General features: G+C 43.7%; 2 protein-coding genes and 1 long non-coding RNA gene across 9 annotated transcripts; 1 reads left to right on the top strand and 2 right to left on the bottom strand.

Annotated features, from left to right (window-relative positions):
- Positions 1-6,825: 6,825 nt before the first annotated feature.
- MDM2 (MDM2 proto-oncogene) lies at positions 6,826-27,723 on the bottom strand. Of its 7 annotated transcripts, none has more exons than XM_034771064.1 (11): positions 27,555-27,723; positions 26,879-26,963; positions 20,267-20,341; positions 19,682-19,815; positions 18,452-18,501; positions 16,965-17,032; positions 16,717-16,810; positions 13,884-14,038; positions 12,909-13,067; positions 11,429-11,506; positions 6,826-8,341 (listed from the first exon to the last, which is right to left on the bottom strand). In XM_034771064.1, exons 1-11 carry the CDS (start codon positions 27,707-27,709, stop codon positions 7,772-7,774), a joined length of 1,623 nt encoding a protein of 540 aa, XP_034626955.1. In that variant the 5' UTR covers positions 27,710-27,723; the 3' UTR covers positions 6,826-7,771. The 7 variants fall into 7 exon arrangements, with proteins under 7 accessions (XP_034626955.1, XP_034626946.1, XP_034626964.1 ...); XM_034771055.1 differs by having other exon boundaries at positions 13,884-14,041; positions 27,555-27,720; XM_034771073.1 differs by having other exon boundaries at positions 13,884-14,041; positions 27,522-27,717.
- EIF3K (eukaryotic translation initiation factor 3 subunit K) lies at positions 21,017-25,380 on the bottom strand. The gene is made up of 2 exons (XM_034762732.1): positions 25,339-25,380; positions 21,017-21,772 (listed from the first exon to the last, which is right to left on the bottom strand). The coding sequence occupies exons 1-2, from the start codon at positions 25,378-25,380 to the stop codon at positions 21,131-21,133; spliced, it is 684 nt and encodes a 227-aa protein (XP_034618623.1). The 3' UTR covers positions 21,017-21,130.
- Positions 27,724-30,612: 2,889 nt separating the features above from the next.
- Positions 30,613-59,103, top strand: LOC117877721. The gene is made up of 2 exons (XR_004645797.1): positions 30,613-30,663; positions 58,904-59,103. It is a non-coding gene; the product is annotated as an uncharacterized LOC117877721 (long non-coding RNA).
- Positions 59,104-71,819: the final 12,716 nt, after the last annotated feature.

Genomic DNA, 71,819 nt, shown 5'->3' with positions numbered 1-71,819 from the left:
TCCAAAAATACAAGAATATTTACAAGTGATAATAAATTAAGAGTTAAAACTAACCTGACATTAAATAAGTAGAATTTCAGAGAGCTCACCACACAAGTAATATGCCTGTGAACTTTGTTTTGCATTGATTATTGAACAAACTAAAGTAATAAAGGTGCATTTGCCAATAATTTATGTATATTATAAATAAGACAGAGATGTACTGAAGGTTGGTCACCATTAACCCTGCTTCGGTTTAATTTGCCTAGTTTTAGAAAAACTGGAGTATAATTCATGATGAACTCTAGGTCCTCAACATATGGGTCCGATACTTGTAAAAAACTGAGTCTGGTGCAGATTTCAACTTGGGACTTTAATATAAAAAAAATTGGCATTTGATAGGATTACTGAGGTGCTCCAATTTATTTTTAAGACAGGTTTATGAATGCCATTCTCAGACTCTAAGGCTTATTAGCAAAGTACTGGAAAATTTTCATTTGCGTACATGGTATCTTCTCTACTTTCTTTTTAATCTCTGAATCCTGAAAGAAAGCCTCACAAGACTAAAATGTGAGAGGATACGATAGCAAACTCTGATAACTTGGTTTCTTAGGACAGCTGCCATGTCTTAGGAGCGTCTTTGTTTTAATGTAAATAGTATATATTTTGGGGCAAATCTTGGATTTTTAACCTTATGAGGAAAGTTTATAATTTTTTTGGTGATAAAGACTACTTCATATGCAGCACTCAAGAATGCACACAGTACTCCTGAAAGACTTAATTCAAACAGAAATATATCGATTTTCCATGATACAGAAGTCTGCCCAAGGACATGGAAGCCCTGAAATATCCAGCTCCACAGTGCTGTGAGGAGGGGAAATGATTTTACTGGCCCATTTTCACAATTCGTACAAAAAAATTCTCTTTTAACTGTCAGATTTCCTAGTCATACTATTACAAAATCAATTTGGCTATGGGCAGGTTCATAGCATTCCAAGCGTTACACAGAATAGCCTATACTAAGATTCCAACTTTGTGGACTGCTTATTTGTTTTATTCCTTTGCTAAAGTTGACAACTAAGCAAAGGGTACCCTACTCTCAGGTGGGAGGAAATATTCTTTATAAAAGGAATTTATATAAATTGACATTCTCCAAAGCAGGGAATGATGAAAAAATAGGTACCCGCTGTGCTAGCTAGAGGTGCAATTCTTTAGCAAGAGGCAGCAGTATTTTGTTATGATGCAAATTGTATGAGAGAGAGTAGAAGAGGAGAGTTAAAACCCTTAGTAGCAACAGTATTTACTGCCTCTTTCTGAACATATGACTTTACATTGACCTTTCCTTCTTCTCAATAGCCACCAGATCACTTTGCTGTTTGGTTCTATCTTCTGCATCCAACACAGGAGTTGTCTTCAAGTTTTAGCATAGTTATATTTATGAAGTAACACACCATAATAATAAGCAGAAGCTGTGCAAGGAGTTCTTTATAAAAAAAAGTTTTGTGGGTTTAAAAGTAAACCTCAACTACAAAAGAAGCATCTGCCTGAAGACTGAAAGGTGTTTCTCTATTGTGACAGAACCAGCACCACAGAAATCCTGCAACCATCGCTATAGCCTATTCCAAAATTTTATAGGTATCCATCCCTATTTAAATGCCTGGGCCCTTCTTTCCAATATGCATTGATTAGAAAAGGCTGTACATGAGAGAGGCAACCAAATCCTTCTGGAGGAAGGAAGCCAGGTTGCTCTCTTGTAAGAGCATTCATGGTGTTGTTCCCCAAGTGACTAACAGAAGGGACAAAACTGAAGGGACTGTATGTCCACAGTTTTATCAGAGACTAGCTTTATCCTTCCAGCTAGCAAACTGCTGAAATTTAAGAATTTAAGTGATCAAAATTTAAAAAGGAAAACACCACAAAATGGTTTTGTTCACTTATTTGCCAACTATAGTACAATATGAATTATGTCCATAATTCAAAAAGTATTAGAAAACGTAAAAATAAGTAAAATGAAACCTCACTGCAGTCCTTGGCAATTCAATCTTTTTTCAGAAGTGAGGCTAGAATACTTATTGTGCACAAATTATTGTGTGGTTTAGTGAGCTCTGACTGTATCATTTCTGGTTCTGTTAATTGCTCTGTAATATGCTTTTCAATATCCCTGTCTTTTTAGAGTTACCAAAACAGTTATAGCAGTACAGCCCCGACTGCAGACACAGTTATAAATTATTCCCTCATGGGAATGGATATAACAAAAAAAAAATTTATAAGTATTATTATACTGGTATAGCTGTGTCCAACTTAGAGGAGATGTACCCCTTAACCACTGATTAGCATTCATGTCGCATACCCCATCAGTAACCAGTCCAAGCTGGGGAAGCTAGGGCAGACCAAATTCGGTGATGAATCCTGGTCACTTGCCACATGAGGCACTTTGCGCATATGTTAAAATGATGGCTGATATACTTAAAATGGTTCAACTTTTGTGTTTAGCCCAGGCCTCAGTATTTGACGTCACTAAATGAACGGTGTTCCCGTTTTCACCATTCTTTACTAGTAAAGGCCTTGGCTACACTTGCGAGTTGCAGGGCTGTAAAGCTGCCCCCAGCGCTGTAACTCACTCCGTCCACACTGGCAAGGTATTTGCAACACTGTATCTCCGTGGTTGCAGCGCTGCATGTATTCCACCTCCCCGAGAGGAATAGCGTGTATTGCCCTGCTGCTGCAGTGCCAGTATGGACGCTCAATGCGCTGTGACTGGCCTCCAGAATTATTCGACAGTATCCCACAATGCCTGTTCTAGCCACTCGGGTCATCAGTTCAAATTCTACTATCCTGGCCTCAGGTAACCAACCATGTGACCCACCCTTTACATTACCTGGGAATTTTAAAAATCTCCTTCCTGTTTGCTCAGCCCGGCGTTGCGTGGAGTGCTATCAGCGAATCTTTCCAGGTGCCCATGCCTCCACGCGCCAAGCGAGCCCCAGCATGGAGCAATAGCGAGTTGCTGGACCTCATCAGTGTTTGGGGGGAGGAAGCTGTCCAATCCCAGCTGTGCTCCAGCCGTAGGAATTACCGTACGATACCTTCGGGAAAGTATCAAAGGACATGATGGAAAGGGGCCATGACCGGGATGCCCTGCAGTGCAGGATTAAAGTGAAGGAGCTGCGGAGTGCCTACCGCAAAGCCCACGACGCAAATGGCCGCTCGGGTGCTCCCCCCACGACCTGCCGATTCTACAAAGAGCTGGATGCGATACTTGGGGTTAACCCCACCTCCACTCCGAGCACCACCATGGACACTTCAGAGCCGGTGTGGGGGGAGTGGATGAGGAGGAAGAGGAAAATGGGAGTGAGGGTGGTAGGCCGGATGGAGACACCCCGGAATCCCTGGAGCCATGCAGCCAGGAGCTCTTCTCGAGCCAGGAGGAAGGTAGCCAGTCGCAGCGGCCGGTACTTGGTGGAGGACAAACAGAAGAGCAGGTTCCTGGTAAGCAGTTTTTTTTTTTTTTTTTGGGAAGGAATTTTTTCGGTGCGGGCTCTTTGGGAGAAGGGGGTTAGGCATGCATGCCTAGATGCGGAATAGTGCATTGATGTAGTTTATCACATCGCGGTAATCGGCCTCGGTAATCTCTTCGAATGTCTCATCCAGAACGTGTGCAATGCGCTTGCGCAGGTTTATCGGGAGAGCCACCTTGGTCCTTGTCCCAGCCGGGGTAACGTGTCCACGCCACTGTGCCGCGAGGGGCGGGGGGACCATTGCTGCACACAGGCAAGCTGCACATGGGCTAGGGCGGAAGCCGCATAGCAGTAGAAGACCCTCCCCCTTGCTTCCCAGGTCACCCTCAGCAGCGAGATATCGTCCAGGACGAACTCCTGTGGAAAATGTTGGGACAGTGTTCAGTGTAGGTGCCCCCTGAAGCTGTTGGCTCTCCCCAAGGCACAGAAACCCAGAGAACAGTGCAGCTCTGAAACAATCAGTCCCCCTTACTCACCATTTTGAGGCTCCTGGGGGATGTGTGCGCTCTGTTTCAGACGGGAAAATTATGCTATTGTGTAGACCCTGTGTGTTTTCTACTCCTTAAGTGCGGGGGGGAATCATTACTCTGTCTGGTATAAACAATGCTGCCTCTGTTAAATGTTACGTTTTGCCTGTACAGGTGCATCAATCTTGAGACCGCAGCCGTCCCTCTTATCGCCTGCTCAGAGACTGCAAAGACTCAGGAAGAGACCGCGAAAAAGCAAAGATGACATGCTGCAAGAAGTGATGCGGCAATCTATTAAAGAGAAAGAGAAAGCACAGAACTGGAGGGAGAGAGAAAGCAGGATCCGCCAGAAAAACGCAGCGCACCGGCGGCAAAGCACGGATCGGCTCATAAGCATCCTGGAGCGCCAAGCAGACGCTATCCAGGAGCTCGTAGCCATGCAAAAGGAGCAGTACCGCAAGCGCAAACGCCACCCACTCCCACAGCCCTTGTCCCAAAACTCTTTCCGTTGTGCCCCACTGTCACCTTCAACCCACTTTCCCCAACTTCAGTGTTCTTCACACCACCAGCTGCCTCCAACACCAGTATCTTCACCACCCAGCCCTGAAAACCACGACCCTTACCCTCTGCACTCAACCCCCATCACCATGCAGTATAGGTATCCTGAAGTGCAGCACTCAATGCACAGCACACCAGACAGGACATACGCGAATCTATGATTGTACCGTTCCCCACTCCACTCCATTGTTTCTTTTCAATAAATGGATTTTTTGGCTTTGAAAACATTCTTTATTATTGCATAAAGTAAAAGACTCCTTAGCCCAGTAAATAAACAGGCACTGCAAGTCTGCTTGTCTGCGTAGCAAACACTGATTCCTAAAGATTGGAACTACTGCACTTCACTCCCGTGCAGGGCACCAGATATCACTGCTGGTTTTCAGCCTCAAATTGCTCCTTCAAGGCATCCCTAATCCTTGCAGCCCTGGGCTGGGCCCCTGTAATAGCCCTGCTCTCTGGCTGTGCAAATTCAGCCTCCACGTGTTCAACCTCGGAGGTCCATGCCTGAGTGAAGTTTTCACCCTTCCCTTCACAATTATGATGGAGGGCACAGCACACGGATATAACCGCGGGGATGTTGTTTTTGGCCAAGTCCAGCTTCCCATACAGAAATCGCCAGCGGCCCTTTAAACAGCCAAAGGCACACTCCACAGTCATTCAGCACCGGCTCAGCCTGTAGTTGAACTGTTCCTTGCTGCTGTCAAGGCTCCCTGTGTAGGGTTTCATGAGCCACAGCATTAACGGGTAAGCGGGAACTCCAAGGATCACAATGGGCATTTCAACTTCCTCTACCGTGATCTTCCGCTCGGGGAAAAAAGTCCCGGCCTGCATCTTCCTGAACAGCCAAGTGTTCCGAAAGATGCGTGCGTCATGCACCTTTCCGGGCCAGCCTGTGTTAATGTCAATGAAACGCCCATGGTGATCCACAAGCGCCTGGAGAACCATAGAGAAATACCCCTTCCGATTAACGTACTCGGATCCTAGGTGGGGTGGTGCCAGAATAGGAATGTGCGTCCCATCTATCGCCCCTCCACAGTTAGGGAACTCCATTTGTGCAAAGCCATCCACTATTTCCTGCACGTTACCCAGAGTCACGGTTCTTCTGAGTAGGATGCGATTAATGGCCTTGCAAACTTGCATCAACATGATTCCAACGGTCGACTTTCCCACTCCAAACTGGTTTGCGACCGACTGGTAGCTGTCTGGAGTTGCCAGCTTCCAGATTGCAATAACCACCCGCTTCTCCACTGGCAGGGCAGCTCTCAATCTCGTGTCCTTGCGCTGCAGGGTAGGGGCGAGCTCCTCACACAGTCCCATGAAAATGGCTTTTCTCATCCAAAAGTTCTGCAGCCACTGCTCGTCATCCCAGACTTCCATGACGATGTGATCCCACCACTCGGTGCTTGTTTCCCGAGCCCAAAAGCAGCGTTCCACGGTGCTGAGCATGTCCGTGAATGCCACAAGCAATTTCATGTCGTACGTGTTACGCGGCTCGATAGCATCGTCGGACTCCTCACTCTCACTTCGAAATAATAGTTCGACAGCCAAACGTGACGTGCTGGCGAGATAAGTCAGCATATGCCTCAGCAGTTCGGGCTCCATTTCCTGCAGACAACAGATCGCACTGCACAGAAACCGTTGAAAGATGGCGCCAAAGGTGGACGGAAACAAAGGGATTTCTGGGATGCGAAGCGATGCATCACGGGGCGTTGAGACAGGACCCAGAATGCCCCACACCCACGCCCCCTTCCCACAGCACCAGAATGGGAAGAGGTGCTCTGTGGGATAGCTGCCAATGGCGCAGCAAATGCTGCAAATGTGGCCACGACAGTGCGCTGGGCAGCTGTCAGTGTGGACAGACTGCAGCGCTTTCCCTACTCAGCTGTACAAAGTCAAGTTTAACTCACAGCGCTGTACATCTGCAAGTGTAGCCAAGGCCTAAATTACTTTGAAATGCTGCCCTTGAAATCAGAAAGCCCCAAAATCTGCACCTCTCTTTTCAATATTACACACTGCAAGAGGACCTCATTAGGCAAGAGAAGAAAGCCACATTTTTGCACAATATTCTCATCAAAATTATCCAGAACCTTACATTTTTATCCTCAAAGTACCAGTACAACTGAGTAACCTAACAGCATTTTTTAAGAAAATTCTATGTAAATGCACACTTTCACTGCATTCTTGGAATTCACCACACAAAAAATATTCAGCAACATGCAAAGTACAGAGAAATTTCACAGGACAGTAAATTTGGGGGGGGGGGGGGAGAGGAGGAACGGGCAAGTATTGAGAGGATTTTTTTAAAATTCATTACTGAAAAGAGTTACCAAGGAACTAGACACACTAGTTTGAAGGATATTTAATTTTACAGATTTTTCTTTTCTTTCTTTTTTTTTTTTTCAAAAAATTTTGATCAACATTTTATATTAAATGTCTGATTTCAATATATAACTGGCCAATCTACCACCTCACAACTCTTCAATATTCAGAAAAACCTTATAAAACAAAGAATCACTGATTCAATTAAAAAAAACCTACTGAACTTAAAAAAAGACCCTTATGCAAAATATCACTGTGCTGCTTTCACATCTTCTGGTGATCTGAAGTAGTCTCAGAAATATTTCCCCCAATTTACCTACTTTGATAGATAAATTCAATTCTCAGCAATGACCAAGTCAAAATTTTATTTTTCAAAATAGGAATTTTCCTAGGGATTTCTTAAGAAGTTCTGATTTTCCCCAATGACTTGACTAAGAAACAGATACTGGAATTTGTAGAAAGATGGGAAGGTTGAAATTATAAATTCTATTAATTCTTACTGAGCAAAAGAAAACTGATTTTCACAATAATGAAACTTGAGATCACTCATTTCTCAAAAGCATTAAATTCACTATTTTAAAATGAATATTCTATACAGTTGTACAAGTGTCATTACTGACCTGCTTGTGATGTGCAAGTCTTGTTGTGACAGATCCCCTAACATGGAAATAAATTTCAGGAATTTGGGTATTTTAAAATCCCCCCAAATGCCTAATGAAGAAAACTATCAATTTCAGTGCAATTTTTTTTTAAGATCAACTTTTCATTAAATTCAAAAGAAAGAAAAATCACGCAAAATATTATGTCTTTAGTTAAACATACAAAAATAGTTTCTTACTCTCTTAATTGTTCAAGTCTATGGAAGTTTGTAAGAAAGTCTGTATAGAAGGTCTGTTGAAGCTATGTTGCACAGTTATGCTGAAGTTCCTTCTAACTAAAATAAGTTAGCACAATCATCTGAATTGGCTGTCTACAGACTGGACAGGGTTTATTCCGCTTTTTCAGTTTCCTCGCACAAGTAAAACACGACATAAGATGTCCTGTCTTGCCATGAACTATACAGCCATTTTTAGGTCGGCTCTGACATATGACACAGGGCTCTATGCTGGAAAGGGGTAGACTGCATTCCATACTTTCCTCTTTGTCTTCTGTCTCTTTTTTCTCAGGTTCTTGGCAATCCTCTTGGCTGCTACAAAAGATACTGCTAGATGTAGATGGCTGAGAGTATTCCTTACTTTCCTGGGATTCAGAAGTTTCTGCTGTTGTATCCTCACTTTCTTCAACACTTAGTTCTTTATCTTCATTCATTTTCACTTTCTTACAGTCAGGAACATCAAAACCCTCTTCATGCTCTAGCTGTGTAGAACTTTCCAATTTTCGCTTTTCAGATTTGTCATTCTTTTCATCAGGAAGCCAGTCCTCACGAAGAGCCCAGCATCTGGGACAATGCCGCGGAAGGGGAGGGTTCATTTCATTGCATTTAGTGCACTTCCAATAATCCTTTAGTGAATTAAAAGTTAAACAGTTAAGCTATTTGGCATTCCTACTATTATAGAAAAAAATTAAAGGTGATTATAGTTTCTTTATGTTACTCAAGTATTTACTCTATATTTGTAAACAAAATTGGTCAATCATCACATTTTAAGATGGAAAGAGCTTTAGGAAGAGGAAAGTTAAAATCAATTACACCACAATTTCTCAATCTTGTAGTGATGCACATGATTTTTTTTTTCTCCTCGCAATTAAAAATTTGGGTGTAAAAATCTCTCTCAAAACTGAACAAGTAAATAACAATGCCAAGGAAAATGTGTTACACAGGCAGCGTACCAAAAATTTATACATTCAGCACTATCATTAGAGCTAGACTCAAATCTATTCTATGATGTGTTTTAGCAACTGGTCTTCTACCTCTCTAATGTAAATTTACACATTGCACAGACTATCTGCTTATGTATTTTCAGAAAAATAAAACTATGTTAAAGTGAAATTATGGTTGCAAGTACTTATCAGTAATTTAGGAAAAATATATTACAGGGATGCTGTAATTATCCTAAAACCAAGCATTATAAACCCAGGATATTCTGAGTTAAGGTTAAACATAAAAGAAATCCAAAACATGTTAAGGTATAGAAATGCACATTTAGGGCACTCAATTAGCTTTTATCTGCCTTGTAATAACACCATATACTAAACTCATTTACAGATCAAGATTCCATTTCAGATTGTACACAACAGTACATCATACTGGAACCTCTCTTACGCTGCTTCATAATCCCAGAACCTATGTTTCTTTAAATAAAAGTCTCTAGCTGTTAGGTTACTGAGCCTTGAAAATATGAACAGAGTGTAACTGATGCAATGATGTTGGTCTCCATTTGCAGAACTTGAAACAACTCCAAGAGGTATGTGACCTGATTCATTTATCTTAGTGCGTGCCCACTATCACCCAATTATAATACTTTAAACGTCAACACTGTTAACTCATTATTCAAAGCATATACAAAAGGAGAAGGAAAATCATACTGTGAAGATCTGTAATCTACTGTGAGTGACAGCTTATTCTGGTACCACCAGTGAGTGGCCCTGGGACAGTATCCCATTGTTTTCTGTCTCCCGTCAAGGAAAAGCCTAGCAGACCCCAGCGGAGCATCTGGGTTCCTCCAAAAAGCCAGTGGAGCATATGTGCCTCACTGAATGGAGCCTGAGATCCAGGAGGATGTGTGAACCTATTCTGAGTATCTGCACAATCTACTGAGAGTGCCATATCATGTGGCGGAGTTTATTCAGTGTACAGAACTTGAGAACTATCGCTGCCATTTCCCCCTCATTCCCTCTCCCCCATCTAACCTGTCTGTGATTAAGCCATTTTTGTGTTTGTTGTCCCAGGTCAGATTAACTTGATTTTCCTACCAACTCCCAATGGTATTAGGAAATGTTTAGGATTAATGATCATTTTCTGCCATTATTTGTCTTAACTGAAAGTTTACACCTGCAAGTAGAGGCTGGTGCATACAAAGAAACTCACAAAGAATTGCCCTGTTTCAAAATGGCTGACGTTACCCATTGTTCTTAATGTAAATGAAATCATAGGACAATATCATCTTTATAGATGGCTGTAGCCTCCCACTGTTCCCAAGGAGATGCCAAGCTGCCTTTAGCAGGTAGCCCTATGAGGTCACAAGGCAGAGAATAATATTTGGTTGTACTGTGAACAATTAGCTCTTCTCAAAAATCACAAACTGAGGGAAGCTTGTAGCTTCAGTACTACTGAAAACAACTGAAGGTGGCAACTATTTTAAAAGAGCACTTTTTTCTGAAATCCTCTGAAGTCTAACATTCTCCAATCTCTGCTGAAGGAAAAACTTCCAATTATGAATACTGTGAAAAAATCATTAATCCTAAAAAAGTTTTCACGTGTATTCTACGCTCAAGATTTCAATGAGTTTAAACTATATGAAAGGTCTGAAATGTGTGCATTATTCAAGATCCTTCCCCAAAAACCTCAGTCTGACTAACACTAAATGCTCAATTCCTTCAAAGACATATTTTAAAAGTCATTTTCATGCCTAAAGGTATTTAACACATTTATATAAATTCCTATCTCAGAGTGTTGTAATTCTGGGGAGTGCAAAACTTAACCCTAACTATGGAGCTGCAACTGGCAACACCATAATTAAAACGCTTGTTTTGGAAGCCTTTGTTCTACTCAGACATGAACTGTGAATGAAGAGCAATAATAAAGGTATATTGCCTATTTAAATCTAGACAAAGTAACTTTAAAAATATTCTGTTTGACATTTAAAAAAAACCACAAACACAAAACTCCTTATATTCCCAGAGGTATCATTACAGCTGGCTCCACAGTACAAGCATGATTAAGGCAGTTCAGCCAATGACATCTTCTGGATGACTAATTCTCCTATGCACCTCTGTGTTCAGAATGGCAATTTAAAGAAATTGTTCCATGTTTTAGTATTTAGTTTTCAAGACATGCCAAATTCTGAATTCAGACAGACATTCTGACAAGCCAATGTGCTGAAATTTAAAAAACTTTACACAAAAAAATAGAGAAACTGATCTTTTCAATCTTCTAGACAATTTAAAAACAGTCCCTTTATCCTTAGTGAATTTTCAATACACAATTTTTTGCTATTTTCTTTATTTCACTCAGATTGGACACTGAAATTAAAGTGGCCAGTTTTATTTTGTTTTTGTTTTTTTTGTAGCCAAAAACAATGCTTTGGTTTCCAAAAATATTTTGGTTTCCAAAAATATTAAAAAGCTTTTTTCAAAATCCTTCCTTTGTGTTTTAAACAAAAAGTTAGGTCTAGGCTCTAAACTGTGTGCCCCTTTCTCTGAGCAAGCAAGTAAAATTTGAAATTCCTGTGTCAACAACTTTAAAACGGCACAGAGAAAGATCGAGGTCTTTCAGTTACCAACCTATAAATCAAACTATCATTTTCCTTTTAATGCAAGAAAAAGTCAGATTTTACTTTTACAATTGCCCTCTGAATTCATATATGTTCCCAGTCCTGGTCTTTCATTTCACAAGACTTGTGATTTTTTATGAACCAAGTATTTACTCACAGCTAGTGAAATTTCAGGATCTTCATCGAATGAATCAGCATCACTCTCTTCAGTCTGATATATCGTCACCTGATATACCTGATGGAAGAAAATATATTTTAAACTTCCTTTTACTTGGTTTTTAATTTTAAATGTTTTACTAAAAAACATCCCTGAACAAGTAGTAAAGCACACTTGACAGAATACTTTTTTAAATACTTTTTAAAAAACTTTTTACCAGATAGAAAATAGTACTAGCTAAAGTTCTAGATGATGTGGCGATATACTACACGCATTTTCTTGGAATACGGAATTAAGAGGGAGCACTACCACTTACGGGTACAGACATCACTGTAATTAATTACCAGCTCTAGAAACTTTTGTTCTCATTTGGGAACAGCCTCTTGGAAGATTTACAATATAGACAGACAACAGTGGGCCTCCCTCAAATGGATAATGTCAATTGTGAACAAAAGCTTTAGCAATACAAATATTTCACTAGTCAACACAGTAAATGAAAGACACTAATTCCAATACTCTGCACCATAGAGCTCAGTATTTGTAATTTTTAAGGCTGATGATATAAGACAGCAGTGGCCAAACTGTGGCTCACGAGATGCATGCAGCTCTGTTACTGTTAAAGCGTGGCTCCCGGAGCCACCCACACTCTACCTACCAAATTTGAGTAGGGGAGCTTGGGACCTCTGCCTTGCAGCAGGGTGGTGAGATAGTGGCTTCTGCCCAGCACGGGCGAGGTGGAGTTTTTGGGTTTCAGCACTCCTGGGCATGCCTACCAGGGCTCAGGGTTCAGTGGGAGTGGGGCTGAAACCCAAAGCCCCAGCAGGCACCTTCCACAGGACTGAAGCTCCGAGCCCCAGCAGGTGTGCCTTGGCACTGAAGATTGTCGTATACGACTCTGAGGGTCAGTAAGTTTGGCAACCCCCGATATAAGATCTTAAATAGTTTTTAAAAATGTATTCTAAAAATACTTCTATTCATTTTTCACTTCATGCAGATAAATATCCTATTTAATACGTTTTGCCTTTCAAAAATTATGAGGTTTTCTTCCAGTAAAGTTACAAGTTCATATACATATTCCAAGCTAAGGCCTTTATCCTTCAAAAAAACATGCATAAGTGGACTCCTGACCCTGCACTGAACCCCAGTGACTTCAACAGCTAGCCAGTGAATTTTACTGGATGAAATTCTATGGCCTATGTTATGAAGGAAGTCAGATTAAATTATTGTAATGGTCCCTTCAGACCCTATAAATGACCCCAATGGAGCTCTGCCTACAGGGAGAGCTTCTTGCAGAACATGACTAAATTTGTACAAAGAAAACTCAGTATAAAGAATGGCAGTACATATTTGCCATACAGCACATACAGTCATGAAAGAAGACTATGGAAATGTTTCATATTGGATTCCAACAAAATGCTTCTGCTATAACATTTCAGATTGGGGGCGGGGGGGGGGGAGAAAGGATGGGGAATATACATGCCTCATCATCTTCATCTGTGAGCTCTTGTCCTTCTTCATTATGGCTATAATCTTCTGAATAAATGGACTCAACTTCAAACTCAACACTGAACTGGTCTGAAACAGAACTCTGGTCAAACCAATCATCAGAGTTTTCGCTTAATGAACTGGCATGAAGATCCTGAATATAAAGGGGGGGGGGGGAATATATTTAACTTCATTAATACATTCTTATGACTCATACTGCTACATGTGTATTTAAACATCACAGTAAAGAGAAACTGTTTAATTGGCTGCCAGCCAGAGATAAGTCATGTCTCAGCCAAATATCTCATACCACTCAAGATGTTGGGATTTCTGCTGCAGCTGCACAATTTAGAAATATATTATTGGATTTATAAAACCTTTGAAAATTATTTTTAAATGAATGCAAAGAACATTGCAACTGTCTCCAAAACTAGTATGTTGAAATACAACACAAGTGAAGTTTGAATTTACATTTGCTACCATTTAAAATATACAGAAAAGCAGATGATATATTGTGTGAATTTAATAATAAGTATTTCACTTGTGTACTGAAATTTTATAAGACTTACAGCATCTTTTATCAAATCTCAAAATGCTTTAACAAAGGTGTGTAATATTAACCCACATTTTACAGATGGGAAACTGAGAAGTGTAAATAACTTACTCTAATCATGAAACACACTCTCACTGGGAATACAGATATTCATGCATAATTCAGAGGCACCACTTTTCTTTTTTACTGTACCAAGGGCTAAGAATTCATTTGTTTTGCTTCCTTTTCTGAATATTCATAATGAAGATTTAAGAAAATTCCATTCTTAAGTTTTATGATCCAAGCCACATAAAATACAACACTCGGGTTCTCTGACATCACTAGAAGCATTATTTGTTTCAAATATTAATATGAGAACCAAGATGCATGTTTAGGAAATTTGAGAACTCAACATAATTAAAAATACATCTTGCTTACAGGACTTGCAGAGTCTATTGAGTCGCTGCTGTTGCTTCCTTCGCAGCATAGCCCACTTACAACACACCAAGAAAGGCTTTCATCAAATGTGAGCGAAATGCTGTCTGACTTATGCCGTTTTCTTCTTTCACTAGGTTGTTCATCTGAAGAACTTTCTTCTGTGTCAGAGAGAAAAAGCTTATTAATCCAAAGGAATCTATGAAGTGCACAATGTTACATGCATTTTAGTAGATGTTTAAACTGGATTTTACTTATTCAGAACTTCAATATTAAAATTATTCAGTGTTTTTCAATGGAAAATTAAATAAAGGCACCTGACCTATTTTAAAAAGACAATGAAACACATTCTTCCCATATTCCTAAAAGAAAATGGTGTAAAATGGGCAAAAAACTGACATTTCTGAGGCTGTTTTTCACTGACCGGCCCATCATTAAGATGTATAAATGGTAATTTCCCCAGGCAATAGATACTATGACTAAGGAATCATAAGACCGAACTCCTGGCCACCTCTGGAAATCAAGGATTTCATTTTAGCTTTACATGCAACAGTATATTTATTGGTATCAGGATTTCTATTATAACCCCAATTTGCGGGTGTATAAAAGTCCACACTAAAAATTCCTTCAAAACTAAAACGTGATGTTCAAGATGTCAACTGTGGAAACACTGTTTTAAGCTGAAGAACTCAAAAACACTACTTTTTGGATGTTTCTGACGTTTTGGACTCTTGTAGCATGAAGGAGGCGGGAGTAGGGAGACAGTATTTTGGGTATAAATGTATCAAAATTCAACTCCACTGACCTTAAGAAAAGGCATTATAAAAAAGAATTTGACATAGACTTAAGCAGCTGCCAAGTCAGTGTGTAATAAATGCAGTGGAGTGAAATTCCCTACCAGGATTGGCAAACTGGTTCAATGACCATTCAACAGAGCCTGCTGCCGCCTACAGGTGCCTTTCACAAACTCGCTCTATTGCCCAATCCTCTCTTTGCACTGTAAAAACGTTTGAAAGGGCCTCTAAGCCTGGCATCTTTAGTTTTAAAAGAAAAAAAAAAAAAAAAAGAACAAAACACTTGTACATACTTTGTGACTCCTCTTACTTTCCCTTGATGCTTTTTGGCTCAGTCCCTCTCTCTTTTCTTTTTTCGCCCTGAGAGCCCCAACCTTCAAACTTAGATGCCCCCAGGCCCAACCGTTGCTCCTGTCCATCGTTGTCCTCATTAAGTTGTCATCTCTCCATAAGGTACCGATAACATGCCAACACACGGTTTCTAAACATTTACAGTGAAATAGTAGCGGCTCCAAAGGAGCCGCTACAATCCCAATGTAACGAGCATAATGGTTTAAGGGGAAGATTTCCTACAAATTAAAAAAACAGTGTACATAAAAACACTATATTAGAAGAATTTTAAGGCTGTAATAAACTGACAAATGGATGCAAAAACAGAGTTAATGATTAAGCTTGCAATAAGCAAGCACAACAGAACACCTGATTACTCTGGGTTGTGTGTAAGTATTACAAGTTATAATCCTTAACTGTGAATTTTCATCCTTTCACCAGTTTGAGTTACAACATTAAAGAGTTATTTTAATATAGTGTGAATGGCTTATAAATGCAGTAAAATTTTACGATAGGGTAGGATGACTGCTGCCTAAATACTACAAAGATAAGCATATCAGAAATACCTTACATAGATCAAGCAGCTGAACAAAATAAATATTGCATGCTATAATTTTATGTGAAAGGTTATTGTTACTCATCACATCTCTCAAGAATCACCAGATAAGTAGTGATAAAATGCAGGTTGATGTGGAAATTACCATATTACATATAATTGAAAGTTATGAAGTGTTACCACCAAGAGGTTGAAAGTTACACAACTCAAACAAAAACAAAACAAAACAAAACAAAAAAAGCCCTCAAACACCCACTAAATATCAGAATCAACACCTCAGATTTTAAGAATGCTTTAACCAATAAATATTAAGTTGCCATGTAGAGGGGTGAGGTAGAGAAAAGAATCAGAGGGCCAAATTTTCGCAGGTATTTAGGTGACTAAATACTTTTGAAGATCTGGACCAAGATAACTGGATAAAATAAAGCCTTTCACCCCATGTCAGTGACTTAAATCCAATACAAGTAGGTTACAAACAGCAACCAAAAGTTAAAATCTGGTGGCTGTCTGAAGAGTTACCTGACATCAGTTTTAACGTCTCAGTGCAGTGTGTGAAAAGATGTCCACATCACAAAGAAAACACCACTGATACCCTTGTTGGTGACATCAGTATAAAGGCAGAGAATTGAACAGGCATGGAGACTGAGTTACCCTATCACCCTGCTGGTAGTCCTTGCCGATCAGGACTGTACCATGCTGGTGAGGTTATTTCATATATAATCATAGCACCTAGAAGCCTTAGTCATGGACCAGAGCCCCACTGTGCTAGGACAGTGGTTTTCAATCTGTGGACCATGGACCCCTAGGGGTATGCAGACTATGTCAAATATTCCCCAAGGGATCCGTACCTGCAGTCGAAATTTTTAAGGGGTCCACAAATGAAAAGAAGATTGAAAACTGGAGTGCTAGGAGACATACACACAAGTGGGGAAGTCTGTATTGCCATTACCCATATTGTATCTATTCTATGGATAAGCAGAGAAGCTCATTCTCCAGGGCTGTCAATCTGGTACCTTTCACAATGGCAAAAAACATGAAAATGTGGACTCCCCAACAAAAGATAACATGAGCCAGTGATATACAAGTTTGGTCTAGGTGTACATGCTCTTGAAAGGTATAAAATATTGAAAATCCTTCATTATAAATGTGCACCTACCAGATTCACTGAGCATCCTCCTAGAAGAGGTAGTTGGTCTAGAAGTCAAATTTGGGGATGTCTGTTTTTCGTCAACTAACTCTTGCATGGATTCCTGTTTAACAAAAATACTAAGTAAGCATAGTATTAATGTGGATAGCATGAAATTAATTTTAATCTTTCAACTGCATCCAAATCTCAATGGTAAAGCAAATGAAGTGAAACTTGAAAGAATGTATATGTTAGAATGTATCATGTAGTTAGATCACCTTTAGAACGTTGCCTTTTTCAAGTTGACACCCGGACTCATTCTCAGATGCGTTTGCTTCCATAGACTCTGAAAAAGAAAAATACATAATGCAATACATCAGAAAGGAAATATCTGCAGACTCAAGGGACTGCAGTGAAAGTTGTAAAAATATACTGCAAATACTTTGTATGTATCATTTTAAATCTTAATTCAGAGTATACTTTATATTTACAAATTCACTTCATACTCTTAAGAAATGTTCAAGGTTTTCTTTATAACATTATATACACAATTGTAAGAAAAAATGCAACTGTTTTGGAATTTTTCACAGATGAAAAAGAATATTGGGAGAAAATATTCTTATAAATAAAACAATTTTTAACTAGATATCAACATGATGATACTAAACTATTTACAAGAAGACACATACAAGATCTACTGGTTTACAAAAGACGACATCAAGCTCTGCAAGAGACGTTTACAGTCATTAATATCCTGCTAAGACACAGAAATAATTGTTCTAACTACATTGTCAGAATGGACCCTGAACTACACAATGCAACTAGTTATTTTCACGACAAAAGGTATCCATTTAGAACAAAGTTAAGTATAGTAAGCACATACCCTTTTTATTTGACCAGATTTTATCTTTGAGATCTTCTCTACTTCTATCCTTCTACTCTGCTGTTCTGGCCAAGATTTTCAAAAATAGGAGCCTAACGTTAAGCCCCAAAGTCCATATTTAGGGATTTGCCCGATATTCAAGTATTGAGTACCCAACTGCACCCACTGAAGCCAATGGTGCTCCATACTTTGGAAAATCAAGCAGATTAATGTATAAATGTAGATTTAAGAGCCTTTTTAAAAAAAATTCACCCCCATATTTAACTTTCATTTCACTCATTTCTTAAATTTAAGTTACATCAACAGCTGCATTATCAATCCTTCTCTTGCAGATGTGAATAAATTGAAATAGACCATAGTCTATTTTATGAAATTATATATGGATTTATTAAACTCATAATAACAAAGTATATAGATTTTTTTCCTGCTACTTTTATTGTTTATCGTGTCAACTATTACAAGAAAAATGTTAACTCAAATTAGACAGGGTAGTTAAGGATGAACCAATTTTGAAATATTTTGTTTTTAAAATATATTTCTTAGTGTGAGTTGAGTATGTAAAGAAAGCAGAATCAAAGTCTGCACATAATGCCTTATCCTGTTTCCACTGAAGCCAACGAAAATTGCCAGTGACTTCACTATGACAAGTTCAAGCCCATTTTCTGTGCTAGACCCATAACCTTAAACAGTTTATTTGTAAAAGATGCAATTCACCTCCAACAGTGCTACAAAAAAGTGACAATAATTACATCATCTATCAATGACTGAAGTTAACTGAATATCACCTACAACGTAAGTTAATACAGCTTTCAGGACTTTTGCATTAATAAAGCCCACTTCTCCCTCCCTCCCCCCCCAAAAGGCCTTTCAACACTAACTTACCTTGTTGACTGACTGCTATCAAGTTACTGGAAATCATGGAGTATACCTTCCTTGAAGGGAGACAAAATAGACATTTCATAGATTAAAAACTATAAATTAGAACTTCCTATTTACTGTGGTAAATTTAGCCAAACTAGAAGAGAGAAAGACCAAGCTGAAAACATTGATTATTTTGTAGTGTCATGATTAGAGCTGGCTGAAAAAGAGGTAAGTGCATTTTATGAAAAATTCAAAAGAAATGAAAATGTTTCGGTTTTGCTCAAAACTTTTCACAGCATTTTTGGATGTTTTCATTTTATTTTGGTGGGGAAACCACCACCATCGCTTTGATTTTGCTTTTTTAAGCTTTCCATTCCTCTTTCATCACCGCATTGTAAAAAGGGAAAATAGTATAAAAAGTGAAAGTGTTTTCCCGCATCAAAACAAACGGAAGAAACTTTAAATGCTTTCGGAAAAAATTCCATTTTGAATTTTTTTCAAAAAATGAAAAACTTCAACAAGATCAGGAATTTTCTTCTGAAAGTTTCAATTTTGTCAAAAAGCCATTTCTCACTTAACCAGTAGTTGGACCACCTCTAGTCATGATTCACAGCATTTTTAATGGAACTTGTACAGCATTATTTCAGGGTTTAATCCAGAGAAAAAAATCTTCAACTTTTAGGGCAGTGGCAAGACCCAGGTCATGCATACTGGCTTTGCAGCAATATAACCTATTTCAGAAGAAAGTCTAGACAGCTGCAGAGGGAAATCTTCAACCGCTGTCACTCTGCACTGATGAGTTGTGTAGCTGCCTGGAGAAAAACAAAAGAGCGTATGCCTCTTCTCTGCAATCCCCTTTACTGGACTTGGTCTCCAATGCATAAGGAGTTAATAATGGGAAGAGGACAGTCTGAAGTGTTTGTGTAATGTCTAAATTATGTTGCTGTTACCTCAAGGGGTAGAGGGGAGAAACTCTCTTCAAAGTAGACAGAAGCTCTAAGGTTACTGAACCTCAGAAGTTTGTGTTCCTTCTGAGGTCTGGAAGTTATAGATATAAATGGCAGGCTGAATCATGCCTCCCTCTTAAAAAAAAAAAAAAAAAAAGGGACATCTGGGGGCATACAATTATGACAATTCCATCTATCAAGACTTATGCAAATAAAACATGCAACAAATTGCAAACCAACACATAAGTTCAGTGTGTTACATACATTTCATACTGATCTCTCTCACAAAGAATATGAAATGTACCTGTGTTCTTTTACCGAAAAGCTTGGTACTCCAAATAGATCTCCAAGAAGATCATCTGCACAGTGGACAATATGCTGCTGTTTTTCATCATATAATCGTTTAGACATAATATATTGGCCAAGATAGAATATTACCTACAATGCAAGTCAAATATAGCTATATTAAATATATTTATAACTTTAAAGTATAAAAATAATATAAAATAACCTATTTCAAACCCCTAAAGAGTCTATTCTCTTTTCAATTATCAGCTGCAACTCCATATTAATATTAAAAGAGTTATAAATAAATACCACTTTACATAGCAGTTTTTGTCTGTAGTTCTCAAAGCTATATACAGTACTCCATTTTACAGACAGAGAAACTATGGTACAGCTGTTAAGTGACTTGATCGAGGTCACAAAGCAAGACTGTGACAGAGCCAGGAATAGAACCATCTCCCAACTTCCACACCGATGCCCTATCCAGTAAGCCACATTATTTTTTTCATATTATGGGGTAATTAATAAGTATGGTAAACTTGTAAGAGTAAAACTTATATTTATTGCCATCCATCATTGTTAATGAGAAGTTCTGATAATTTACCTCTTTCATTGTAAAAGTGTCTTTCTGGGCACCAGCAAATTTTAACAACTTCAACAATAGTGGCTTCGGCTTAAACTGAAAGAAAAAAAAAGAAGCAAATAACATATTTCATTTTTATAGTGCATGTCCTCCCCAAGAACCATAGATTACTTGTGTATTACACCCACAAACACTAGGTTAAAAGAGTGTTATTTATGTTGAAACGTCAAGCTTCTCAAAGTTAGGACATGGCAGATTTTTGGTTCCCTGTGCAATCTTAATTTTGTCATTCCCCACGGTGCATTTACCGTTCACATCAAATGAAACAGGGGTCCGGTGAAAATCTGTGTGTCATCACATAATTAAAGACTGTGACAAAATACATATGCACATGGAGGCTAAAGTAAGGCTCCAGAGGCAACGACAGCCTTTGCAACCTAAATATGATTTGTTTACATGCTTACATAATTTCCTTGGTTTTTCTTTTTAAGAAAAAAGATAAACAAATCCTATTACACGCAACTATAACAATCCTCCCTCCCCCAAATCATACATCACATGGTTTGAACCCTGAACTTTCAGCAATGTAACCCAGACTGCTCCCCCTTGAACTACAAGGCTTACTACATTAGCTGGTAAGTAGAAGGCTGTTATCCCAAGGGGGGGACCCAGCCTAGCTCTCTCACACCACCAGGAGGTGTGGCAGCTCCTACCATGGTGCCCTCAAAAGTTAACTAGATGGCTCATTAGAGCTATTCTCCCCCTCCCCCCAGGTCAACGACGTGCTTTTATTGGCCAAGGTTGCACTGGCGTTAAAAAGGGAACTGAACAACAGAACCCCCAAGCGAGTTCACATGGAGCAGCGAGGAGGGCGGTGTGGCCCCATCACTGGGAGGAAGCCATGATGCTGGAGACACTATCAAAGTCTATCTTCTCCACTATGTTCTTGGGTTTGATACTCTCCTCCTGGTTGCAGATGAAGATCTTGCCCGACTCCTTTTCTATCCAGCCATATTTGCTCATCCAGACCTTCAGCTGGTTGTCCGAGAGGTCACCCAGCACCTCAGCAAGCAGCCACCGGTTGATGTGCTGGTACGTGATCCCGACCACGTGGCAGATGAACTTCCTAATGGAGTCTTCAAATCCCGTGATCCCATCCAGAAGCTCCATGTTCTCATCCAGGGCTTGCCAGAAGGCCTGGAAGTGGCAGGTCTCCAGTAGCTCTCCCAGGTAGAGGATCTGCCTGATCGGCCTCTCTTCTTGATGAGCCTGGTCAGTCATACGCTTGCAGGGGGTGAAGTCCGTGTGCAGCAGGTTGGTCAGGGCTTTGAGCAGGATCTGAGCCGTGACGGTGGTTTGGAAGAAAGCAGGATTGAACTGGTACAGCTTGAGCACGACCAGGTTGGCCTCCAGGTCGTAAGCGTTCTCCTTGGCCTGCGTCTCCACATAGCGCTCATTAGAGCTATTTGCTGGGTTTGGGCATAAGCCCAAGTCTCTCTCCCCACATCTTCTTGTACTACAGCAGCTCTAAAAGTTCTTAAGTGTTCCCAATATAGAATGTGATGCTGTTGTTGCTGGTTCAGCAGCAGCATGAACCTGGTCCTAACACGTTTCAGAGTAGCAGCCGTGTTAGTCTGTATCCGCAAAAAGAACAGGAGTACTTGTGGCACCTTAGAGACTAACAAATTTATTAGAGCATAAGCTTTCGTGGACTACAGCCCACTTCTTCGGATGCATAACATGGTCCTAACATGTTCGTGTTTAGTTATTTCAGCAATGAGACAAAATATTTCTGAAGAACGGGTGAGAGAAGGGAAATGGCTTTTTTCAAAAACGTATCTCTCAGCAAAACCTGAGCTGAATGTCCTGGGACAAAACGGACAGCTCTTCGGTCCAAGGACTTTCCTTCTGCCATATTTCAAAGGTTTGATGCAGTTAGAGCTTCTAAAAACGAACTATGAAGCAGTTAGAGCTTCTAAAAACGAAAGGGCCACAAGAATTTTTTTATATGGAAAGTGTTAAGCAACCTAAATACTTGCTCAACCCAACAATACAAACATACCACTGAAATGCAACAGATGGATATACAATAGAAAGGAACAAACTACATCAAATCAAGTGTAAAAGTATAATTAGGGAGGCCAAAAAAGAATTTGAAGAGCAACTGGTAAAAGACAAACTAACAGCAAATTTTTTTAAAGCACATCAGAAGCAGGAAGTCTGCCAAAGAATCAGTGGGACCACTAGAGATCGAGGTGCTAAAGACACACTCAATGAAGTCAAGGCCACTGTATCGGTCTTCACTGCAGAGGATATGGGGGAGATTCCCATACCTTAGCCATTCTTTTTAGGTAACAAATCTGAGGAACCATCCCAGATTGAGGTGTCAGTAAAGGTGGTTTTGGAACAAACTGATGACTTACTATGCTTACATTTATCAGGACCAGATTGGTATTCACCCAAGAGTTCTAAAGGAATTCAAACATGAAACGGCTGAGTAACAACCGTGGTATATAACCGATTGTTTAAACTAGATATCTGGCAAGTAACTAACATAATACCGATTTAAAAAAGCCTCAAGACAATGCTGGAAATTACAGGCTGGTAAGCCTAACATCAGTACCAGGCAAACTGGCTGAAACTGTGTGTCTCATAATTGTGTTCTTTACTACTATAGATCAAGGCTAGTCCATTTTTTTTTTTGGTCCAGATCCAAATATCTTGGTCAAGGTATAGGCAAAGTCCAGACTCCAGAGAAAATAATAAAATAAAGTACAGTAACATTAATTATAAGTAAATAAGATTTTGGGGTCCATTCAAAAGCGTCTGGCAGGCCAGATTTGACCCATGGTCCGCCTATTGACTACCCCTGCTATATATGAACACGATATGTTGGGGAATAGTCAATATGGCTTTTGTAAGGGGAAATCATGCAGAATCCAATCTAGTAAAATTATTTGAAGGCATCAAGAAATATGTGGACAAAGGTGATCCAATAGATATACCTGGACTTTCAGAAGGCCTCTCACCAAAAGGCTCTTAGGCAAACTAAGCAGTCATGGGATAAGAGGGAAGGTCCTCTCATAGATCAGTATTAAAGTATAGAAAACAAAGGGTAGAAATAAGTGGACAGTTTTCAAAATGGAAAAAGGTAAATAGTAGGATTCCTGAAGGATCTGTACTGGGACCAGTGCTGTTCAATATATTCATAAATGATCTAGGAAAAGGGGTAAGCAGTGAGTAGCAAAGTTTGTAGACAATATAAAAATACTCAAGATTGTAAAGTCCAAAGCTGACTGTGAAGAGTTACAGACGGATCTCACAAAACTGGGTGACTGGGCAACAAAATGGCAGATGAAATCCAATCATAGAATTGTAGGACTCGAAGGAACCTTGAGAGGTCTTCTAGTCTAGTCCCCTGCACTCATGGCAGGACTAATTATTATCTAAACCATTTCTGACAGGTGTTTGTCTAACCTGCTCTTAAATATCTCCAATGATGGAGATTGCACAACCTCCTTACACATTTTTATTCCAGTGCTTAACTACCCTGACAGGAAGTTTTTCCTAATGTCCAACCTAAACCACCCTCGCCGCAATTTAAGCCCATTGCTTCTTGTTCTATCCTCAGAGGGTAAGGAGAATAATTTTTCTCACTCCTTCCTGTAACTGTTATGTCCTCTTCTCCAGACTAAACAAACCCATGTATTTCAATCTTCCCTCAGAGGTCATGTTTTTTAGACCTTTAATCATTTTTGCTGCTCTTCTCTGGACTTTCTCCAATTTGTCTACATCTCTCCTGAAATGTGGCATCCAGAACTGGACACAATACTCCAGCTGAGGCTTATCAGCACGGAGTAGATGAGAAGAATTAATTCTTGTGTCTTGCTTACAACACTCCTGGCTAATACATCCAAGAATATTTGCCCCCCCCCCTTTTTTTTTTTTTTTTTGCAATAGTGTTACACTATTGACTCTCATTTAGCTTCTGATAAATGCAATGTTGATAAAAACACACTGGAAAAAGTAATTCCAACCATACATACAAAATGGAGTCTAACTTAGTTGTTACCATTCAAGAAAGATAATGGAGTCATTTGCAGATAGTTCTCTGAAAATATCCACTCAATGTGCAGCAGCAGTCAAAAAAGCTAACAGTATGTTAGGAACCATTAGGAAAAGGGTAAATAATAATACACTAAATATCATAATGCCTCTAGATAAATCCATGGTAAGCCCACACCTTGAATACTGCATGCAATTCTGGTTGTCCCCTTTCAAAAAAAAAAAAAAAGGATATCTTAGAATTAAAATAAATACAGAGGGGCAACAAAAATGATTAGGGGATATAAAACAGCTTCCATATGAGGAGAGATTAAATAGACTGAGACTGTTCATCTTAGAAAAGAGATGACTTCAAGGGAACATGACAAAGGACTATAAAATCATGAATGGTGTGGAGAAAATGAATAAGGAAGTATTATTTACCTCTTCACATAACATAGAACTAGGGGTCACCCAATGAAATTAGTAGGCAGCAGGTTTAAACCAAACAAGGATATACTTCACACAATGCACAGTCAACCTGTGGAACTCGGTGCCAGAGGATGTTGTGAAGGCCCAATGTATAAGTGGGTTAAAAAAAGTATTACATAAGTTCATTAATGGCTAGTAGCCAAGATGATCAGGGATGCAACCTCATGCTGTGGGTGTCCCTACACTTTGACTGCCGGAAGCTGGGACTGGACAATAGGGGATGGATGAATCGCTCAATAAATTGCCCTGTATCATTCATTCCCTCTGAAGCATCTGGCACCAGCCATTGTCGGAAGACAGGATTCTGGGCTAGGTGGACCATTGGTCTGACCCAGTATGGCCATTCATATGTTTTTACAATGGATTCATAAAGGGAATTAACATCTCATTGAGACAGAGAGAATGTATCATAAGTAGACAGACCTTAGGACCAGTCTACATGGGCAACACTAAACACTTTAACGTGGCTTGTGTAGTCACGGCAGAGCGCTCGGAGAGAGAGCTCTCCCGTCGCTCTAAAAAACAAACAAACAAACAAACAAAAAAAACCCACTCACCTCCAGGAGGGGCATAGCTCCCAGCAGTGGTGCACTGTCCATTCCGGAGCTTTACAAGGCTGAAACTTGCTGCACTCAGAGGGGTGTTTTTTCACACCCCTGAGCGAGAAAGTTGCAGTGCTGTAAATTGCCAGTGTAGACAATTATTTAAGCTGTGATCCTGCAACTGGATAGGTGTGGGAGGAAGCTTGTGCCCACAAGGAGCCCTGCTGACTTCAATGGGACTCTATACTAACACAAGGGTCCACCCAGGCATTGTAGATCTGATTGCAGATCAAGGCCTTACAATCACTGTCTTGATTTCCATGACAAAACCTCTGACTTTTAAGGTATTTTTGATTTTAAATAAATCACTGTATTTTTCCATCCTAACCTGCATGGTATTCTTTCATGAACATCTGGCTTTTTTCATGTTTTCCTACCTTTCTACTAAAGTTTTCTAACAAAGTAAATTCACTTGCAATAGCATGCCATAACTTTTTAAATAACTTAAGTCACATCTGATGTGACAGAAACCATAGGATAGTGACTAACACAATTGCTGCAGTACTGGTACAGTACTCAGACAGAAGAATGACACACTTAAAGAATCACCACACCCCTGCGCTTTTCATCATAAGGTCTATGTCTCTTACCCTTGCTTTTAAGTTCTAATGCAGCACAAGATGATATTGACACATACTGAAAACCTATAAAAACAACAAGGAGTCTGGTGGCACCTTAAAGACTAACAGATTTATTTTATGCTATGCATCTGAAGAAGTGAGGTTTTTACCCACGAAAGCTTATGCCCAAATAAATCTGTTAGTCTTTAAGGTGCCACAGACTCCTTGTTGTTTTTATAGATACAGTCTAACACGGCTACCCCCTGATACCTGAAAACTTATAGTTAAATGAAAACAATGAGGAGTCCTTGTGGCACCTTAGAGACTAACAAATTTATTTGGCCAAAATAAATTGGTGCCACAAGGACTCCTCATTGTTTTTGCTGATACAGACTAACATGGCTACCACTCTGAAACCTGTCACCATACAGTTAAATAGAATTAGTTAAATTCACACTCCCTCTGAAACAATACAAACACCATGTAATACTAGAACATACACCTTTCCCAATGCTCTAATATGATTGTCAAGATTTCCATTTTAAATACTATTTTATAGGTTTTACATTCTGAATGGATCTAGTAATCTGTTCAAGCCTCAAACGGCATTAAAAACAAACACCCGTTAAAACATTTCTTTAAGAACACATTTAAAACCAACAAAATCCCAGAAACACGAAGTTTAGGTAGCTGTGCCATCCTTCACTCCCAACCGTGAAAGCTGATTTACTCCACAACTGTGCGATTAAAGAGACTCCACTTCACTTCCCTGGCTTTAATCCAATACGAACATCTAAGTTTCCTAGCATTGATGTAGGAGCAGCCAGCATCCACATTCTCGACACCTGTCTGTCTACCAGCAGGTCCACTGGAAGCAAGCCCCGCAGCCAGCAGGAAAACCTCGGTGTCTGAGAGCCGGGGCCAAGGCTACTCACCAGTGCCTCTTGATCGGCGGGGGGGATGGCAGAGGCGCCGGGGCAGTCGTCCGACCCAGCTGACATCTTGGTGTTGCACATTTGCCTGAAACGAAGACGGGCGGCGTTAGCCGCTTGCCCGGCAGCGGGCGAAGCGGGGACTCCGCACGGAGGAGCGGGGCCGGGGCCGGGGTAACGCGAAGCACTCAGTGCCCTGCGGGACCGGGGGTCCCGGCCTCACCTGGGCGCTCCCGGCGGGCGCACGCGCGGCTGAGCTGCTGCACTGGCATGAAGCGGCGGGGCCGGGTCGGGCCGCCTTTAAATAGCGTCGCCAGACGAAGGCAAGTCGGGGCTTAGCTCCTCCGCTGGCCGCGGCCCTGGCATGTCTGAGCATGACCCGGGGGTGACGCTGCTGCGTCACAAGGGGAGGCCGCGCGCGCGCCGCTGCTGACTCACCCAACGGCTGGGGCGGCCGCCTCGGTCCGGCCCCTCGCCCCAGCCCCGCGGCCGCCTGTTCCTCTTTCCCGGGCGGGCCCCGCGCGGCCTCCCTCCGCAGCTCTGCGGGGCCTGCCCACCAGGAGTAGGGGAAGCGCCCGGCCTACCCCGCCCGCCCGCCCGCGCCCCTCCCTCCGCCCGCCAGGCCCAGTGCCCCGTGCCCACGCACCGCCAGCCGCCGGGGAGGGGGAGGTGCCGCTACCTCCCGCGAACGGCTGCGGCCAGGCCCGCTCCGAGCGCCGCCATTTCCCCGACGCTGCGCGGCACAACGCCCACGGGCCGGTGGTTTCCTCGTTGCGCACCCGGCAGGCGGGCGCCCCCTCGCGGCCACGAGAGCCTGCCCGGCCTGAGCTGCATCCGGGTCTCTGGCCTGGGCCTCGCTGCGCGTAGCGCGCAGGCTCCCAAGGGGGAGGGGCCGCTGCTTAGCCCGGGCTTGTCCCCAGCCCCGCCAAGGCCCTGCCTCCGCCCGCCCGCTCAGACTGAGGGGACCCGCCACCACCTCCCGCAGCTGCAGGACTGAGCCCCGGCCTGACCCAGCCCTTTTCACACACTCCGGGAGCTGCATTTCTCCCGTGGCCAAAGCGACCCCTCTGCATTGCCCCCACTGCCCTATTCCCCGGCCACGCAGAGGGGCAGGTGTCTCCCCCCAAGGCAGGTGTCCACACCGGCCAGCAAACCAGGAGCAGGATCCCGAACTGCGCGGCTGTTTGCTCCACTCCAGTGGTGCCGAGCCTGGAGCGCTGAACAGCACGTGAACCCACTTGTTGAACTGGTTTGTAACTGGGGCCTGGCCCAGTCATCTGTGACGGGTTGGATAACAGAAACCCCCTTGGGAGCTGCCAACCGATGTACCAAGATTACTCCAGCACCCCGTCTTGCTGAGCCAGACACTCCGGTCTGCTCCAACACAGACCCAGGGTCTGAATTGCTTGCCCCAAACCTGGTTTACCTAAAAGCAGCTAACAGCAGTGTGCTTGTCTTTAACACCCAGATGCCCAACTCCCAATGGGATCTAAACCCAAATAAATCCGTTTTACCCTGTATAAAGCTTATACAGGGTAAACTCATAAATTGTTTGCCCTCTATAACACTGATAAAGAGATATGCACACCTGTTTGCCTTCCCCCCCCCCAGGTATTAATATATATACTCTGGGTCAATTAATAAGTAGAAAATGATTTTATTAAATACAGAAAGCAGGATTTTAAGTAGTTCCAAGTAGTAACAGACAACAAAGTCACCAAGCAACATAAAATAAAATGTGCAAATCTATTCTAATCGAACTGAATACAGATAATCTCACCTTCAGAGATGCTTCAGTAAGTTTTTTCCTCAGACTGGACACCTTCCAGGCCTGGGCACAATTCTTTCCCCTGGTACAGCTCTTGTTCCAGCTCAGGTGGTAGCTAGGGGATTCTTCATGATGGCTCCTTTCTCCCCCTTTGTTCTGTTCCACCCCTTTATATGTCTTTTGCATAAGGCGGGAACCCTTTGTCCCTCTGGGTTTCCACCCCCCCTCACTGCAAAAGCACCAGGTTAAAGAAGATGGATTCCAGTTCATGTGACATGATTGCATGTCACTGTAAGACCCCAAGCCTTCATTCCTCCCAGCCTGACTCACAGGAAGGCTTGCCTGCAAACAGAGCCATGCAGTCAATTGCCCTGTTGATGGGAGCCATTAAGATTCCAAACCCCATTAATGGCCCACACTTTGCATAATTACAATAGGTCCTCAGAGTTTTATTTCATATTTCTAGTTTCAGATACAAAAGTGATACCTTTATACAAACAGGATGACCACACTCAGTAGACAATAAGCTTACAAGAGACCTTTTGCATGAAGCGTATTCCAGTTACATTATATTCACGCTATCAGATTTTTATAAAATCATATAGACTGCAACGTCACACCATCATCCTCAGTTACTGTTCTATAGATTAGGTTTTAACCATGCATATATAACATACGCCTGGATTTCTGCGGACAGCAGGACTACACACCCATAAGGAACATATCACAGGATCGAAGCCGTGGTCATCTGACAAAAAATCCCTGCCTAGCCTGAGGTCAGGAAAAACACACTTACATGAATAACTGTTTGAATCAAGTTTAGTAGTTTCAACTGTAAAGAGAAAAACAGAGGCACAGGAAAGGGAAAAGTTGGATGTAGTGATAGATATTTCTAGTCATTTTCTTTCCAGCTCATGTTCTCCCTCTTGTCTCACAAAGTCCACTTTTTTAGTAAAACCCTCTATAAAAAATACTAGTATTTCATTAAAAACTTATTGGGTGTAGAAGTGAAGAGTTAAGGGCAGTCAGAGGAGAAAAATTAGGGCCCATCAATAATAGCAAGTCTATGTAATCCTGTTTTCCCCCTGCAAATCTTTATTTCCCCTTTTTATTTATTAAGAACATAAAATTCTCTATACTATATTAGGCCATCCAGTGTTTCCTGTATAGCTGTTTGCTTCTGCCATGCACGCTGCCAGTTGTGCAATGCCATAGAGGTGGGCTGGGGGAAAGGGAATTTTTCTGACTTGTGTGACAATTATCTTAAATGCTGAAGTATAAGGTTTGATTACATTTATTTTAGTAGAAATTACTACTATTGATGTTAAAGTTTTATAATTCTTTAATAAATCCAGCTACAACATATTATTATAGAACAGTTGTCTGTGACCTGTGGCATTTCATCCAGATGAATAAAAGCAGAGAGCCTTTCATATCATTCACATAACTAATTCAATGCCAGATTAAAGTAAATTTTATTCGGTTTGGTACTAGATGAAGACACTCTTGCTTGCTAGTTTGATTTCCAAACTCCCCCATAATAGGCATACGTATTACTAATTTTTACTAATGTATGCAAATCAGTGGTTAAAGTGGATTGAAAAAGGAGGGGAATGTGTGAAAAGGAGCTGTTTACTCAGTCCAAGGAGAGGTGGGGAAGCCACCCTCTCCTTTTTTTTTCCTCTCCTTTAATCCCTGATTCAAATATTCTAATAAGTATAGGGTCTTCAAATTAAAAAGATAAAATGTAAATTAATTTTAGTAATAGAATTATTTGTTTCTAGTAATAGTATTTACTAATTATACTGTTAATTGTATAAGTCAGTAGAGATGGTCAAAATTTTTCATTCAAAATCTTTTTTTTTTTAACACAAAATTAGACCTTTTTTTGAAACCATAGCATTTGGTTTTTAACATTTTCCATTTTTCTGCTGAAACCTACAACTGCCAATTTTTTAAATTGAAATCTAGGAATGGAAAGAACAGACCTGAATCATTTGAGAGTGGAAGGAGAATAAAGGTAAGAACTGCACATGTTTAATTCTAATCTTATGTAATCATTTTAATAGACAGCGTAATATAGTACAGCCTTGCTTATCAGAACATGATGGAGAACAAAAAGGAAATTTGGATAATTATGTTTTTGGATATTGAGAGAATTTTCATTGTAGGACATGATCCTGTTTCAGATAGTGTTTAGAGATGTACTACTGTTAGGAATGAGTGATAGTTACCAAAGCTCAACAAAGCTACTTGCCCATGACAACTAACATAGGCCTGGTCTATACCTAAAAATTAGATTGAGCTAGGTAAATTGCTCAGGAAAAAAAAAAGTTTGCTCCCTGTTTGATATAATTAGGTCGACCTAATCCCCACTGTAGACACAGCTAAGTCAATGGAAGAATTCTTCCATCAACCTAGCTACCAGCCACCTCTCATAGAGATGAATTAATTACAGAGACAGAAAAACCTCTTCCATCGATGTAGGAAGCATCTATGCTATGACACTACAGTGGCACAGCTGTAGCCGTTATAATGTAGCTACACCCTTGTCTGCACAAGAGATAGACAAATGTCTAGAGCCCTGTGCAGATACACATTTATATCCGCGGATGCAAATTGGTATCCGCGGAACCACAGTGGCGAAAGGAGCAGAACATGGAGCTGCCGCTCCCAGGAGCCAGCGCCCCATGCTAGCAGCTCCTCCGGCATGGCTGTACCGCCCACAGCCCTGCCTCAGTCCCTTTCACATAGCTGTCTGCCTCTCCTGTCTGGGGGTGTGCGCGCCCCTATAACACAAGAGCACAACCAGGGACAGCTGCTGGTGAGCCTGGTGCCCGCCCCAGTGGGCAGGGTTGGGGGTGGTACAGCCGCACTGGAGGAGCTGCTGGCGCAGGACACTGGCTTTTGGGATTGGCAGTCCCACCCCACGTTCTGTTTCCTTTGCCGCTGCGGTTCCCAGGAGAGCCCTGCGGTTCCGCAGATAACTATTTATATCCGTGGGTATACATTTGTATCCGTGCAGGGCTCTACAAATGTCTGGGCTTGTCCATTGGACAAATAGTTTTTCAACAGGACCTTGTAAAAATTCCAGTGATCATTAAATCTAGGTATTTGTGTGTGAGTACTTAGATTTTCAAGACAGTCTTGTTATTCTTCTAAAACACAAAGCTCAAGGTCCAAGAAGTTACACGAGTGGCATTTAAACAATTGCCAGAATTTTTGAGATGTGTTTACATTCCATTATCTCCAGAATTTCAAAGTGCAGAAAGATTGTTTTCATGAGAACAGAATGTCCTAGCCTACAGCTGACAAAGCAAGAATCCTCTCACACTTACCCCTCCCTAACCAAATGTAGCCAGAACCTAACCTGATCATTACAAGAGCGATAGTCATACAAAAAGTATTAAAGTGTGTAGAGCTGAATCGCTAGAAGTTTTACTGTTGGACTTAACATAAAACAACAGTGACAGTTTTTACTCTATACTAGGAAATGATTGAATTAACACTTTTATTCCTGTACAGAATGCAACTAGTGAACTGAGGCAAAACAATTAAAAGCACAGACAGAGAACACCTTTTACGTCAACAACATAACAGCTATTACATTCAAAACAGAAAGATAGCATTTGCTTAGTCTCTACAAATCTATGTCCAAGTATCAGGCCTTGTAGCTGTATTTGTGGTATGGTTTTGCTCAGGCTGTATATAAGTGACATGCCTGTTTAAATCATCAGTAAGTTTTACTGTGATTAATATAGCCCACGCTCTTAAAAAACAGGTAGTTATGTCTATCTTTTTCCACTCCTCAGCCAGCGAGTGTCTTGCTATGACCAATGAGTGTGAGAGTGTTCTTCAGCTGATAGCTACCGTTCCCAGAAGACCTATCAACAGGGGAAAAGTTTCTGACCATGATTTTTATTAGCTTGTGGGCACAAATCTTCTTTTCTCAGGCAGAATTTATAGTAAGTCAGTGGGAGATTGGTCTAGTTTAAAAATCTGCTGTTCTGTTTTCAAATCTGCAGAGGTGCAACTGTAGCAACACTAAGCCTCTGGTATCCATAGTTTTTTATGACATGATGATAAAGCAAATGAGTGTGCTTCTCTCTCTCCCCCTTCTTACCGAGCTTACACTGTTGCTTGCTACCACTGGTGCATTTGCACCATTGTTGGCAGTTGCTGTAATACAGTTGCTGTTTTATTGTAAGACTATTTTTGCTAGCATAGACAAAACCAGAGTGTGATATTTTTAGGTTGTGCCCTTAAGACAGCAAATATTCTCACTGTTCCGATACCCCAGAAACAAAAGGAGGCCACCACCACTTTGGAGCCCTACCCAGTGACATGATTAGAGCCATAGCTAACATGTCTGTGGTTGCTCATTAAGGACCAGAATAATTCAAGCCATTCTAATACAAATTTACACTCTGCCTAAAGACATGATTCATAATTGCTTCATTTGCAAGCTAGCAGTAGGTTTTCCCCATAGCTCTTTAGAATATGGGTCTGTACTACAACAGACACTTCCCCTATGCAAAAGCCAGGTTGCTATACCATATGAATGAACTCTGTAAGGCTGCAGCTACACTATAAAAAGGACTCAAAGGAGCTATTTTTGACAAAGGATGCCACCCTCAAGGAGTATAGAAACTTGTCCAGCTGTTGTAGTTAAGGTCAGCTCCTGCTGCATAAAACATTCTACAAAGTTTAGGCACCATTTTAGTGCCACTAAGGCCTGGCCTGCACTTAAAAGTTTTGCTGACGTAGTTATATCAGTTCAGAGTACCGGGAAAAAATGCACCCCTAATTAGGGTGACCAGACATCCTGTTTTTAAGCCCTGCTGCAGGTGACCTGGCTTTTTCTTTAAAATGGGCAAATTGTCCTGTATTTTCTGCCTCCTCCCTCCGTCAGTACTGGCTGGTCCTGCTGCTGGCCAGATCCCTGCTCGCTAGCTGCACACCCACCAGCCGTGAGTGGGGTGGTCCAAAGGCCGAAGATGGGGGTTGGTGTGCAAAGCTGGTGGCTAGGCAAAGCTGCAGCGTGCGGGGCCAAGCCTCTCCCACTCACGGCCGGCTTTAGGCCGATTCGGCCGATTCCCCTGAATGGGGCCCCGCGCCTAGAGGGCCCCGCGCAACTGTCCACCCCCCCCCCGACCCACTTCCCCCTCCTCCCTGAACGCTCCGCCTCCCCTTCTCCTCCCCCTCCCCTGCTTCCCATGAATCAGCTGTTCGCGGGAAGCCTGAAACAAGCAGCAGGCAGGAGGTAAGCTGGGGTGGGGGACATGAGGAGGGTTCCAGGGAGGCGTGGCGCAGCCCAGTCCGGCCCTGGCCGAGCGCGCGGCTCCCTCCGGCCTGGCCCTGGCCAAACGCCCCCAGGCCCGACCCAGTCCCGGCCGAGTGGCTCCGGCTCAGCCCTGCCCGCAGCCGAGAGGCTCTGGCCCAGACCTGGACCTGGCCGAGCGGCTCCGGCCTGGACCCGGCCCTGGCCGTGCGGCTCCAGGCAGCGCGGTAAGGGGGCAGGGAGCAGGGAGGGGGTGTTAGAAGAGGGCAGGGGAGGTTGGGAGGTCGTGGGGGGGTAGATAGGGGTCAGGGCGGTCAGAGGGCAGGGAACAGGGGGATTTAATGGGGGCAAGGGTACCAGGGGGGCAGTCAGGAAGGAGCAGGGGTTGGATTGGGCAGTGGGGGGCAGTCGGTGACAGAGAGAAGGGGTGGTTGGATGGAGCAGGGATCCCAGGGGGGCATCAGGAATGAGAGGAGGGGTTGGATGGGGCGGCAGGGGGCAGTCAGGGGACAGGGAAGGGGGGTGGATGGGGCAGGAGTCCCTGGGGGGGGGAAGGGGGAGGCGTCAAGAACTTTAGGTAGGGTTAGCATGCATCCGCATACATTACGCAATGTATGTAATATATAATTTTGTTATTATTTATATAGTTATGGAAAGTAAATAATACAGGGAAGAAATGAAAGGTGGTTTTTAAATTTTTTTTTAAGTCATCCGTCAGGGCCCCGCTGAAAATGTTTGAATTGGGCCCCACACTTCCTAAAGCCAGCCCTGCTCCCACCGCCGGTCCGTCAGTGCAGCCCCCGCTGAGTGCTGGCTCTGGAGTGTGGCCGGCTCCATGGCAGCCACCCGGGCAGGGGATTGGCACCCTCTTCACCTGCCCGTCCCCAGGCATCCTCCCCTGCCGAGCCACCTCTCTGGCTGGGTTCACTGAAGCCCTGGTGCACAATGCATCCTTAGGGCTTAACCCTTTCCTGCCCGCACTGTAGTCGAGGGGGCGTGAGAACAGGAGGTGGCTGGGTTATGTCGGTGACCAGCAGCAGCCTGGAGGTGTTAACTGCCTTTTGACAGTGTGTGGGCAGGAAGGCACAAGCTGCTTCCAGCCACGGTAGGGTAGGGTCGTGGGAGAAGAGAGGAGTTCTGCAAAGACATGGGCCAGGTCATTCCTTCCTCCCTCCCTCCTCCCCTGTGGCTGGAAGTAGCTCCTGTCCCTTCCCTCCCGCACAGTGCCGATAGGCTGCTGCTGGCCACATTCTGGTGTGAATCCTGGCAGAAATCTGTGGAGGGGGGCATGTGACCCTGTATGCCCCCTCTATGTGTTGCCTCAGGAAGACACGGCACCAGGTACTGGGAGAGGGGGAGTCCATCCTGGAGACCCAGCCAGGCATGGAGGGTGGAGAGCGCCGGGCAGGGAGCATTGGTCGGTCACCCCCCCCGTGAGAGAGAGAGGGGCACGTGTGTGTCACCTCTCCCCGTCTGTGTGTGGGGGGGAAGAGGTGTGGGTATCACCCCTCCCCCGTGAACCTTAAAGATAAAGAAGGTAAATAAAAAGAATCCAACTACACAGTATTTCTTTTTACCGGGGGCTCAGTCAACTTAATGTTAATTTGAATGTTTGTACTACATAGTTCTGATTGATTGCTGTTTAACTCGCTTGAATACAAGTAATTTTACCTAGTGTCCTGTATTCAGCATAGGGAAATATGGTCACTCTACCCCTAACTCACATAGGTATGTTAGCAAATCCCTAGTGTAGACACATTTATACTAGCAAAAAAAGTCAGTTTGTCAGTAGACCTTATTTTGTTTGGGAAACCAGTGAGCTATACCGGCAAAAGCACTCTTGGTAGTATAACCTGTGTCTCTACAAGGAAACCCTTTCTAATGTTGACAAGGCGTACATCCTATTGTGTGTAAATGGAAAGTAGGCAGATTCTGTCATTTCATCCCTCAAAGGTGGCTATTTCTGACCAGACAACATTCATAGCAGCAACCTTGAGATGGGTCATAGCGATGCCAGAAACCTATCTATGAGGGAGTCGGATGGCACGGTTTCTGCCAGTTAGCATTTTTTTTGCTGCCTCAAGAAGGTGGTGTCTTCCATCCTATGTGCAACTGTAAAAGGTCTCCAGAGGTGATCCTGGCAATTACAGGCCAGTAAGTTTGACTTCAGTCCCAGGCAAACTGGTTGAAACTATAACAAAGAAGAAAATTGTCAAACACACAGATTAACATAACTTGTTGAGGAAGAGTCAACATGGTTTTTGTAAAGGGAAATCATGCCTCACTAATCTACTGGAATTCTTTGAGGGGGTCAACAAGCATGTGAACAAGGGGGATCCAGTGGATATACTGTACTTAGATTTTCAGAAAGCCTTTGACAAAGTCCCTCACCAAAGGCTCTTAAGCAAAGTAAGCTGTCACGGGATAAGAGGGAAGGTCCTCTCATGGACTGGTAACTGATTGAAAGATAGGAAACAAAGGGTAGGAATAAATGGTCAGTTTGCAGAATGGAGAGAGGTAAATAGTGGTGTCCCCCAGGGATCTGTACTGGGACCAGTCCTATTCAACATATTCATAAATGATCTGGAAAAAGGGGTAAAGAATCAGGTGACAACATTTGCAGATGATACAAAAAACTACTCAAGATAGTTAAATCCCAGGCAGACTGCGAAGAACTAGAAAAGGATCTCTCAAAACTGGGTGACTGGGCAACAAAATGGCAGATGAAATTCAGTGTTAATAAATGCAAAGTAATGCACATTGGAAAGCATAATCCCAACTATACATATAAAATGATGGGGTATAAATTAGCTGTTACCATTCAAGAAAGAGATCTTGGAGTCATTGTGGATAGTTCTCTGAAAACATCCACTCAATGTGCAGGGGCAAAAAAGCGAACACAATGTTGGGCATCATTAAGAAAGGGATAGATAAGAAGACAGAAAATATCATATTGCCTCTATATAAATCCATGGTATGCCCACACCTTGAATACTGCGTGCAGATGTGGTCGCCCCATCTCAAAAAAAGATATATTGGAATTGGAAAAGGTTCAGAAAAGAGCAACAAAAATTATTAGGGGTATGGAACAGCTGCCATTTGAGGAGAGATTAATAAAACTGGGACTTTTCAGCTTTGAAAAAAGATGAATAAGGGGGGATATGATAAAGGTCTATAAAATCATGACTTAATGTGGAGAAAGTAAACAAGGAAGTGTTATTTACTCCTCATAACACACGAACTAGAGGTCACCAAATGAAATTAATAGGCAGCAGGTTTAAAACAAAAGGAAATATTTCTTCACACAATGCAGTGAACCTGTGGAACTTTTTGCCAGAGGATGTTGTGAAGGCCAAGACTAAAACAGGGTTCAAAAAAGAACTAGATAAATACATGAAGGATAGGTCCATCAATGGCTATTAGCCAGGATGGACAGGGAGGGTATCCGTAGCCTCCGTTTGCCAGGGACTGGAAATGGGCACTTGATGATTACCTGTTCTGTTAATTTCCTCTGGGGCACCTGGCATTGGCCGCTGTTGGAAGAAAGGATACTGGGCTAGATGGACCTTTGGTCTGTCCCCGTATGGCCATTCTTATGTTCTTATTAGGTCTCATAAAAGGCATGGCAGTGCTCTGAAACAAGATCTCTCCTCTCCCTAGTCCAGAAAGCACAAATGGTAACAGTTACAGAAGAACTGGAATACTGGACTTATCTTGCCTGCCATGTTCTCAGCTTTGTTACCATTAGCTGGGGCTCTGACAGCAGGTCTGGGATGACAAACTGACAATTCTGGCTCCCAAACTAGTACTTGGCTGCTATGCAAGTCCACAGGAAGCTTGGAGGATACTATGGGCCTGAGAATCCCATCGAGCTCATTTCAGAAGGGGCAGAAATGCCTTTGAACTGCAGAGATCCAGTTAGGCCTGGTTTACACCTAAAATAAAAGTTGACCTAAGTCTGATCTACCCTACAAAGTTAGGACGATGTACATCACCTTGCGTTGCCTATTTGTCCGTATGTCTATACTTAAATTTGTTTCCAGCTTATGTAACCGTCCTGTTACAGCAGGGGAGGGCAAACTACGGCCTGTGGGCCGGATCTGGCCCGTCAGGGCTTTCAATCCGGCCCATCGGATTGCCAGCCTCGTGGCGCAGCGGGGCTAAGGCAGACTCCCTGCCTGCTCTGGCCCCGCGCCGCTCCCGGAAGCGGCCGGCACCATGTCCCTGTGGCCCCTGGGGGAAGAGCAGAGGGCTCCGTGCACTGCCCTCGCCTGCAGGCACCGTCCCCTGCAGCTCCCATCGGCTGGGAACGGGAACCGCGGCCAATGCAAGCTTCGAGGGTGGTACCCACAGGCGAGGGCAGCACGCAGCAGAGCCGCCTGCCCCATCCCCAGAAGCCACTGCTGGACATGCTGGCCACTTCCAGGAGCAGTGCAGGGCCAGGGCAGGCAGGGAGCCTGCCTTAGCCCCGCTGTGCACCGCTGCCACCCCAGAGCCGCTTGAGGTAAGCGGTGCCAGGCCAGAGCCCAAACCCCTCCTGCACCTCAAACCTCTGCCCTGAGCCCCTTGCCACACCCTGCACCTCTCCTGCTCTCCAAACCCCTGCCCTGAGCCCCCTGCCGTACCCCTCCCTCTTGTCATGAGCCCCCTCCTGCATTGCGCACCCCCTGCCCTGAGCCCCCAAACTCCTGCCCTGAGCCCCTTGTCACATCCCACACCTCTTCTGCTCCCCAACCCCTTGCCCTGAGCCCCTTCCTGCATACTGCACCCACTCCCACACTCCTTCCTGCACCCCAACACCCTGCCCCAGCCCTACATTCATGGCCCTGTATACAATTTCCCCACCCAGATGTGGCCCTCGGGCCAAAAAGTTTGCTCACCCCTGTGTTACAGCAACTCAGTAAAATAACCTCCCCAAACAGTTGACTTATTGAGGTCAGTGCAGTACAAGTATAGATGACATATGATGTGTGTTGACTTAACGTTCCTCCAGTAGCTGTTCCACAATGCCCTATTCCCTGTGACATGACTGTTCTGCTCACAATTGTAAACTCCACTGTCCAAGGGGTCCTAGAGACCAGAAGCCACCTCCCCCTTTAAAACCTCCTGTGCATTTTGAAATGCTTTTTCTTGATTTCCCACCTGGTGAGCACACCTAGCAGCTCTCCACACTTAGCATTGACATGAATATGCACATCACCAACACAAGCAGCCAAGTATGCATGCGCCCAAGGGATATAAACAAACTTTTGCATCAACCAAAATTTGTAATACAGACAGACATAGCCCTAGCAATGTCACTTGGGCTCACTGAGAGACACAGCTAAGCCAACCTAAGCCTTGGTGTAGAAACTGCTAGGCCGACCAAATAATTCTTCCATTGACCTAGCTACTGCCTCTGTAGAGGTGAAGTAACTGCAGCGACAGAAAAACCCCTTCCATTGTTGTAGCAAGCATTCTACGCTACAGTGGCATAGCTGCAGTCACAGGCGCCGACTTTTCATTGTGTCGGGGGGTGCTCAAACCCCGATTCTGCCCCAGGCCCTGGCTCCACTCCACCTCTTCCCTCAGTGCCACACCCTGCCCTGCCCCCACCCTGCCTCTTCCTGCCCCCACTACCCCCGAGTGCACCATGTCCTCACTCCTCCCTGCGTGCTGCAAAACAGCGGATTGCAGTGGGCGAGAAGGGAGGGGGAGGCACTGATCAGAGGGGCCCGCCAGTGGGAAGGAGGCGCTGGGGGGGTAGAAGGGAGCTCATGAGTGGGCTGTCAGTGAGTGCTCAGCACCCACCATTTTTTACCAGCTGTGCTGCTGTAGCGCTTGTAGTTTATACATACCCTCACTCTCTGAAACCTCATGCTGCTCCTTCAGGCCCTTAATTTTGTCACAACACTCTCTGGCATTCTATTCAATGCCAAACTGAGCCAGAAGCTGACCCATCTTTGGCATACATAAAGTGTTCCACATAATGGAATTAATCAGTTCTACCTGGATCCCATTAGGAATGAGGGTCTTTGGGTCTGGCTCAGGCTAGCTGGCAGCACAATCACATGATGGCCTTCCATAAGGCATTGTGGGAAGCACAGTAGGGCAGTTGTTTGCACAGGAATTCAGCCATCTTGCAGAAAGGCATGCTGTGATTTCTAATTAGTACAGTCTCGGTTCAGGTAATTTGGATATTTTTTAGGGGATAGGGCCTTAGAGGGAAGAGTGCTGCTTACTGAATCAACACACACAGCTTCTTATGTTTTCCTCATCTGTAGAAGTCATGACCAGATCCAACCCTGTTTAATATTTAAGATCTGACGAAACCACAACCTGAGGTACCACGGCTTCGTAAACACAAGGCTAGCATAGTCCTAAAAAAAAGTTTTTCTAACAAACACTAGTGATGTGTTCTGGATGCTTAAAAGGCACTCAGTTCATCTGGGGCCTTACTGGTTAGAGCATTATTATATAATTAAGCACGAGCTGTCTCAAAAACGCTCTTGACGTTGGAACAATCCTGGCTCAGTACACAAACTTCCTGTGCTTGTTTTTTAATTGATTTCCCATCATACATTTGGGAGCAGTTTTTAATTCAGTCCCTGCCTGCCCAATTCTGATTCTGCTGGCTCTTGATAACAGCTGAATCAACCACAAGCCCAGAGTTAACAAACTAATTTTGTGAAGGTTCCAACTGGCAAAGAAAGATTAAATAAATAAAACTAATCCCTCAAATTTGTGTTGAGATCACTAGCATCTAGCAGAGGTGATGCAATTTAAGCCCCATCTACCAGATTCCCCCATGTTAGGAAATTATTTTTAAACTGAGAAGTTGAATATGAATGCCTTCTGCAAACAAAATTATTCCATCGGATGTGGAGTGGCCAGGGCATATATTTATTAAAATGGCTGTCTCAAGACAGGGCCAAGAAGTGTTTTTATGATGCTGCAGCAGAAAATTCCAGGAAAAGATTTTTCTGATGAGATTCATTATAGCTTTGGCTAAGACATCACTGAGTGGGGAAATAGAAAGTATTTCTTCCCCACAAACTCTTCCCCCAATTTTTTTGTTGCTAACAGAGAGGGGTAAAGTCTGCAACTGTAGCAACAAGTTCTACTAATCAGCAACTGTGAAAATATTTTTTTCCAGTGATCTCGCCTGCAGTGGAGAGTCGACCGCTTCATATCTGCTCATATATATCCTGTCTCAAATTTATGATGGGTGATGTTTCTGATTTAAACAAAGTAGGATGATACTATTTGCTACCAGGACTGTTTTATTCAGTGCTTAGTTGTTCTCACTCTAATGCACCACTTAAACTAGCACAAAGCATCTTTCAATGGCAGGGTGTGGCCTAGAGGGGAATAGTATCAACAAGCTAATAGGCTTAATGTAAGTGGCAACAACACATTGTATGAGATTTGGGACAGTGAGCAATCTGAAAAGAGCCTAACACCCTCCCCCCCCCCCCCCCCCCCCAAAAAAAAAAATCCAGCCTGCCATGAGACATCTATTTAAAAACCAGTGGGAAATGCTTTGAATGTATGCAAGGAGCAATATAGCCCTTAGAATGACTGTGAACAGCCATCCATAACATTTGGATTCCCTATATGGAGATCCTGTTGATGGTGGGGTTAGGCACAGGTTCACTGGTATATTCAGTCTGCAATTTGGAATGGAGGCGGGGGGGCAGAAGACAGATAAGAGGTAGCCGTTAATTGACTATCTGGAGTCTGCTTACATTTCCATTTGGTTTCAGCAGTATTTTCCATCCAGTAAGGTCCTTCTCCTTGTAGTGCCATCCTACTTATCTGTTCTTGTTGCCCTGTGGTGCTTGCCTGTTTGTCCAAATCTCCTAGAAGTGCTTTTATGCCTCCTTCCATGCTTCCCCTTATGCAGCCAACTAGTTCATAAAGCCACTACCCTATCCTCCCTTCCAGATTCCCATCAAGTCTACAACGGTGCCAACTGATAATGACTAGGCAGGCCATTTAGAGACATTACTGATGTCATCATGTAGTGTTTGTTGATATCCCATAAAAAACCTGACTCAGACCCAACTACTTGTAGACATGGCCTTAGTCTGTGTAACCATGTGGTCCTATCACGACCTTTGTTTGCCTTCCCTATCCCTTCTGATTATTTGTTACACACATTTAATTGTTATTGTAGACAGCGCAGGTTGGAACTAGGACACTATCTGGTGGAATGAGCTCTCTCTCTTGCTCATCTTTGTATTTCTTCTGTTTTTCCTCCATTGTCTGTCTGTCTTTCTCTCTTCTTCCTTTCCTCCATTGCCTCTCCTTCTTCCAGCACCTCCTCACCCCTCTCTCCCCCCCATAGGCCTAGTTTACACTGGGGGGCGGGGGGAGGATTGATCTAAGTTACGCAACTTCAACTACATGAATAACGTAGTTGAAGTTGACGTACTTAGACCTACTCACTGCGATGTCTTCACTGCGGTAAGTCAACTGCTGCCGCTCCCCTGTCGACTGCCTGCACCTCTCGTGGCGCTGGAGTACAGGAGTTGATGGGAGAGTGCTTAGGGGTTGATTTATCACATCTAGACTAGATGCGATAAATGGACCCCTGCTGGATCGATCGCTGCCCGCCAATCCAGCGGGTAGCGTAGACATACCTTTATTGTTACTGTCTTTCAGGATAGCAAAAGCACCCAGAAGCATTCTAGAATCTTTAAAGACATGTAGGAAAATAGACTGCAAGCTCCTTGTATGGGACCTAAGACCTCAGTTGTGCAAACACATGTGCTTAGTTTATATGCAAGAATGTGCAAAACTGTTTGCAGGATTGGGGTCTAAGTAGACAATATACTGTTGACAGGCAAAGCAGAGGCGTGAGGGAAATAACAAGAGGGGGATTTATTTTAACACGTACATATTTACTTGTGTTTGATCCATTTAATCTGTTTCTATTTCATTCCTTTGCTTCCTTCCCTTTCCTGTTGTGACCCAACATAATTGTAACTAAAGCATGGTCGCCTTCCATCCAGTTTCCCCCTGAAAGTCAACTAATAGAAGGTGAAGCAGTCCTGCAAGATTCTAACTCAACACTGCACATCCTCCTGCCTCAAGATAGTGCTGAATATCACCAGACTACTTCAGTGAGAGAAGCATATATGCTCGTCGGGGTTTGGAGCATGGCTGCCCAAAATAAATATCAGGCTCCCACAAGAATGAGAAACTGCTAACCTTCTATAAGTTCAGCTCAGTGCAACACATGGTCCTGTTGTAGTCAGTGGAGTGGTTTGCTGCAGGGCTTTGGAGCGGAGCCCGGAGCTGGATAGCAGAGCAGTAGGTTTTTGCCTGGAGCTGGAGCCGGAGCAGAGCAATTCAAAAATTTGATTGCTCCAAATCCCTGGTTTGCTGGGCCACACTGAACAGAAACTTGATCAAGCTGAGTAGTTCCTGCAGGTGACTTGTTTTTGTTCTAAGAATAAATTCTTTCCACTTACTCTGAAATAGAGAAATCACAAGGGGATTCCCCCACTCGTAGCCCATGAGGCCCAAATCTTGCTCTAAGCAGGTTTCATCAGATTGGAAGTATTGTTGCAAGACTTATGAAATAGAGGTGGCCAGGGAGCAACTGAAGAAAAGGCAAGCAATAAGACTTCTGAGGGAAAGGACAGTACTAAAGGAAAGAGGTGAGGAGAAGGGGAGAAAGAGGTTACAAATTGTGAAACTTCATAGTTACTAGAGAAGAGCATTGTGCTGCTGTTGCCAAGTGACTCCTTTAGGAGAAAATATGTTTTAAAAAACATTCAAGAGGTCTTTGTTGTAGAACCAGAGTTAGTCTGCTACAGAGCATGGAGCTTATCAGCAGAGAAATTTGTTTGCCGGCAACAGTGCCATCTCGTGGCAAAAAAAAGAGCTTTAAAAACCATGCAAAATAGGATCATAGAAGTTAAAAATATTATATCTTTTGGATCATCTAGTCCAGAGGTTCTCAACCTTTTTCTTGCTGAGGCACCCCCTCAATATGCTATAAAAACGTCGGGGCCTGGTAGGGGCAGGGGCTCCGGGCTGGGTGGGGGACCCTTGGGCATAGGCATAGTTTTACTTCTATTTTTGGGGAGGCAAGGGCTGGCGGGGCTAGAGCCAGCTCTGCACAGCAGGGTCCAGGGAGGGAGAGCCACCTCCACCCCGACTTACTTAGCAGGCTACCCAGCCTGTCTGGGCTGTGGGGGGACGCAACCAAAAAATATAATTTAAGGGGGTGGAAGGAGGGAGACTCAGTTCAAAAAGTTTGAAAACTGCTCAGGGTGCAAGGAGGAGGTAGCTAGGGGCTGTGTGAAGTGAGGGGAGTAGCTCAAGGTGCAGGCAGGGGGTAGCTAAGGGCTATGTATTGGGGGGGGGGCTCCCAGAGTTGCAGTGCAGTTCCCAGCTTCAGCAGAGGGTGGGGGCGCTGTGGCTCCCTGCTTCAGCCCACTGCAGCTCCTGGCTTGTGGGGAGGGAGGTTTGCCGGCTTCAGCCCCGCACCGCTCCCGCCTTCAGCACTGGGGCTCGGGGCACTGGGTTTCAGCCGCGGGGCTCCACAGCCCCCCGGAAGGGGCTCACAGACTCTCAGGCGGCCACAGACCCCCAGTTGAGAACCGCTGATCTAGTCCATTCCTCTGCTAAAGCAGGGCATAATCAGAATATTAAATCAATTCCACTCTTGATCTTAGCTGAAAGGGCATGCACATCTTAGATATATTTTGTCCTATACTCTGTTTGGTTCCATTCAAGTTTGTCACATAATGCAACTTGTTTTCCCCACCCCACCCCACCCTACCCCCAGAATTTCTTATTCTTGGTTTTCTAATCTTTCCATTGCCTATTAATATTTTATAGGAGGGCAGGGATACTGCAGGCATTTGGTAAGAGATGCAGAGCCTTCCACCTCCAGATCACTGGTTTAAATCTCTACAGATCAGTAAAAAGGCAGTTTGGTTTGCTGGGCCACACTGCCTACAGAGTTGATAGTGGGGTTTTACATTTGAAAACCATCAGTGCTGGCCATTCTTTATGGTAGTTTCAGAAGAGAGACTAAGGACTAGTCTTCACTTACCGGCTGGTCCGGCGGCACGCCATCGATGTTCTGGGATCGATCCCGGAAGTGCTCACAGTCGGCGCCGGTACTCCAGCTCGCCGAGAGGAGTACGCGGCGTCGACGGGGGGAGACTTCCGGCCGCGTCTGGACCGCGGTAAGTTCGGACTAAGGTACTTCGAATTCAGCTACGTTATTAACGTAGCTGAATTTGCGTACCTTAGTCCGAAGTCCGGACTAAGTGGGGACCAGGCCTTAGTACTGAACTGGGCATGGAGATTTAACCCTCTAATCCTCAGAATATTAGCTGTGAAGGCTCCATGCCAGGACTGAGATTCATTGGGGGTCACATACACTTTGTCCTTGTCTGTGAGCTGAACTGGCGTTACTAACAGTGAGAAATTCTTTGCAAATTTCCCTAGAGTACCTATTGTGGTTGCCCCGGGAGCCCCAGCCCTACCATTAGCTAAAGTCCTTCCCCTCAACAAAGGGGGAGGTGCCACAGAACCCAGGCCACAAGTAAATCCTGGGGACACCAAATGAAAAACCAGGGATAAGGTCATAGGGTGAAATTCAGGTAACCAGAAGGGGACACTGAACAGAGAATCCCCCGACCACACCTACTGCTCCTGAAAGAGGACTAAGGAGTCAGTGGACACCACCCAGAGGCAGGGGCACTGGAACAGAGGGGACAAGGGCCTGTCCACTTTTTGCCACGGTACCCCACCCATCCTCACTGCTGCCCGTGTGGCTCTTACCATGGCCGCACTGTGGGTCCAGGTTCAATCCCTTGGCCAGAGCTGGGTTGGGGTAGGAGCCACACCGGCAGCTGTGGGGAGCCTGGGCCTCCCGGGGGTCAGGAACACAGGAAGAGGGCTGGGGGAGGGTGGGGCTGGACTCCCTGGCCCCACTCCGGCTTCTGGCTTGGGCAGGGGTGGGGCCTTGGGGGAAAAGGAGGGGGCCTCGGGGGCAGGGGGCCCTGGCCCCCCCACTTTTGGGAACGCTCCACTGCCCCTGCCCAGAGGAACTCAGCTCAGACATGTGACTTAACAAGGAATCGGAAGTAGGCCCCATAATTGCAGAGCACCCCCTATCCAGTGTCCTTCTCCTGATGTGATGGATGACCATCTTGGCCCGTACCAGGAGGAATTTGATAAGGAGGCCTCACATCTTGGTGGGGCAACAGACGGGATCTGTGTAAATCAGGAGGTATGGGCAGAAATATAGCCACAACCTCAATAAGAGGTTCTGGCATAGCCAGAAGAGAGGCTGCAACCTGATGCACTGCGAAAGGTCTTTGAATGAGGGAGAACAATCATGGACTAGGTTGCTCTCCTGCATTGACCCCACTTCTCCTTTGTTAACAACTTCACTGAGGGGGAAAAAAGTTCCTCCATTGCTGGGCAGTGCTGGCAATCCCTTTTCCTGATTCAAGAGGATCAGGTCCCATTGCGAGACCTCACTACTGCCCTAATCATGACGATTCCACCTACATGGAAGCAAGGAGGCAAAAACAAATTGAAAGCACCCAAGTCATATATGGCCCTTTCCGTCTACAATAATATTTCCCAAGCAGCAGAACTCCACTGAAAGCAAGGAAAGTAAGAAGAGGAGAAATTCCACAAATTGCCAGTAAGCAATTCCACATGCAGTAGACTATGCTTCTTTTCTCCTCCTTAACCCTAGATGGATGTACTGGAATAGTGTCAGAACTGAAATTCTTCAGCCAAAGGAACCTCCATTGAACAGAAAAGGGTCAAGCTTAAAGCATGGGATGAAGGAACCAGAGCTAACCCTGAAGATAGCTATCTTCTCTAAGGCTAATCTCAACCACACAGATGCAGGAAAAATTGATAAAGCAAATGCTGCAGGTAGGGATGGCCTAGATTTTGTGGGCCTGTACAAAATAAGATACGAGGGGCCTAAGACATATTTGCATACCCCTTCTAAAGGTGGGAAGGTTTGGCAGTTTATAAAACTTCTTCCATCCCCTTACTGACATTATATGGGAGGAAGACCTGGCACTTTTTATTGGGCTGGGGGCCGGAAGTGTTTAGCCAGGTAAACAACACACCACTTTATTTCTACTATCCCTTCCATCAGGGACTCCAAGAGCTTTGTGAACATTGTCTTGCAATATTTCTTATTATTCTCATTTTATAGAGGGAGGGGGCCATATAGATTGAGAGTTTTGTTGTCAAGCCACTGTTTTATCGTCAAACCAGTGCAGCATCATTGCAACAAACACATACCCAGGAGTCCCAGACTATTGCAGCCTTGGAAAATGCTGCTATAGTTAGTACCTAGGAAGATCTCTCTTAACAAATGGTCCCCAAACTGTGGGGGTTCCCAGAGGAAAGTTTGGGAGGGGTGCATGGGGGGGCCCGGGCTGCCCCCCATGGGGATGGAATGCCACCCAGCCCCACTCTGCCCCTGCTCCTGGCTGCAGCTGTGGTCCTGCCCCTGGCCTGGCTTCCGCCCCTTGCTCCCAGCTGCGACTTCGCTCCTGGCCGTGGCTCCGCTCCTGGCTCCCCTCCCACTCCTGGTCCCAGTTCTGCCCCCTGCTCCGCCCCCCAGGCCAGCTCTGCCCTCATCCCCAGCTATGCCTTCATCCCAAGCTTCTCTGCTGAGCGGATTGTGCAATAATGGAGGAGGAGCGCAGACAGATTCCATTACTGGTAAGTGGGGGTGTGACCTGAGGTGCCTAGGGTAGACCACACTGAAAATACCATGGACAGGGCAGGCTACAAAAAGGAGAGCAGATTCTCCCAAACTAGCAGTTAACACTGTAGTTAGATTCACCGACCAGTCACAAACTGTGCTCCTGATCCCCCACACTGGTTAACATGAAGCCAAGAAAAAGAAAACACACAGCCCCCTTTATTGCATTCTAGTCTCAGGCTCCCAATCAGCAAATAGGTCCAGTAAAGTGAGAAGTTATTAATATCTTTAGTCACTATACAAAATGTTCTTCTGATCCCCAAAGGGCCAGCCACATTACCAGACCAATACTAATTTGGATCTTACCCAAAATACCATGCTGCCAGTCAATCCTTTAGTATCTAAAACTAAAGATTAGAAAAGAACAAGAGAGTTGTTAAATGGAAAAGCACTCAGATACATTACATACATATGACTTCAGAGTCCATATTTCAGGTTCTTAGCAGAATTGGTGAGTTTGCTGGCTTGTAAAGTCCCTCTGAAACACATCCAAAGCTTGGATGGTTCTATCAGTCCTTTGTTCAAAGCTTCAGTTTATAGAGAAGTTACTCCAGAGGTGAAAAGGATGATTGAAGACAAAATGGAGAAGATGCAGCTGCCTTTTTATATCCTTGCCATGTGGTTTGTATGTCCTTTGTCCCAAACACAAACTCACAGCGCATGGGCATGGAAAAGCTCTTGGAGTCCCCTGTCTACAGGCATGTCCCTACATGTCCTGCTGACTCATAGGCATAGCCCTTGGCTTCTCTCAGTGGGTTAATTGTACAGCTGATTGCCCTAATCTGTCCGAGGGGGTGTAACCTAGAAACACAGCACAAGTTTGAGGTACATATATATCACACATGTATAACTCACACTACAAAGATGATACATACATATAAACAAGATTATCATACTTAGTAAATCATAACTTTCCCACGGATAACTTGTATATAGCAATTTTGTAATATTGGTATCAGTAATATTATAAATGGTCATCTATATTCCATACCAGTGTCACAGGAGGCACAATAGGAAAAGTTTGGGCACTACTGCTCTAAACTGATGAGTCCCACTTCCCACCCCAAAAGACCCATACTCTTTGGAACAATTTCATGAGGAAACAAATCTATAGTCAGTATTCCTACTGGTATGTTGTGAGTGGAAGTGTCCATAAAACTGACCACCAGGCTCCCTCACCAAAGAAGCAGCATGTTCCAAGCCACTAGGTCCACAGAGGTGGCAAAATGCCATCCACTGCCTAAATTCCCAATCCCATGCTGCATCTGAAGAATGATGCTAACATGGACCCTATGCATTTGGACTTATCCAAAAAGTAGGGTGGTGAGAGTAAAACTTCAAACCACCATTGCCTGGAGAGTGTTCAGTGCTCAGATTAGAAAGATTCCAAATGGCCTCTCTGAATTATCCGGTCTTAAAAGTTTCCAAGGAACCTGATCCCTGTATCAGACAAAATACATGTATAGATGCTAGGTGTGATCATACTACTGTTGCAGCTGGTCTCTCTGAGACAAGGAGCTTAGGACACAACATGCACAATAACTATGTCTGGAAGCCCTCTTTCTTGTCTGTTGGTTTTGCTTGAGTGGGTATTTCTGGGCAGTTTCTTCTGCCTTTCCTGCATCCTTATACCCTACTTGTACAATCATCTGAGCTAGGCTTCTGCCTCACCTGAACTATCTTTAAACACAGACCAGCTAACATGGTTTTATCCTTGTCATGGAGCAGCTGCCCTTTACAGGGGTTAGGGTCCAGTCTGCTTTATGAAGGCCCCACCTGTCATAGTTGACTGCCCCAGGTGGCTGAGTAGTAAAAAACCGGGCCTAACAAAGGTTATCCAAGCTCAGTTAGAGGAAAACTTCAACAGGAGACAGGAAGCTCCTGTGGAAGAGGAGCTCCCAGGAGAAGCCTGAGTGAGTCAGAGTGTTCTATAGGGTGAGCTCTCTGGGGAACCCACCAGAATGGGGTGCCTGTAAGAGGTGCTCCAAGGGAGGAGAGCCTCCTAGACAGAGAGCCACAGTCAGCAGGCACCCAAAAAGGCCGGGTCTGTCAAGGATCACCTGTTGTCCCTGGAGAAGAGTCACAGTGGGCAGACCTTCCTGAACACCTGACTCCAGAGAAGGATCTTATTCCAATAGGAGCAGGAGGCCTACCACCAGGGGCAGAGACCAGAACCAAGAGAACCCCTGGGGAAGAGCTTGGGTAGAGGTGAATGCTGGACTTAGGTGGGGACAGATGGACTAAGAATCACCCAGTCACCAATCTGAGATGTTGGGGTGAAAGTTTTATGTTCTGCAATGCCTTTTGTTAATAAATGAGACCCTCCACCAGGAGGTGCTCTTTAGCATGTGATGGTCTGTCAGAAGGTGTTGATACCTAAGGTGAGTGGAAAATCAAGGAGCATGTCGGATCAGCCTGGAATGATGACAGTCCTCGTTATGGATAGAGGTGAGGCGTGCTAAGCCAAAGCCTACAGTGGGAGACAACAGTGGTACAGGCTTCTGAGAGAAATGCACAAGGGTAGTATGACATGAAGTGGAAACAGTGCCAAAACCAGCACTATGAACTTGTAGTATAGTCTCTGGGTTATGATAGTTTATTATGCACTGGCAGCATGTTCAGAGCTTAGACTCAGACAGACAATCAGCTCCCAATACAAACAAAGCAAGTCAAACCCAAATGGACCTAGCTCCCAAAAGTTTTCCTCAGGTGATAGTCAAAAGCGGTCTAGAAGAGTAAAAGAGTACATATTACCACTGACATTTGCTTCAGTTTTCCCTATCCAGCTTTTCTTGCATTGCAAGGTGGTTAAAAGTTATTTTCTCTACATCAGTCAGGCCAAGATACCGATAGTGGCCACCTTCAGGGCAGCCTCTGTTCCCTGTCCCCTAGTTCCTTTACCTTGTATTTCAAGCGTAACCTGTTCTCTCCTATGGCAGCTTTTTTGGCCAAAGGTTTTCTTGACAGCTATAGAGGTTAAGGAATGGGAGCTGCTCTGCTGTTAAAAGCAGAAGAGAGGGAACTGCACTCCCCCTTAGTGGAGATCCTCGTGTAGATGGGACATTAAACACTAGCCTAAAGCCTTGGTTGGGTCCCAGGCAGCATGCTGATTTGGCAGTAGGGTATGGGAGCAATAGAATACATTTTCTAAAGTGATGTGTGTTACTGTGGCATATGTGCTTTTTTCAAATAAGCTAGACCAAAGCAAATGGTAGGATTTCTGTGGTGGGAGCTGGAAATAGAACAATAGCTCCCCTTCTTCTCTTCACAAGAAATTTAGAAGCTTTGACACAGATCTCCAGGAAACTGGGTCTGATGGAGATTTTATGTCGTCTGCAGTCAAGTATTTACTTTTCATACAGGATTTACATTTCCAAACATTACCAAAAGCTGTTATAACCAAAGTTCTTCATCAAGATACTGCAAATGTGGATCCCACTTATGGTGTCCATGTCCATCTGTTCCTGCACAGGAGTTTGGAACATTTTCACTAGCCATGTCCAATAGGGGTCATGCATGAGCCCTGCATGCTCTCACAATTTGCCCTCTCTCCTCCAAGGGCATAAAGGGCACTGTAACCCTAACTGCGACTCAGTTCCTTCTAACCATATTAGGCAGTGAGTTGGAACAACATAATGTCCTGCTGTAATAATCTTGTTACTGAGGGCTTGTCACCACTGTAGACACTTGTACAATGATGGAAGGGGTTTTTCTGTTGCTGTAGTTAATCCATGTTACAAACACAGGACGAACTATCATCTGGTATTTGCAGAGCTGCAGAAAGAACCGAAACAAAAGGGGGCATGATGATTTCTTTGGATTGCTGAGGGGTGTAGCTTAAATGAATTAATGGGTTGTTGGTGGCATTCACAAAGCAGCTGCAAACAGTGGAGCGGTGCTTCTGGGCTTGAGAAATGAGCACTGACTTGTGGCATTGCACAATGCAGGTTTGGGATGACGAGTGGTGGCTGCAGAACTTTTGACTGTGAAAGGCCACGTTCCTGGATCTGTGTGCCAAGCTTGCCGCAACACACCAGCGTTATGTATACCAGAATGAGAGCTGCACTGACAGTTGAGAAGCGAGGAATGGTTGTACTGTGGAAATTTGCAATGGTGGATTCCTACCGGTCAGTGGGAAATCATTATGGAGTTGGAAAATCCATGGGGGGGCGTTGTCACGCAAGTGTGCAGGGCAATTAATCATCTCCTGCTATTCAGGACCATGACCCTCAGCAATGTGCAGGAAATAGTGGATGGACTTGCAGGAATGGGGTGTGACGGGATCCCCGGGGTGCAGCCTGGGACTATGGGACCTCTGCGGCCCCTTAACTCTCCAGCCTGGGCTGTCTCTCACAATGCTTTGCTAGTGACAAACAGCAAATCCCTTCGGGCACTGTTATCACTCAGCACAACTGCATTTGGAGCCCCACACCCAGCTAGATTGCATGAATGCTCCCAGAGCCACTCATGAATCACACAGAGAAAGGCACCAGTCGAATCCCCTCAGCATCCAGTCTTGTACCTCAGGAATATACGTCTTGCACTGCTCAAGATGAGCTGTGCAAGTTTATTAATTGGTTCACCACTTCATCAATGGAATGTGGATATACACCAGTCTTGGTAAATCTGCTCAGCTTTACAAAACACTTCAGGCAAACTCACTGGTAAAGATAAACAGTGAAACAAGTTTATTGACTACAGAAGACAGATTTTAAGTAATTATAAGTGATAGACAAAAAGTCAGAGTGGTTACCAAAATAAAATAAACTCTCAACCCTATTAGACTGGGCAAAGCAGTTTTAGGTTAAAATCTAGGTTAAGCAGTTTTTCTTCACCCCACTGGATATAGCAGTTCATAATACACAGGTTTCACCCTTGAAACCTGGGCCCGTCTCCTCTATTGGAGTTTTCAGTCTTCTGAGTGTCCTTGTTGCTTGCCGTCACCTTCAGACCCCAACTAAAACCTCTCCAGGATCTACAACCTATCCTGAAGGATGATCCATCACTCTCACAGAGCGGAGACAGGCCAGTCCTTGCTTACAGACAGCCCCCAAACCTGAAGCAAATACTCACCAGCAACCACACACCACACAACAAAAACACTAACCCAGGAACCTATCCTTGCAACAAAGCCCTTTGCCAACTCTGTCCACATATCTATTCAGGGGACACCATCATAAGACCTAATCACATCAGCCACACTATCAGAGGCTCGTTCACCTGCACATCTACCAATGTGATATATGCCATCATGTGTCAGCAATGCCCTTCTGCCATGTACATTGGCCAAACCGGACAGTCTCTACGTAAAAGAATAAATGGACACAAATCAGACGTCAAGAATTATAACATTCAAAAACTAGTTGGAGAACACTTCAGCCTCCCTGGTCACTCGATTACAGACCTAAAAGTCGCAATATTACAACAAAAAAGCTTCAAAAACAGACTCCAATGAGAGACTGCTGAATTGGAATTAATTTGCAAATTGGACACCATTAAATTAGGCTTGAACAAAGACTGGGAGTGGATGGGTCATTACACAAAGTAAAACTATTTCCCCATGTTTATTTTTCCCCCCTACGGTTCCTCACACCTTCTTGTCAACTGCTGGAAATGGGCCATTTTGATTACCACTACAAAAAGTTTTTTTTTCTCTCCATGCATCCAATGAAGTGGGTTTTAGCCCATGAAAGCTTATGCTCAAATAAATTTGTTAGTCTCTAAGGTGCCACAAGTACTCCTGTTCTTTTTGCGGATACAGACTAATATGGCTGCTACTCTGAAACCTGGCATATGAGAGAGGCTTTGAAAGAGCACTTGAGTGGCCAGCCCCAATAGTGACTTGCACTGGACTGTTCTCTGGCCCTGAAGCTTTGGGTGCTTATCGGAAGCTTGCTGCATATTTATAGATATTACAGTGTGTGTTTTCCTGAACCTACGAATTGTTTGGTGCTTGCTGTACATTTATCCATATGACTGAGTGTTTTCTTGAACCTATGAGTTCAGTGGTGCTGTACACTTACCAGTGTACCACCTATGCATTCTGCAATATGTGTTGTGAACTAATAAAGATTTTATTTTCAAAAAACACACATTTGAGTGGCAAAAACAATGCAGAAATGTGCAAGGCAATACAATACAAACATATAACTTAATGGAAAAAAACTTTAAAATTGGAAAGTTTCTGTCCATTTCAGTGCACTAATATAGTGCATTTGGCCACACATACTCCAGCTGTGGTTCTCAAAGATCAGTGTATGTGAAACTATGGGCACGAGTATAGGAAAATGGCACTGAATATTGGCACTTTTTCCCACACGCAGTGTGATTTTAGCTAATATCTCATTCCTGAAGGTTGCAAAGGCACAGAGCACAGCTGTCACTGGTGTCCTGAAGCTGCCCAAGCCTGTATGCCACTAGCCTGTTTAATAGAGTGGTGCAAACCTAACTCATTGTGGAGTGCCATGGGAAAGTGTCCTACCGCGGAGAAAGAAATAAGGCTGCCTTCCCTAGAAACCTTCAGGAGCGGATTGCAGTTACCCCCATGAAAGTTACATCAAGATCTCTCAGGTGGATACAAGGGACCTCCCTATGTACATATACAGACTGCTCTACATATACGCCCCGCAACCCTATTTACTTACACTGAAAAAGAAAGGTGGTTTGCGTCTGATCTCAGGAACCTCAATAAATTCATTCGATATGCCAAGGCCCATGTGGTAACTCTCACTCCAGTTATCCCTGCAGTGGATCCCATGGATTGGTTCATTACCCTCAATTACAGGATGCTTATTTTCATGTGTCAATACACCTGGCACAAAGTTCTATGGCCCTGGGGAGTCATTATTGATTCACAGTACTATCTCCAGAATTTCATCAGTACTAAGGGTGTTTACAGACTGCCTATCAGTAATTGCAGCCCATCCATGCAGACAAGGGTTGCATATTTACCCTTACCTAGAGAAAGGGCTTGTGCAGGGGAGGTCACTAATGCAGGTCGTAGGGGCAGCAAAGAAAATGATTAATTTGTTTTCATCTCTGGTTTCAACTTAAAGTTTGAACCTGATTCCATCACAATCCACAGAATTCATCAGAGCTCTCCTAGACTCACGAGGAGTGAGCGCATTCATCCCACCAGACAGATTTCAAATACAAAAATCTGATTCTCCACTTCAGTACTTACCATCAAATGACACCAAGGATATGCCTCAAACTTATAGGCCATATGGCTTCATGCACATTTGTAACCCCACTCACCAGGTTAGCTCTCAGACTGTTTAAAGCATGGATCAAGTCTGTTTAGAGACCAACAATCCATGATATATCAATGAAAGTGCTGATTCCAGATCAAATTCGATCATCAGTGGAATGGTGGATGACGGAGGGAAACGTATGTGTGGAAATTCCAACTTCATCCAAAACTTTGATAACAGATGCATCTAATATGGGCTAGGGAGCACATGTAGGAGCTGGATTTTATAATGTACTATGAGAATTAATGTATGATTTAATTTCATCCTGTCAGCCACCCCTTTTGAATAGCAGAAAGGAATGACAGACCAGAACAATCCTTATGACTAATTATGGTCATCCTTTTGTTTTAGAATAAGTTATAAAGCTACTATGGTTTCCTATATGTATTACAAATTAGGAAGTAAGAGACAGGATTCTCTAGTCTATTGTGTCTATGTTAAGTAGATTAGAGGAACATTGAAGGCCTGGGTCTCAATGTAAATTGGCTTGGTTATTGATTGTAAAACTTAGACAGATTTAATTTGCAATGCCCTGTTGCTCAATATAAAATACTACTGTTTGTATTCTCCATCTGTTTGTATGAATGAGGAATGTATGCATTAGAAAAAGATAAGGTGTGAAAGCCATTGTTATAGCCAGAGTCAAGGAAGAAGAAGAAGTGAAGAAACTTAAAGGACATCAAAGAATCATCAACACGCATCCATAATGAAGGGCAGATTGATGACCCTGAGGTAAAGGCTGGCACCCCTAAAGACAATTAATTAAATCGGAACAAAGGACAGGATGACTTTCTCGGAGGTGTATTGAAATGTTTACACCAATTAAGAAGTAACCGGTCACAAAGTGACACAGCAAAATCCATAGGCTTCAACAGATAAGAAAACCTATAAGAACAGGGTGCTTTGCCATAGGACTTTGGGTTCGTCTTGCCACACTCCAGGAGCATCAGATCGCGACCGATAGAACCCCGCTCCCCTATGCGACCAATGTGGCTGGCCACTAGATTGATCCAGACTCTGGACTGGTACTATAAACATCACTGCAGGAGTGTGTGTGTGTGTGTGTGTCTAAAAAGCGTATGCTAACTGTGATATTCTAAATAAATGCTGTGTATTTACCTTCCTCTATAAAGATCCCATGTGCTTTGTATGAGCATAACATTTGTGGTGGAGAATTGCGAAAGGGGGAAGAATATATGCGCTGTAATTATTGACAATACTGCTAAGTGATCGATCATTCAGGTGTGCACACCCCCGGTCATAGAGATACTGGGCAGTAAAAAGGGAACTAGGTGTGGTTAATATTGTATTCACTGTTGGTATTTTATGAATTCAGAATTTGTTATGATTAAAGGTATACACACCCTTGGTCGTAGCAGGGCTAAGACAGGAGAGAGGTTTAGCATCCCTCTCTCCACCCCAGACTGCTGGGGAGAAATAATTGGAGGTGGGTATACCCCCGGTCGTAGAGGTGCCGGGCAATAGGGAGAGCATTAGAGTTCTCGCTCCAACCCGTCTGTTGGGGAAAACTAGAAATATAACTATAGGTGCATACATCCTCGGCCATAGCATGACTGAGCATAAAGGGAGAACTTAGGGTTTCTTGCTCTGCCCCTGGGAGGGGTTTTTATTTTTGGTGTATGAACCCTCGGTGGTAGAAGGCCGAGTAATACAGAGGGAAGCTTAGCGTCTCTCCCTCTGGCCCAGAGTGGGTTAAAATCATAAGTCCCGGCACTGGCACGGGCAACAGGGTAAAGAAAGGAATTTGTAAGCCCCGGCACTGGCACGGGCAAATATAAGATACAGATCTTGTTCTGTTAAACCAGACTCTGAAGGATAAAGGAGTTTGGGCAGTGTAGTATTTTTTGTAAGTAATATTGTGGTAATTTCACAATTTTGAAGAAAATGTTTAAGGAACGGGACCAGGAAGGGTGGGGGCTAGTTGGAAAGCCCACCCTCCCTTGCTAAATTGGTAGTGGAACAAGGCTTGTGCCCATGGAAAGGAACTGTTTATTGGAAAAAGCAGGATCGGGCCCAGACAAGCAGGCAAGCAACAAATAGAGAAACTGGAAAACAGGTTGGAAGCCCTAAGGGCATAGTGGCAGAAAAGAGTAAGTAAGTACAGGCATGGGGAATTCAGATGCTGGTACAATACTTGGAATGGTAAAATCTAAGTTGATAAAGGTGTCATTTTGGGAAATAAACAAGTGACTTAAGGAAAGAGAATGAAAAGTTAACTCTATAGAGGCTGGAGAGAATTATGCAGTTAAACTTTGTGAAAATGTTGAAAAGGACCATGTAAAAAAGAAAAAAAATTCTTGGTTTCTTTGCAGCCATTCTGAAGGAAAAATGGGCCCTTTTCCCAAAGGAATGTCTGTAAATAATCCAGGTAAAAAGAATCTGATTGAAATCATTTGACTATGGACAATTAAGTCAAATTTGCTAAAAGAACATAAAGGGGTTCTATTAAAACTTAACTAACCCAAATATATATAAAGGGAATGTAATCTATGTACAGCTATGTAAAAACGGAGCAGTGTAGAAGGGATGTTAAGAAAAAGAAAATGTGTATGTATCTATAAAATATGTGAGGTTCTAAGAACCTAAATCAACATACCTGGTTTGTAAAACTCCTGTTTTGTAGGTTTAAGATAAATTGGTTTTGTTTTGTTTTTAATTCCACTAAAAACCCATTTGACTCTTTAATTCAAAGTTGCAGAACTGACAGACCTTTTTGCCAGACACAGCTAATCAGTGTTGGTTGGCTTTGCGATTTGGTATTTAACCCTTAAGGGGTAACTTGATTCTTTACAAAATTTAAAATGTTTTTCAATAAAGACCAAGTCATGGCTGCAGCAGGACAGTCAAAATCGGAAGAATAGGGAAAGATTCTGAATTATTTTTGTTTGGTTGCTTGTTTTTTTGTAACAAAATAGCAGATGAGAGCTGTAGTAAAAGAATAAGAAATTATAAGAAATTAAAAAACAACAACAGTGCCCCTCTGAAGCAACAGCAGGGGTGAGGTGCACAAAACAAAAAGAAGCAATGTTAAAAACTCTGAGCCTTGAGATGGCTCTGTGTAATCAGACTGTCACTTTGATAAGGGTACATGAAAACTCTGAAAGAACAAAAGAAACAGTTACACCTTATGTAAAAATTAATATGGCTAATGTTTTCAAAGTTAAAGTTTAGAAGGAATGTGCAAATATGTGCAGTGTATTATTATAGGGGGGCGGGTAAAAGAAATGTAAACAAAACATGCTACTTAATTAAAATCCTATTAGGGCTCCAAAGGAGCCACAATAGATTGTGTTTTCTTTTTCAAATCTCTGTGTTTTGGAAGCAAGAGTTAAAAGTAATCAAAACTCTGGTAAAAGTTAATTATGTAGTCTCTGAGTTGCTGATGGCTTTGAATCCAAAAGCCAAGCCTGTGTTAATGCAAATTACCTAACTGATGAAGGAAGAAGAAAACTACCAGCACAAAGAAATTGCAGATAAAAAACATATCTGGTCAGCAAACAAATTGTCTAAATAAAAGGCACGGTATAACAAGATACCTTTAATTGAAATTAACATTACATTTATAAGTACCCCGTAAACAATGTATAGTGTGTATGATTTTTTAAAAAATCCTTTATGGTAATGATGCTTCTCAGCTATTACTTGTGAACAAACTTAAAGCTTAACACAGCAGGAAAGACACTGTAAACTTGGTCTGCTGTAGAGGAGAAACTGAGGTACACCACCTCATGGATTTAAAAACTGAACAGTGGGATAATTTCCCCATAGCCCTTAAAAGATAGAAGCCATTGAAACCTGGCCTGCCTATAAAACAAAAACACAGGAAAATATGGAGGTAATTCCTCTTGTTTTGCCTGCAATCAGCAAGGGTATTTGTGAAAGGAAGGAATATTTTAAGCAATAATCAATACCACCTCAAAAGGGGTAGAAAAATGTTATTTTTGTCTTTCAGAAAATCAGAAAAAGCTGATCCCAGCTACAGAACAACCTAATACAGAAACAAATAAAGGTGAAAAAACCATACTGCTATAGCTATGGAATGTACTGAAATGCAGATACTTGCTTTGTCCACCTTGGAACACAAACTGTTTTGGGTAATATCAGGAAACACTAAGGTTTTAATACACTTGTTAAAGCAAAAAAAAAAAAAAATCATTGTTTAATACCTATCAATAAAAATGAATGCAGTATGTCTCCAGTACAGTAAAACTAAATTTGTTAAGTGAAAAAATTGTTAAGATTGCACACCAACAGGCTCTGGAAGCAAAGATATGGAAAGTTAGCCCACTCCCCATATTGCACATGGAATAATTCTGGCTGCCTCAGGCCTCGAGCCAGTGGGCTGGGGAGGGGAAAAAAAACTATTGGACACAGAGGTTGTACTGAGTGGACTCCTCAAAAGTGGGTATGCTTATCCATGCCTGTTGCTCCAAAGCCCTGTAGTAAAGACATTTCACTAAAATCCTATATATGGAATAAAATGAATAATAAGACCAAAGTACTGTATAATGGGCAGTGTGTATGTGTTAATTCTTGGAAAATGTTTTGAAAGGATAAGTGTTAGCAACCCACCAGTAAACAAATGTAAATGTAATGTAAGTACCGTGTTTACCAATAATCACATTTACTATTTGCCACAACCAAAAAAGTCTCCGCTTGCTGTAAGCACTGATTTAGCTGAGTTCTCTCTCAATCTTGGCATTGAACGGCAGAAAGTTACCAATCATATGTTAAAAGGTAAAAAAGGTAACATAGTTCCAAGAAAAAACAAAGGCAATGTGGGAAACCGAACCATTCATATTATACATGCAAATGGAAACATGTTAAGCATTGCCACTGCAGAAAAACATAACAGCTTACCATTGGTATGACATATTTTCTGAATGGTCTCCCACAACTACTGGCGTAGTAATGTTACTAACCCTAATTGTTTTTGGTTTTAAATTGTATGTGTTTAATTGAAATGTTTGGAATGTGCTGTTGAATAAAACAAATGTATGCAAAGCGAAAGCCACAGGCCCAAATCACCTCCCAGTATTTTCGTAATAGAAGTGACACTGGCGATTAATAATCTTAGTGTCAAAAGGGGGATATGTAGGAGCTGGATTTTATAATGTACTATGAAAATTAATGTATGATTTGATTCCATCTTGTCAGCCACCCCCCTTTTGAATAGCAGAAAGGAATGACAGACCAGAACAATCCTTATGACTAATTATGGTCATCCTTTTGTTTTAGAATAAGTTATAAAACTACTATGGTTTCCTATATGTATTACAAATTAGGAAGTAAGAGACAGGATTCTCTATTGTGTCTATGTTAAGTAGCTTAGAGGAACATTGAAGGCCTGGGTCTCAATGTAAATTGGCTTGGTTATTGATTGTAAAACTTAGACAGGTTTAATTTGCAATGCCCTGTTGCTCAATATAAAATACTACTGTTTGTATTCTCCATCTGTTTGTGTGAATGAGGAATATGTGCATTAGAAAAAGATAAGGTGTGAAGGCCATTGTTATAGCCAGAGTCAAGGAAGAAGATGAAGTGAAGAAACGTAAAGGACATCAAAGAATCATCAACACGCATCCATAATGAAGGGCAGATTGACGACTCTGAGGTAAAGGCTGGCACCCCTAAAGACAATTAATTAAATCAGAACAAAGGACAGGATGACCCTCTCGGAGGTGTATTGAAATGTTTACACCAATTAAGAAGTAACCGGTCACAAAGTGACACAGCAAAATCCATAGGCTTCAACAGAGAAGAAAACCTATAAGAACAGGGTGCTTTGCCATAGGACTTTGGGTTCGTCTTGCCACACTCCAGGAGCATCGGATCGCGACTGATAGAACCCCGCTCCCCTATGCGACCAATCTGGCTGGCCACTAGATTGATCCAGACTCTGGACTGGTAACTATAAACATCACTGCAGGAGAGAGAGAGAGAGTGTGTGTGTGTGTGTGTGTCTAAAAAGCATATGCTAACTGTGGTATTCTCAATAAATGCTGTGTATTTACCTTCCTTTATAAAGATCCCGTGTGCTTTGTATGAGCATAACACACATACAGATCATATTCACATTCATGGGCTCTGGTCCCATCCAGAATCCATGATTCACTAAATGTACTAGAACTAAGGGCAGTGAGATTAGCTTGGAAAGCATTTCTACCTATAAAGAATTCTTCAATTGATGTTCTTACGGACAGTTCCACAACAGCCTATTACTTACATGGACAGGGAGGCGCAAGATCAGGCCTTTTTGCCAAGAAGCCAAAAAACTTTGGGAATGGTGCATTCAAAAAACAATAATCTGACAACTCTTCATCTTCCAGGGGAGAAAGATGGTTTCACAGACTCAATATGCAGGAAAATATACTCATCCCACAAATGGGAATTTAAAAAATTCAATACTAAACCGATTTTTTCAAGAGTGGGGAATTCCTAAATAGATTTATTTTCATCAGTTCAGAACAGGAAATGTCTGATATTTCGCTCTCAAGCAGGAAGGAATCCGGGATCTCTAGCAGATGTATGCATAATTTACTGGTCCCACCATTTGATGTATGTTTTCCCTCCATTTCCACTGATTTCAAAAGTGTTACAGAAAATAAGAAAAGCTTTGATTTATATGATGGCTTCTGCTTGGCCACACCAGTTTTGGGTCTCAGATCCGATGCTACTGTCAATTCATCAATTTATCCCACTCCCCATTCAGGAAGCCATGTTATCACAGAGTCATGATCTGATTCTTCACCCTCACCCAACCTCTCTGCATTTTATAGCCTAGGTTATATCTGGATATCCTCAACAGACAGAGTATTCTTCATTGGTGCAGAGCATTCTTCTTTAGAGTAGAAAGTTATCCATTAGGTTACGTACACTGCCTAACGAAAACGTTTTTCTGTATGGGCAAAGTCTAAAAGTTACGCTTCATGTCAGTGTTCTATTCCAATACTAATAGATTACCTTTTAACTGTATCTTTTCAAAGTCCATTTGGTAGTGATATCTGCATTCTAGCCTCCAGTAAAGGGAGGATTTTCTCTCATCAATCCGTGAATTATGAAAGAGCTTGTCCATGTTTTTCCTCCTGTGACAAAGATCACTCCAACATGGGACTTAAATTTAGTGCTTTCTTTGCTTAGGGATTTCCCTCCCGACCCCGCCTTTTGAACCTCTAGCAAATTGTCCAATTGATCTACTGTCAGTGGAGGTAGCATTCCTGCTGGCAATTACATCATTTAGTAGAATAAGCAAATTACAAGCCCTAACGATAAATCTTCCACACACCGTTTTTCACACGGATTGAGTAACTGAGACTGCATACATCTTTTATTCCTAAAGTACTATCAGATTTTCATATCAATCCATCCAGGTACCAGTTTATTTTCCAAAACCTCATTTCCAAGGCCAGGAGGGACTATTGCGATAGTCTAGTCTGACCAAATGCATAACTAAGGCCCTTCATTTTCCATGTTTATTGTTTTTCTCCAAAAATATTGCCGGGTTTTGAAAAAGCCAGTATTTGAGTTTCACTGATTATCACCTGAATTTGGGATTTTTTGGGACCCAGCAATTTTTGCAGAGGAAGTAGACCCAGGGCCAGGTTGAAGGGACAGGATCAGGAGGGGGTTCTGTCTGGCAGGGAAAGTGGATGGAGCTCTGTGCGGCTACTGGGACTAGGTTCCTCGCCTGTCTCGCTCTTTGACTGCGGCAGCCACTAACTGGCAGTTACCTTCCTCTATGCAGGCTCACTGAGGAGGCCAATGGGCATGCTGCAAGAAGTGGGGAGCTGTAGGCTGCACCCCATGAGTACTGGCTCCCTGCCAGGCAGAGGGGAAGGGCTGGGGTCAAGAGGGGCATTGTCTGGCAGAGGAAAAAGACAGGTCTCTGTTCCTTGGGGAGCAAGATGGACAGGGAGCAGAGTCTTGGCAACCAAGAATCCACACAGATCCCCATCCATTTCCCATGCTAGACAGAGCCCGACCCTGACCCCGGCCCCAAGAAGCAGAAAGGATAAGCAGTGGTCCTTTGAACCTGACCCATCCATCCAATTTCAGTTCAAGGTCCTTGTTGCACAGAAATCTGGAAAAGGTTGAAAGGCATATGGCTAAAATCTCTCTCTGTCAAGGGTGGTGCTTTTTTTTTTTTTTTTTTTTGGCAGGGGGAGGGCGCAATCAAAGTATTTGTTATTAAAAAAATAGACATGCAAATGTTTGCTGGCAGGGGAGGGGCATTTGAGGGGGTGAAGGAGTGGGGGGGGAATAAGTCTGAGGGATTTGGGGCTGCGTCGAGATGGGGGCTAAATGGGGACTGGGAATGGGACATGTGGGTGAAGGGCAGGGGCACCTATCAGCCCCATATTCTCCCTTTCTGCATGTGTGCCAGGATCTGGGAAAGTCTGGGCCCTTCTCCCTGCCCCTCATGTGAGTTGAGATATGGGGGCCTTGCCTCTTGGCGGTGTGTGAACCCTATTCCCTCTTCCTCTGTGTGTGTGTGTGTCTTCTAGGATCTGGGGGCCCCTGCCCATCAGTGGGGAGTCTGACCCCCTTCCATGGGCCCTTCATGTGAGCCAGGTTTTGGGGGAGGGGCTTGCCTTGGGCGGGGGGGGTCTGAGATCCTCTTCTTACCCTGTAAGCTGGGACCTTGTCTTGACCCCCAGGGATGTCTTAGCCTCACTCCCTGCATCCATGTGTGCAAGCCAGATTCGGGGGGGGGGGGGGGGGGGGGACTTGCCTTACTGGCAGCTTTGAGCCTCAGCCTCTACCTCCTCATGGATCTGGGGTGCCTCGTTCCTCTAGGGAGGTGGGGCCTAAGCCCATCTCACTACCCCCCATCTGAGCCCTGCCCCTCTGGGTGGGGAGCTTAAAACAGGCATGCCTGACACATATCAGAAACTCTCCCACATTGCGAAGGGGGGGGGGGGGGGGGGGGGGAACACACAAAAAAAAAATCACAGGTCCCAGAGTTATTGATTCAGTTTTGTTCATCTTTCTTAGCTATTACCTTTCATCTGAGAACATCTCATTAAGATGAATGGACCACTTCACACCTCTCTAAGCCTCATATGCTGCAGATAAATGGGTAAAGCTGTGTGTCTCAATTACCCCAAAATGCACTTGGGGGTGGTGGGATATGTGAGGGGAAACCCAGCTGGCCAAACAGTGCACAGAATACAGCTTCTTTTCAGAAAATTGTGATGACTCTTACAAGAGCCTTTGGATTCTCATGTCATCCACAGGGGAAGTCAGATTCCAAGGATGGGTCCCATTGGAAACCTGGATACACTGTCACATAGACACACGAGGGACATGCTTGCACATCTGGGGTGGGGTGAAACCTGCACAAAATAGAGTGGTGGGGGGCAGCTGGTCTGGAAGGAACAGGGATACTTGGTGGGGCTGAATAGTGGTGGGGAAGATGAGGAAGGGGATAGGGTCAGAATCAGTTGTCCTCTTGGCCTGTATGCTATCTACAAATGACGCCACAACCACCACTAATTCCTACCAAGAAGTTTTCTTTCTGTTAAAAAAGGAAATTAAATGGCTTCAGTAATGGAGTTTTAAGATTTCCTGATGACAGCTCATGTTCTTCCAGAAAGTCAACTTCAGCAAAATTCAAATGAGGGAAAACTAGGAAAGACAGAGTTAAGGTATACGCCCATGTAACCTTACCTTTTCCCTCTTTGAGTGATACCCATAAAACCCTTACTTGCACTCTGCCTTTTCACTGTCAAGGAAAGGAGCTATATTTTAAAGAATCCTTATTGAGGTTGCAGGAACAAACCATCCCGCTGTGTAGAAAGAATAGTAAATATGGCAAGCGACCAGCTTGGCTTAACAGTGAAATCCTTGTTGATCTTAAACACAAAAAAGAAGCTTAAAAAAAGTGGAAGATTGGACAAATGACCAGGGAGGAGTATAAAAATATTGCTCAGGCATGCAGGAGTGAAATAAGGAAGGCCAAATCCCACTTGGAGTTGCAGCTACTAAGAGATGTTAAGAGTAACAAGAAGGGTTTCTTCAGGTATGTTAGCAACAAGAAGGAAGTCAAGGAAAGTGTGGGCCCCTTACTGAATGAGGGAGGCAACCTAGTGACAGAGCATGTGGAAAAAGCTAATGTACTCAATGCTTTTTTTGCCTCTGTCTTCACGAACAAGGTCAGCTCCCAGACTACTGCACTGGGCAGCACAGTATGGGGAGAAGGTGGTGACCAGCCCTCTGTGGAGAAAGAAGTGGTTCAGGACTAGTTAGAAAAGCTGGACGAGCACAAGTCCACGGGGCCGGATGCGCTGCATTCGAGGGTGCTAAAGGAGTTAGCAGATGTGATTGCAGAGCCATTGGCCATGATCTTTGAAAACTCATGGCGATTGGGGGAGGTCCTGGATGACTGGAAAAAGGCAAATGTAGTGCCCATCTTTAAAAAAGGGGAGGAGGAGGATCCGGGGAACTACAGGCCAGTCAGCCTCACCTCAGTCCCTAGAAAAATCATGGAGCAGGTCCTCAAGGAACCAATTCTGATGCACTTAGAGGAGAGGAAAGTGATCAGGAACAGTCAGCATGGATTCACCAAGGGCAAGTCATGCCTGACTAACCTAATTGCCTTCTATGATGAGATAATTGGCTCTGTGGATGAGGGGAAAGCCGTGGATGGGTTATTCCTTGACTTTAGCAAAGCTTTTGATACGGTCTCCCACAGTATTCTTGCCAGCAAGTTAAAGAAGTATGGGCTGGATGAATGGACTATAAGGTGGATAGAAAGCTGTCTAGATCGTCGACTCAACTGGTAATGATCAATGGCTCCATATCTAGTTGGCAGCCGGTATCAAGCTGAGTGCCCCAACCAAGGGTTGGTCCTGGGGCTGGTTTTGTTCAATATCTTCATTAATGATCTGGAGGATGGCGTGAACTGCACCCTCCGCAAATTTGCACATGATACTAAACTGGGAGGCGTGGTAGATACGCTGGAGGGTAGGGATACAGAGGGACCTAGACAAATTAGAGGATTGGGCCAAAAGAAATCTGATGAGGTTCAACAAGGACAAGTGCAGAGTCCTGCACTTAGGACAGAAGAATCCATGCACTGCTACAGACTAGGGACTGACTGGCTAGACAGCAGCTCTGCAGAAAAGGACCTAGGGGTGACAGTGGATGAGAAGCTGGATATGAGTCAACAGTGTGCCCTTGTTGCCAAGAAGGCTAACGGCATTTTGGGCTGTATAAGTAGGGGCACTGCCAGCAGACTAAGGGACGTGGTGAGGCCTCATCTGGAGTACTGTGTCCAGTTTTGGGCTCCACACTACAAGGAGGATGTGGAAAAATTGGAAAGAGTCCAGCAGAGGGCAACAAAAATGATTAGGGGGCTGGAGCACATGACTTATGGAGAGGCCGAGGGAACTGGGATTGTTTAGTCTGCAGAAGAGAAGAATGAGGGGGAATTTGATAGCTGCTTTCAACTACCTGAAAGGGGGTTCCAAAGAGGATGAATCTAGACTGTTCTCACTGGTACCAGATGATAGAACAAGGGCCTGGTCTACACTGGGGGGTGGTGGGTGGGAGAGAATCGATCTAAGATACACAACTTCAGCTATGAGAATAGCATAGCTGAAGTCGACGTATCTTAGATCGACTTAGAATCACTTCACGTCCTTGCGGCACGGGATCGACGGCTGCCGCTCCCCCATCGACTTTGCTTCCGCCTGTAGCTGAGCTGGAGTTCAGCAGTCGACAGGAGAGCGATCGGGGATCGATTTATTTTGTGTCTACACTACACGCAATAAATCGATCCCCGATAGATCGATCGCTACCCACCGATCTGGCGGGTAGTGTAGATGTACCCAAGGAGTAATGGTCTCAAGTTGCAGTGGGGGAGGTTTAGGTTGGATATTAGGAAAAAAATTTTCACTAGGAGGGTGGTGAAGCACTGGAATGGGTTACCTAGGGAGGTGGTGGAATCTCCTTCCTTAGAGGTTTTTAAGGTCAGGCTTGACAAAGCCTGGCTAGGATGATTTAGTTGGGGATTGGTCCTGCTTTGAGCAGGGGGTTGGACTAGATGACCTCCTGAGGTCCCTTCCAACCCTTATATTCTATGATTCTATGTGCATCGGCCCTACACTTGCCTTGCTCTTCTGGCAGAATACCACATTTGTGAAATTTAACAACCACTTCACGTTCTCAGGATACCATCTAAACCTGCACTTTCCCTTACCCATCAGCAATGTTCCCACTAATTTTTTACATCCGTGTGCAGAATGAATTTTGTTATGTACAGCAATATGAAGGTGATGAGTGGCGGGGGTGGGGCTGAGGGGTTTGGGATGCAGGAGGGGCTCAGAGCTAGGGCAGAAGGTTGGGATGCAGGGGCGTAAGGGCTCTGGCAGGGGGTGCGGGCTTTGGGGTGCAGGCCGGGGATAAGGAGTTTGGGGTACAGGCTGCCCTGGGGCTGCGGCAGGGAGAGTGGACTCCCCCCAGCCCTCTCTCACTGGTTGCGGCAGCTCCGGGGCTGGGGGAGAGGCACCTCTCCCCCCTGCGCGCCCGCATGGCCCTTGATAGCCTGCTGCATGGCTGCACAGCTTAGAGGGAACTTAGCCCATCAGTAAACCCACAGACTGCTCTCATATTTCACCTCCCTACTGACAATTCCCATGTCAAGACCTTTCTAGTGCCTTGCTACTGAAACAACTTACACAATTTTGCAATAAAATGATGCAGACTACATCCTCAAGGTACACATGCTCCCCTTTCCTGTATTCACAGGGTGGGCACAAATCCTGATCTAATATCACAATCACAGCTCTGTGATGCTCCTCAAACCAATCCCCATCTCCTCAGCTCACAAACACACCTCTGTCAACCTGCCCCATCTATTACCTCTGCCATTTAATACAGCTACAACTCACACATGGAATGCAGCTGCATGTGGATAATTCCCAGTACCTAGTGTCTGCTCTTGGGGCTTACATGGGTATGTACCTTAACACTTGATTTCCTGGTTTTCTGAAGTTTGAGTTTTGCTGAACTCAACATTCTGGAAGAGCACGAGCTGTCATCAGGAAACCTTAATTCTCCATTAACCTAGTTTTTGTCACTTACCATAGAAAAAGACAGAATTGGATGTTTACACTCATGAGAGAGAAAATGTGTCTGCTGTGGAAACCAACATTCACATGATCTCCAGCCCTCACTTTGTTTACTTAGCATTTTTTCCCCTTCTCTTTCACTAGGAAGGCAGAGAGTGGGGGAATGTTCTGATCGGTAAATTTTAAAAAGCCCTGACAAATGTAAACCGTAATTCTGCTCACAGTAAAATCCCTGGTAAAGCACCTAGTGATTTCAGTGGGAGCAGGACAGTGCTCTTGGAGAATGAATGCCTCGTGAAAGGTCACAATCTGCTGAAGAACAACGTTTCAGCCTCCTGCCTCATTACGTCCTCTTAACGTCAGTAATGCAATCCTAAGTTTGACTTGAACAACACTGAATTAAAAGGCCCCCTCCTTTCAGTGCTTAAAATGAGAGCCTTAGCTTGCCTCCTTTCTGTCCTCCCAAACATGCTGACAAGCTTCACTAGCAGCTGTCTATATTGTTGTCAAAAGTACTACTACTAACTGGACCGGGGTCGGCAACCTACAGCATGCGTGCCATGAGCCGATTTTGAGTGGCATGCTGCCTGCCCGGTGAGAGGAGGGGGCGGAGGGGCCGGAATGCACCATGCTGTCGGAAGAAATGGGGGAGGGGGAAGCCTGGCTGCCGCAGGATCAAGCTTCTGCTTCCTGCCCCCGCAGGGAAGAGCAGTGGTGGTGGTGGGGGAGTCCGGCCCCCTGCCACACGTAGCCCCCCCGCCCACCACTCTCCCCTGCGGGGGCAGGAGGCAGAAGCTTGGTCCTGCGGCAGTCAAGCTTCCCCCCCTCCCCCGCTTCTTCGCACAACGTGGTGCATCTCCACATACACCCAGCCCTCTGCCCTGACCGCAAGTCCCCCCAACACCCAGCCTTCTGCCCTGCACCCCCACACAGCCCAGCCCTCTGCCCTGAACCCCCCCACCTCCCACCCAGCGGGCTGAGCAGGCTGGCAGTGTAAGATCAGCATTTTAATTTAATTTTAAATGAAGCTTCTTAAACATTTTGAAAACCTTGTTTACTTTACATACAACAATAGTTTAGTTATATAATATAGACTTAGAGAGAGACCCCTTCTAAAGAAACATTAAAATGTATTACTGGCACGCGAAACCTTAAATTAAAGTGAATAAATGAACACTCGGCACACCACTTCTGAAAGGTTGCCGACCCCTGAACTGGACAGTGCAACAGTATTTTATAACATAGTAATCAAGAACAAAATCTCTGATCATCTACAACCCAAGCGCATAAACAGACACAGCACAGTTAAAAGACAAGATGTTGGGTGGAGAGGGTTTATTGTCAGTAGGTTTTACGAGAACAGATGTGCTAAACAAGTTCTTAGTTCTAACTAAGTTGTACTTCAATATGCTTTAAATATTGAATATTTCTGCAGCTCCTACATAAGTCACTATGAATTCAGTGATTTTTATCATTAGAGCTTTACAAATATTTCCTAGCTAAACAGAAATGTTTTTTTCCTGTCCTTCCTGTGGAGTAAACCCCTTATCAAGGGTGATCTACCTGCCCACGACTATTTCAGAGAAATTTAATAAAACTACAGGCAGACTGAATAAGGCCTCAGTGTTCCTTTGGTCTTGTGCTACCATTGTGCATTCATTTAGCATGAGCAGACAGAGGCAGGATAAATTCCTGCTGAATGGAAGCTCTGTCTTGAAGGTAGACTACCAAAAACAACCCCCCTTTTCATATACTGAACAGCAGCAAAGTACATCCCTTCAGCCTCCAGGCTGACAAGGAACTGTTTACCATCAGCAGAAAAAGCTCCCTCGGCACAGTGCTCCCAACCCTTGCCATAGTTTATCAAGTCCTACAAGATCAGCAAGTACAAATGCTGCCAAACATGCAGAGGTTTTATCAATGTTATTTCAGTGTTTCCCAGTTGCTACAAAAAATGTCTGTGTATAAAGGTGAAGCACCGTAAGAAGCAAGCCAGGACAACAGTAAAGGGTGGGAGAGATTGATGAAAGCCACTTTATACAATGCCCTGGCCTGGAACACACAGAGTGGGTGGGCTTGGGTTCCTCTACCAACAGGGCTTCTTAAGGGACTGAACAAATGGGCCACACTCAAGGAGGCCTGGGTCTTCATGCCGTCAAGCGAGGGCAATTGACCTCCTGAGACATTGGACTTTGTAGCACTCTGAAAGGGAAAAGGACTACCACCAACCCAGCTGGAAGGCTGAGGTTATGGGCAGAGGGCCAATAAGCAAGCTCAACAGCAAGGCTTGCTGTGGTGCTTAAATTTTGTCACAAGGGAACACCAAAGACTGAAGCTGACCAATTAACACACACAATGTATTAAAAAAAAGTATTAAAAAAATTCTAATTCTCTGGTTTACTGTTAATGAAAAGCAAGATGACTTAGAATCTTAAATACAGGTAATTAGCAGGAATAAAGTATTAAAACAACATTTGAATGCATTAGAACTAGTTACTTTCCTAATGAACAAGCATTTGGCAGAAAGAGCATTAATTTGTAAGAAACCCTTTCAGTATGTGTGGCAAAAGATGCTATTATTGCTTTTCCCTCAGGATTGCAGAGTTTGGCTACAAGTTTTATTGCTTTACTGTCAGCACAGAGAACATTCATAAATACATGTGTATGTGTGTATTATATATACACACACAAATGAGGAAACATGCCAGATCCACCAAATCCAAATAGTTTAGAAAAAGGAACAAAGACCTGTATTTGCTAGGGATTTTTTTTTTTTTTTTTGGTATATGCCTCTCCCTATCCTGTAATTACAGTTTAAAAGTAATCCTGTTTGTTTTAGTTATGAGTTGTCCAGTGACCTCAGAGGAGATTGAGAGTCAGGGTAATAGGACTGGATCCTAAAATAGTGTAATTTTTCCTGGTCTGATTTGGATACAGAAGTGCTTAATATCCAGCTCTTACACAGCAACTTTCATTAGTAGATCTTAAAGCGTTTTACAAAGGAGGTCTTGATTGTTATCTCCATTTTACAGATGGGGAAAAACGAGGCACTTCCCGCCTGTAACTCATCCGAGGTCAGAACCATAACTGGCTGAATGAAATGAGGCCCCATGTTCGACACAACAGCCGTTTGTTGTTTGGATCTAACACAAAACCTTTTAAATGCTGTGGTCAGTCAATTCCAAAATTTCAGGGAATGCTGTATCTAGGCATCAGTGGGCAAAACTCTTCATTTTGGTGAAAACCAGAAGGTGGAAAAGTGGGGGACACATGGAGCTTCTTACAGCTCGTTGGCCTTCAACTGTCAAGAGCTCAAAGAACCTGTTGACGGCTGCTATTAACATCTTCCAGTATATTAAGTCCCCCATCTCAATTCTGCCCACCTTCCCACTCCAGTTCAAAAGGCGGACACCCAGAATTATTTATCTCCCAGAAAGAGAGAATAGTAGTAATGGAAGGGTGGCAGGGAGGATAAGGGGCGCACAGTCCCTGACAAGGGTGGGACAATAAAATGATAGGAGAGGGACATGGGAGCACAGAGCCCTGACATGTAGTGGAGAATGAGGGACATTTATGTGGAGAAAGGGGAATGGAGGGAGAAGAGGCTAATGGGGAGAGGGGGGCGGAGAGAGCCCTTAATGGAAGGGTGGGGTTGCAGTGAGTCCCTGAAATAAAGGGATGAGAAAGTGGCACACGGGACGTCTGGGGGTGGGAGAATGGATTCCAGGAGCCTCTGAATGCAGTGAGATTGCCCCACAGAAGCAATGAAGTGTGACACCTCGAGCATGTATCTTA

This window comes from Trachemys scripta, chromosome 1 (genome assembly GCF_013100865.1).
Source record: "Trachemys scripta elegans isolate TJP31775 chromosome 1, CAS_Tse_1.0, whole genome shotgun sequence".
NCBI classification, from domain to species: Eukaryota; Metazoa; Chordata; order Testudines; family Emydidae; genus Trachemys; species Trachemys scripta.
This window is presented reverse-complemented; position numbering and strand designations above follow the sequence as displayed.

What these genes read in the sequence shown, in the direction of transcription:
- EIF3K (XM_034762732.1), bottom strand. Translation starts at nt 25,380, where the DNA reads ATGGACAGTGCACCACTGCTGGGAGCTATGCCCCTCCTGGAG. An exon ending in GAGCTATGCCCCTCCTGGAG is followed by an intron (nt 21,773 to 25,338) that starts GTGAGTGGGTTT and finishes AAGAACTTTTAG; the next exon opens with AGCTGCTGTAGTACAAGAAG.
- MDM2 (XM_034771055.1), bottom strand. Translation starts at nt 27,709, where the DNA reads ATGCAGCTCAGGCCGGGCAGGCTCTCGTGGCCGCGAGGGGGCGCCCGC. An exon ending in CAATAGACTCTGCAAGTCCT is followed by an intron (nt 13,068 to 13,883) that starts GTAAGCAAGATG and finishes CTTTATATTCAG; the next exon opens with GATCTTCATGCCAGTTCATT. An exon ending in TCACAGATGAAGATGATGAG is followed by an intron (nt 11,507 to 12,908) that starts GCATGTATATTC and finishes TTCTTCCATCAG; the next exon opens with GTATATCAGGTGACGATATA.